This window comes from Dermacentor silvarum, chromosome 4 (genome assembly GCF_013339745.2).
Source record: "Dermacentor silvarum isolate Dsil-2018 chromosome 4, BIME_Dsil_1.4, whole genome shotgun sequence".
Lineage (NCBI taxonomy): Eukaryota > Metazoa > Arthropoda > Arachnida > Ixodida > Ixodidae > Dermacentor > Dermacentor silvarum.
Genome location: NC_051157.2, coordinates 187,327,225 through 187,387,774, shown reverse-complemented (window position 1 = coordinate 187,387,774; position 60,550 = coordinate 187,327,225). Strand labels below are relative to the sequence as shown.

Below are 60,550 nucleotides of genomic sequence, written 5' to 3'. Positions count from 1 at the left end.
ACGGCTTCATTCCGGCGACCTCATGAGTGGCGATGGAACCAGTTGGCATGTCAACGATGGTAGCAGGGTCGATACACTGGACGCGGCCAACGCACTCCCCACGAAGCAAAGTGAGAGGACAGGACAATCGGTTGGAGACGAGCAGTCTGCTGACGCCGGCACGAACGTCGAAAACAGCAAAAGGCAGCGGGGAACATTTGCGACGAGCGAAAATGGCGGTTGGCGTAAAAAGTGTGCTGCAATCAGCAACAATGTTGCATGACACTGTGGCTAGGGCAGAAGAGTGCGGTGGAATTGTAACGTCATCGGCAAGAAAAACTTTATCTTCAGGTTCACGAGCGTCAAGGAGCGGGGCGTCGCACAGCGTTTGAAATTCCGCCTCAGCACGAGAACAGTCGATGACGGCCTTATTAGCGGAAAGGAAGTCCCAGCTCAAAATAAGATCCTGGGAACAAGAACACAGCACCAAACATTCTACGATGTAGAGGAGGCCGTTGATCACAACACGAGCAGTACACGCAGCTGCAGGCGTGATGCGGTCTGCGCTGGCAGTACGAAGGGAAACGTTTGACAGTGGCGTCGTAACTTTCCTGAGCAAATGGCAAAGTGTGGCACTAATAAGTGAAACTGTGGCACCAGTTCAACGAGGGCGAGTGCAGCGGCGCCGTCCACATATACATCAATAACATTCGTCGGAGAAGGGAGAGGCCTTGGTCTGTTCATGGGTGACGCAGTTCTCGCCGCTGGAACTGCGGCGATTAGTTTTCCCGTTCTGGCTTAGAAGGGCGACGACGCATTGGCGAAAGCGAGCGACGTCGGGGCGATGGCGAACGGCGGTCAACAAGAGGGCGGTGGTCTGAGTAAGAAGACATCTGGCCAGGGTTCTGAGGCACGGAGGACGACGTGTATGGTGAACTGCGTGATTCGGTGTCGAAGCTACGATGGTAGGATGTTGGGCGGCGACGGCGAAATCATACAATGTGGCGAGGTAGACCACACGCAACACATATTGGGCGGTTGTCAGGAGTGCGCCATTGTCCACTGATGTGTGGGTACCGCGGCTGAACGAAGTGAGCGGATGGACGCAGTGGCACGGCTGATGGGAATGAGGGGGTTGTTGCGTGGTGTGCGGACAAGGGAATATCTATTGCTTTAAAGAAAGAATTTGAAATATACAATGTTTACAGCATAATTTAAATAATAACCGTACATTATGTATAATAATGAAAGAAAAGTGTTCATGTAAATTTTTACATTATCTTCTTTTGTGATGCACGCAATTGTCTTTCTGGGTGCTACAATAATGCATGTTATGGAAGTTCAAGTACAAGGACTGAATTTATCATTCTTAGACTCTTCATATATTTGCAAAATATATTTATTTACTTAAAATGTACAGCTTTATGGAACCATATTTTAAGCCATTCATCTCTGAAACGTTCAGAATAGGTGACTTGACGCACTAAGTATACACGCAGTTTCTCGGCTCTCTCTCAGCACCTTAATTGGCAGTGCGTGAAGTGAATGCATAGATAATTACCTACTAATCCCTACCCATGAATGTAGGAGCGTTGACACCGCCACCAAAGGTGGGGGGGGGGGGGGGGAGGGGGCGATGATGTGGCACACCCTTTTGTCAGGGCTAAATGCCCACGGCAAGGGACCCACAATGACAACCACTTTTTACGCGGTCTATGACCAGCGCGGAGATGGTGGCAAGAATTCTCCATTTTAAGAACGGCCCAGTCGTGAAAAACTCCGAGGCCAGCGTGGTGATAGCGTAGGATTCGACAAAAACGCTCCTTTCACGGAGTGCTTGTTAATTGCTGGTGAGCCTGTCACTTCTGTTATTATATGAGAACGGGGCTGCGGACAAATTACGCATAAACGTGACGACAAAAATTATAGGCGCCTATGCAGCGAGGAGTCGCTGTGAGCGTGGGAACAGAAGAGAAAAAGATCCATGATGGGAAAGAGCGCCAAACGCTTGCCTAAAGTTTAACAACTCTGCTAATGAGATTAGGCGCAACCCAGTAGGCGATTTAAATTACGTTATAACCACATTGATTAAGGGAATGTTGAGGCGGGCCAGCAGTTGTCACCTCCCCTTTTTATTGTTTTAAGTGAACTTCAACGCTTTCTGGAACCCACTGCTTCCAGTCTAGGCTGTAATCACTAAACTGATAGATCAGTAACACTCCGTATGATGCAACGCTATTCTTGGCCATAACAACCTGGTGGTCACACACGGAGACTTGGTTTGTCGAATGTAGGGACAGTTTTCCTCAAATCTAACTTTAGGAAATGCAGAAGAGTAAGGCGCTATTTACATGTGTATTTTCGTCAGTAGTTTTCTGCCTTCGGGCTCCGAGTCGTCTTGAAGGTCCACGCTTGGAATTATGCTCCCTCCCAAACAAAAGCTCCTACAACTGCTGCCGCGAGTGAAATGACGCCGTGCCACCTACGATATTTGAGTGAAAGCTTTTTTTTTCCTCCCTGTACATTTGCAGTGTAGCCATATTGTGCACAACTGGCAACTGTGAACACTGTGAGCTACTATGTAAATAAATATGTGGCGTTGTCCCTGCGACTTCGTTGCTGGCGTCGACGCCGTCGATACTGTCGATATTGTTTTCCACTAACCGATTGACACTTGCCGAATTTTCCATTGTGGGTATGTTGTGCATGCGTGAGGCTGATTTTTACTACCGTTTAAGGTGGCGGTCCCACTCCGGCGGCACGAGTCCCCCGTTTTCCGAATTCTTGGAGCAACCGTGGCGGCTCTTCTACTTAGGATATGAGGTTGTCGTATAAACCATAAAAAGCTTAATTCTTGTGGATTCCAAGTATATATAATATAAAGATATCGATTGGTCTGAATAAGAAATAAATGTTCAAGAACAAGCATAAGATACATGGTTTTTGCGAACTGTGTCTCAGTTGTGACCATATTAAGAAGAAATTACCGCACTTACTGCATTGCGGCTTGCTCTGTAGCTTTGGGACATATTTATCTAGTTCCTAGACGTAGAAAAATAATTTTGAATTTTTACTTTTTGGATAAGTTGCTTTTCAAAATTGCCAAATATCGCAATTTTCTGCTGTAAACAGCCCGGCAACTACACGCTCAAGGAAGCTAAATTGTGGAAAAAGTAGAGGTCAAGGAATTGCCACTTAGGACGCAAAATTTCATTCATGTAACTTAATTAGTTCTCCTAATATTGTGGCCGAAATTAAGCAATAGTTAGAATTCTGGTTTTATTTTTGCGAATTTTTGCGGGAGGGTACTAAAGCTACGAAGCTGCGGTTTAAAACTAATAAAGGTACACGAATGAAATTTTGCGTCCTAAATGAAAATTCCTTGAACTCTACTTTATCCAAAATTTACCTTCCTTGAGCATGTAGTTGCCGGGCTGTTTACAGCAGAAGATCGCGATATTTGGCAATTTTCAAAAGCAAATTATATAAAAAGTAAAAATTCAAGATTTATTTGCTACGTCTAGGAACTAGATAAATATGTCCTAAAGCTACAGAACATGACGCAATGCAGTAAGTGCGGCAGTTTCTTCTAAATAGGGTCACAACTGAGACACAGTTCGCAAAATCCAAGTATCTCATGCTTGTTCTTGAACATTTATTTCTAAATCAGATTAATCAATTTCCTTATATTATATATAGTTGGAATCTACAAGAACTAAGCTTTTTATGGTATATACCACAAGTTTATATCCTAAGCAGAAGAGCCGCCACGGTTACTCCAAAAGTACTGAAAACGGGGGGCTCGTGCCACCGGAGTGGGACCACCACCTTAAGCTTCTCTTATGCCGTCATGCTGTTTTCACAAGCATGACAAAAATTTCAATCCAGCACACCGTCATCGTGTGAAGAACAACTTTTCCACGATGTAGTACATAAAGTCATCTTCGTGTGCTACAACAGCATTGCTGGTTCTGGCAGCCGAAATATACGCATAAACGCCACCGCTCTCTGAGTCTGTGCGTAGCAGAAAACCTTACACTAGTTACCCTTCGCTTTTGGTTCATGATAGCGCAGTGTTTAGCGCACTTGGCTTCCAAATGCACATTGCTGCAGTAGTGTGGGATGGGCGACGGTGAAGCTAGAAGTGACGAGGCGGCCTGACCACAAGAAAATGACGTCGTAATAATGTCCCAATAGCACAAGACCAACCCAGGTCCTAGCACTTAACTGCTGTCGTAGTAAAAAACGCATTCGTACACGTGCAATTGCTAAATAAGGAAAACAAGGAAAACAATGACAAAATTTATACATATGCAATGCTTCTATTAAGTTCTCGCTGAATGCACTGATTGCAGCAATATCTGCTACGTGGGCTCTCAACTCTGGGAAGAGTAGCCTACTTACACTAACGTTGATATTCACCGCAACTCAATCTCGCGTCCGAAATTCAAAACGGCTCGCTGAAGTTATCCAGTGGTAGTTACATAACGGATGTTACGGCACGCAGGCCTTCTGTTGATACGTTCCAGACCAGAGCTCAATTCGAATAACGCTTGCTGAATGATAAGATCTAGCGTGACGGACGGCAACGAGTGCTTGAAATAGAGAACCTCCGTGGTTTCCAATGTCAACTTTTCTATCTTGCATGAATTCTGACATAAAGCGTCTCTTGACTGGCTATTTTCTTATTTTGTAAAGTGATCGTCGACGTAAAGACCATATCTTAACAGTTTGCGCACGGCTGCGCCCGGCACAAAGTCTTGACTCTGGCGTGATTGTGGCACTTGCATACCACGACAGCGGCGGCGGTAGCAGCTCCTCGGGGAACATCGAACATCTGTAAGCGTTTTACTGCAACCACTTTGCGTACAAAATGCTTGACGCTTTGATATCAGAGTCCATACTCATAAGGCATTTTTTTATTGCATAGGGCTGCAGCATTGGTATAATTTTCAAACTGTATTCAGCTCGAAAAAGCAAAATGAAGATGAATGTGAATACAACGGCTGATGTACACCCGTGAGAAACATTATATGGACCAGGGGTTGAGTGATAAAGCCGATTTTTTCACCTTCCTGTGAATGCAATTTGAAATTCTGGACCGCAGTTCAAACTTGGCATGAGAAATTTTTCAGTATACTTCTCAATTCAAGTTCGTGCTTGGTAATTAGGAAGAAATTCAGTTTTCTTGGCGACCCTGTAGTCCATATAATTTAGCTCACGGGTGTACGTCCAACTAGAAAGTTCTTTTTTTTAGATTGGGCATCGAGAAAACACAAAAGTTATCGTAGTAAATCAAACCGGCTGCCAATCAGGATGTGCAACGGGTACTTCACCTTTTAGCCATGCCATTCATTCTTCCAGCAAATTTTGGTTGTGTGGCTAAGCCACTACGAAAATTGCTCTTTTTCAAGAATTCGAAGTGCCGTAAAGTTTTGCAGTTGACTGTATTACCAGGCCAAATAAGAAACAGGGCAAGAAGGAAGTTAAAAAAGAAACCAGCATGTATTTAGCATGACTATTAAAGTCAGCTAGGGAGCTTGGAGTTAAGTGATAGAAGAAAGAAAATGCTATTAGTATGTAATGAGCACTACTATGTCGAACTAAGGCAATATAACGCCACTAAGCATGGCGTGGACGTTTACTTGGTTATATGCCAACAGCTAGAACAGAAATGGCTACAAATGCATTTTAGGGAAGAAGCGGTATAGTTGCACATAAGCACTACACCACGTATCACATTACGAGATAGGTGGCTTCAAGCGGATGAGAAAACGGGGGTTCAGAATGATGTCAATAACCACATAACAGTCGAACGTACCCGTGGCCATAATTGTTCGTTAACAAAGGTACTGCATAAAACAACACAAAAATTGACTCCGACGCAAGATTATTAGGTTCCGAATGTTTCACGCAGCCATGGAACTCCAGGCCACTGAAATTACGGTTTGCTCGGCACGCAAGTGGTGGTAAGGAACAAATATTGTTGGGTGAGATTACTTTGCTGTGGTCACGGAGATCAGGCGCCATCCATGGTAACTTGTCATTGGAGGGGTACTTCTTGTTGCGTTAATTGGTGGTGCATAGCTATGTGTATGGCTATGATGTGTATGTGTTAATTTACGCTCCTACGTATGCATATTCGTCGTCATTGGTGGCAATTATCTTTTAGGCTTGCACTAATTCAAATAACCTACTCTTGTAGAAGGACTGTATAGGAGAATCCGTATAATGGAAATATAATGTACTATTCAATTATTACATTAAACCTAATGTGTTTGCACATACCGCCAGAAGTTCGTACCGTGTGACATTTTGGAGCAGGTCAAACCCTTTCATTCTTAAAGGAATTTTCCAGAGCAGTAACACTGATTTTCTATGCACACTTCCTTTGTACACCAAGCCCCAACATGTAAAAGTGTACCACTAGCACTCTGATGAACACTTCGCAACTTGGATGTGGCAGAACATTATGATACGACTGACGCATGTGAATTGTGTGAAACAGGCTAGAAATTTCTTTCTTTTTTCTTCTGAGAGAGAGAGAGAGAGAAATGATGAGGGCACGTAGTGCGTGGCATAGATGTCAGTCACTTTCGCAATTGCCCCATGGCGTTGACTGGGCCTCCACTAAATTTACAACGCACATGGACTATAGGACAAGAAAAGCCGACAATACACCAACACTGGCGTAGTGCAAGCTACTTCCGGTCTTTGTATGTCGTAGTTTTATCGTGTATTACCGGCTTGCCCAGATATCACCTTCCATCTTTCCAGCTCCTGTCAGATGAACGTTGCGATGGCGTCAACGTTCTCGGCCATCATCTTGCTCTCGTGTGCTGTCCTAGTAAGCCGCATAGCTGCGAGAAGCCCGTCAAGCTGCGGGGGTCTGTTCGTGCCACCCGAGAAGCTCGTCGACCTGTCGCACAGCTTCAACAACAGGACAATCTTCTGGTCTGATGACGCCGAATTTCGCCTCAATATCTCCCGTGAGGGAAGTACCCCTGAAGACTGGTACGTAAAGTGTATCAGCACTCTCGGCGCGACAGTAATTTGTTCAGACATTCATGAACAACTAAAGGCGAACACGAGAAAGAATTGGTCTTTCCAGTCAGGTAACAGTTATAAAAAAGTGCAGTTTTTCAGACAATAGAAAGCTGTACGAAGTACGGACATGCTAACGACATATATTTTGCCCTAATGTTGCGCACATATATTGGTAGTCGCGTATATGTTGGTCATCAGATTGCGACTGAGATAAGCAACACAAATTTGGATATTGCATGTAAAGCTCCCAGCAGTGTTATTTCATCGCCAACCGATTGTTCTTTCAACGCCGTGTTATGCTCGAGATTTGGTACATATTTAGTCCAGGGTGCCCTGTGTGTTTTACAGCGTACAAAAGCAACTTTACGAAGCACCTGGCCAATTCACAATGCTTCACACAGCTTTTTTGCCAAGGAAACCGCCAAAATATGTATGCATGTTGCGAAATGAAAGTGAATTGAATTGAATTTTCATTCGTAAGCGCGCTATTTGCCAATGGCAAGCCGCTATCGTTAATAATGTCCCTCTTCCGGATTGGCTAGCATCTGGTCTTAGAAGCAGGTCTAACGTAAGAGTTGTCTTGTCAATACGGGCTCTGATCCGAAGTACTAACTGGGATTCAGTTAGGTTACATTTTTTGGAAGCTCGCAGAACTAGTTAAAGAAGTTTCACAGTGTGAATTGGTAACAAAAGTGTCTTATTTGTGATGTTTTTTCATGTCTTGTGCTTGGAACGAATTTATGCACTGAACGCGCTATTATTGTCATAAACATTTTCGCGCTGGTTTATCGTAAATTTTTTTTTATACCACTGCTCACTTCCCACATCGAAACCACTACTGCCATGGGAATTGGCATAGTGCAGCTCCTTGTTTTTGTAATGCATGCCAGAACCAATCTCACGATGAATGTCAACTTTATTGTGATTAGCATTCAAGCTAACCAAGATAGCGACACACCGTATTGGCACAGTAGAGATGCGTCGCATATAAGGCATGTATGCAGCCGCGCTGCTCTCTTACGCTTCCTTTTCAACACGCTGCGTCATTCGGAGGCGCTGCCGCGAAGTCCGCAGGTAGCACTTGTGTGAATACACATTCAGACAACTTTGTCTGATTACTATGACGCGGGTTAGATTCCACCCAGCACCCTAGAAATATTCAATGATTAACGCGATAGCGTTAAGGGCACCGTGTCGCAGAAAATCCGGCGTCGGCGTGGAAAAGTCGTGCGCAACCACCACATCCGCAAGGTGTTAGTGCAAGAGGAAATCATTCCGAACCACCTCGACCACGCAGCCCCTTCATTGTGGTGCAGGGTTTTGGTGGACAGTGAAATATATCAGAAAAATAGTAAAGCACAACTGAAGCACAAGCTACGTACAGATTGGCGTCGGAGTGTTATTTCAATGTACGAGAAAAAATAATTCTGTTACTGGGAAACTCAAACAAAAACCTCTTTTGCCTGCATTTCTGCCATGAAAACGCTGGCTCACTCGGGTAGCCTACTTGCGAAAATCTTATCCAGATGGCACTGGTATCCTCGGCAGGCCAAATTGTGACTTGGCCCGCCAAATACGTTTTTTGGACACGCGCGCGCGTCGGGGCAATACCAAACAATTAATAAAATAATGAAGAAAGATCCTAGGGCCTTCACATTAAAATATAAGACGACCTATATTGCCCCTGGAAAAACGTATTCCCAGCAATTCCCAGCGAAAGTGAAGCCGACTTTAAAGGGATCAGCGTAAGCTTGGTCTTTGTAAGCTGGCTTTCCCACGTTCTGTGTTGCGGTGGATGAAGCCTACTTGCCGGTTGCGAACGATGCGATGCGAACGGGTCCCGATAACGCTAGCGCGTTCTACTCTTAAAAGCGAATCTTCAGCGTCCTCCAATTTTTCTTTTGTATACGTCGAGCATCTCCATCGAAACTTTCTCTCACTGTAGATGATGCCTAGGGCGATAATCGGTAACTTCTGACTACGCGGTATACAGGAATAGAGAAGGCCGCACGCCAGTCATATATTAATGAAATGTTGAGTGCTGGGCTTGTTTGTACTTCAGCACCAAAGCTACGCAGCACATTAACACATGGGCAACATTAAATATGCAATCAAGGCGATTGTCTATTTATTTTTATCCTTCTTTTGATCCGCTTGCAAACACTGGCGTAAATTGTTACAGACCCGTCCATGAAGACGCACGTCGAAGAAGACGCACGTTTAGTACATGTAAATGGGGTACCAGCCACGAATTTTTAGCGCACCACTTCATACTTTTTTAATCGCGGCAATATTCGCGTCTTGATCATCCTACATCAAAAGTTTTCGCGTTCTTCCCTTCCCCAGCGTAAAGCAGCAAATTAAAACGTACAAACCCGAGCCGGGTTCTCGGACTTTCTATGAAAGAAATGATATCTCCGTCCATAAGCTTTCCCTATCTTCAAGGAGGTTGCACTCTTAGAGGTGGGAGACATAGTGCACGTCTCTTTTTTTTTCTGTAGGATTGTATACGTAGTAGTCCAAAAAACGTGATTTTCTACTGTTCCTTGCAGCAGGCTCATATTGTTTTTACTTAATTATATGTGGTCACTAATCATCATGGGTATATGAACCGTGCTTAGAAACAACGGCAACAGCAACAACTGTTGGCTGTTTCACCTTAGACAACCATTTGAGTGACTTTAAACGAGATCAAGAGGTTTTTTTTATAAACATTCTTTATAACTTTGACGTTCCGAGTAAAAAATTATTACGTTAAACTTAGTCAAATAAAAATGCACAGGTTTGTTATTCACTTAAAGGCGTATCTGGCGTAAATCGCAACAAGCTGGGATGTACCGGGAAATAGGAAATACCATAGATGAGCAAGTTTCATAAATGTTGCGTTTTCGATTTTTTTTTCAAAAAGTTACATTGCTCACAAATCAAAACGATGATGTGAGCTACTTACCCTTTACTTCTGTTTGCACCGTAAATATAGATATTTGCTATATTGGACTTGCATGGCCTTAATCATTATCACGGACTTAAGAAAAAAAAAACATTCCGTAAAATTGTCGTCCATGTCCGACGACATTTGAAGCTTTCTTTTTTTTCATGTTTACTAATAGCTTAATTCGTTAAAAACAAGTAGCAGTTTAGCGCTATCCACTCAGCTGTGCGTCATGTGCAAAAATTATCAGAAAAATTTAGAGTGTCAAATATGCCACATGTTTCCATCTGTCGTGTAATTGACCTCCTGGCAAAAAGAAAGAAAGAAAGAAAGAAGAAAGAAAGAAAGAAAGAAAGAAAGAAAGAAAGAAAGAAAGAAAGACCTTGGTTCTTTTAGGTACCAGGCAGACGTCATCGAGGTGGCCACTCATGGCGGCACGCATCTGGACTCGCCAATTCACTTTGCCCCCGACAAGTGGACTGTGAGCCAGATACCACTCGAACGGCTGATGTTCGTCCCTATCGCACTCGTGGATGTTGAGGCACAGGCGAGCGAGAACCCCGTGTACGAGTTGTCCGTCGAAGACATTGAGCGCTGGGAGGCAGAGCATGGTCACGTTCCTCACGGTGCTCTTCTTATCGAGAGGACAGGACGCTCTAAGGTGAGGTGACAAAAGGATGCGCGAGTAAAAGAAAATGCCTAAGCGAGATGGTACGCTGAAGCAACTCGAATAGCCGACGGGTTCTAAGTCTGAGGCTGTGCATGCTTCGAGTAAATCAATTTTGGAGATACGGCTGGGAAGCTACTGCCTCGAAAAAGAATCCTCTCCTCAATGAAGAGCTTTCGTATTTGTAGAGACGTAAATAATCAAGAATTACTTGCTCATTGACCTAATGGTCACATTACCGGGCTTACATGGTGAGGCACTAAGATTGGGAGAGGGGGACGAAATTTCGCGCTGGCTATGAAGCGGTGTCAACCTGTTGCAGGTCGTTTATTTGCTTAACATTTTAACCCTTGCAGAAATGCAGAAATGCACTGATCAGTAATAACTGAACCAAGAGCCTGTGTACGTTGTGGTTATCCGGTTAGTCGTCTCATTTCGAGACAGACGTTTAACATACTTTTCAGGCTCCCTGACATTCATGTAAATATCGAGCATGACTAGGTAGTTTTCTGTAATCACGTATACAAATAAGCTGTATTTCATAAAAAAAACGACAATCGCAGTAACCGTGCAATGGTATTGCGATGAAATGTATATGTTCATTTTTTTTCTAAATTGAATGCATACATATTTTATTATGTAACAGATTCTTCAGATTTCACCAGTGGTGGAAAGTCTGGGAATCAAAGACTTCTGAGGAGTGGACTGACGAAATTGAGACATAAGCCATAAAAGTCATCCTCATTGAATTGTTCAAGGACGTGCAGTTGTTCTGAAATGACAAGCAAAAAGAAGCTTTGCTTGCGAAATGTGACTTTGAAGTCGTCATATAAATACAGAATGAGCAGCTGCATTTTCTTTCATATAAAATCATTTACGCTTGGAGTCGAGTCGCTATAGCTTTCTGGAAAAAAAAATGTTTTGACAAGCCCTTTGATTTGGGTCAGGGGTAAGTTATTATCTCTAGAAGCAAAATTACACTGAAAGTGTCTTGTATCAGCAGTTTATTTCAACATGTTTAGTGTTTGCATTGGCTCTCTCTCTCCCGTGCTACAAACAGTAAACATGCCTTTCTTCCCCCCCCCCCCCTCACGCCCCCGTCTTGCGTTTTTGTGTGTGTGTGTGGGTGTGTGTGTTTGCGGTGCACTTACGCATAAACTTACTATGGACTCGTGAAATCACACGAGCGGTGGAAAGTTGGAAAATAAACATTCATGAAACTACGATACTGTTTAAATGGCTCACTAAACTGAGAAACAAAAATGACATGGTTGTACTTACTGTAAGTATGGTAAAAAGAAGCTAAACATAAGCACTAAAGAAGTTTATACTGGTGAAGCGTTATTCCGAAAAACTATGTAACTACATTTGATGAAGAAAGGTAGGTCCCCAGCTGCGTAAGCGAAAAACGAACTTCCATGTTTCAAATATTACGTTAATGCTGGTACATCACTGTAACGTTATTCGGGTATTTGTGCCCTTTTGGTGCTTAGTAAGTTCTTCAAAGTTGCTAGGACGAGTTGTTGGACTCTTGCAAGTGCAATTTGGCCTTCCTTTACCGATAAACGCTGAATTACACCCGAATTCACCACGTCCGGACGAACTGGTGCGGAAACATCAGGCCAGAGCCGTCAGCCGTCTTTTGTTCTTGCTTTTTTTTATTTCTTGACTTCCCAAGCCTTCTGCCTCGGTAAGAACGGTTCTTTTGCAAACATGGAAGCACAATTTCGTAAACTAGAGGAGCCTAATATTGATTTTTATTCTGCGTTTAATTAGGAATACCCTGACTGTCGTTGTTATTCGCATGGTTTGTCATTGTGGCATGTTATGGTCCAAAAAATGTGCAAGGGCCTTCTTCGTGAAGAATCGGCGTACGTGGCCTGTGGAACTTACGTTTCGCAATTTCGTTTGCAGTCTGTGAACTGGTCTCTCCGTATCCAGGCATGTGTAAGCCCTTTCACTCTTGTGGCCTTTGTCCCTGGACGTAGCCACGGACTTGTAATATGTACAATTAGTATATTCGCGTGTTTGCCGTGATGTCAAAACCGTGTGCTGTCCCGTCAAATTTACCTTGTTACCAAGACATCTTTTCAAGTTACTTATTATGATTGCACATTTGGGAAGCGCGTGACATTCCATCTATACCAGCACAGCTTTTGACAGGGACAAGAGAAAGACGCGAATGGGGCATGCACTGACTAACAACCTAATTTATTACATGTAAGCAGTAGATAATATGCCCCACCACGTCAGTCCTTCAATCCGTGCCTGCGCACACATCTCGTGATACAGATATCAGGCGCCCAAAATTTTTATCACATGGCTCAACTGTTAGAGGGTTGCAGGACTGACGTGGTCGAGCATATAAGCTACGGTTTACATGTAATAAATTCAGTTCGTAGTCAGCGCATGCCCATTTATCTTCTTTCGCTTGTCCCTGCCAAACTTGGTGTGGTTGAAGGTGTTTTTGAAGATCTGTTATTTATCTCACTACATGCGCTCTATTCTCCCAGCTGTGGCCGAACCGCAACGCTTACTTGGGGATCGACGACAATGGATGGCGGCGTTTCCCGACTGTGTCACCAGAGGCTGCGCGGTTTCTGGTTGAGCAGCGTCACGTATATGGCATCGGATTAGACTCGCCTTCCGTGGACCTGTTCAACTCTTCGACGACGCACAGGATTCTTGCTACCCATAACGTGTACATACTCGAAAACTTGGCCGATCTGTCGCGTCTCCCCGCCCTCGGCGCCACAGCCATCGTGCTGCCCATCAAATTATGCATGGCCAGTGGTGCTCCGGTGCGCGTGGTGGCCATTCTGTCGTGAACCATTCACCACGTGGGTCTTGCGTGATGCGGCTTTGAGATTAAAGAATTTCGAAGGGAAAACTCAGTGTGATACTTAATGAAAATGACCAGGTGTGTGCTAATAGTATATTTTTTTTTGAGGCCGAGACAAACACAACTCGAATAGCGCCAGAAGCGATGGTAATAGAAAGTCGAATACTTTTCTAATAGTATTCGATAATCAAGTGCCATTCTCACCGCCGATCTTCCTATCCAAATATGTGCACAATGTTACGAAGGTTCTGTCATTACACTGCGCGTTATGAAGAGGTCTTTCAATGCAGAGCTAGAGCATTCGAAGGAAACACACAGTTTATTCGCACAGTAAGACTCATTGGCGACTGCGAATGATAGTGGTTTAACAAAAATTGGAGGACGCTTCAGCTTCCCATTTAAAAGTGGAACCCGATAGCGCTACGTTCGCATCGCATTTTTCTTTCAGTGGGCTTCACTGCAACAGAGCACGTGGGAAAGCCAGCTTACAAACACCAAGCTTAGACCAATCCCCATAGAGTCGGCTTCACTTTTCAACAGAAATGCATTGCTGTGAAGACGTTTTTCCAGGTGCAATATAAGTCGTCTTATCAAAATGTGAAGGCCCAAGCACCTTTCTTATTAATTTATTTATTGTTTGCTAATGCCCCGATGCGCGCGCGTGTCGGAAACGCATTAGGCCGGCGAAGTTCCAATTTGACCTGCCGAGGATGCGAGCGCCATCTGGATATGATTTTCGCAGGTACCATACCTGAGCGCGCCGATGTTGGCATGGCAGAAATGCTGGAAAAGGGGTTTGTGTTTGAGTTTCCTCGTAACAGAATTATGTTTTCTCGTATATTCAAATTACAATCCGACGTCACCATGTCTGTAGGTTGTGGTTAAGGCATACTTTACCGTTTTTCTGACGGATTTCACTTTGAGAAATGCCATTTTTGTTCACCAAAACCATGCACCACGTGGAGGGAATGCGCGGTCGGGGTGGTTGGGGAGATTTTCTCCGCCACAGACCGACGCCGGCGTCGACGCCTGATTTTCTGCGACAGGGGGCGCTTAACTCTATCGTGTAAAGAATGTTTGGCTCCCTGCCGGGCTATCTCGCTCAGTGAGCGGTGAACCGTACATGCAGTGGCCGCACACTCAGAGGCTCATATATATATTTATATATATTGTCACCTGTAGTAGTGGGCATAGGGCAAGCGCAGAGGCGCAAGAAGAAAGAAGTGCGCGTGCTAACCGCCCCGCTCGATAGCTGTCTCTCGCTGCCGTTTTCGCCAGAGCCCCAGCCGCTCCCAATAAACGTCGTCAGCCCCTTTTGAAGACCCGTGGCAAAGTGGTGGAGGTGCTGGGTATTTATCACTCATGCCACAGACTCCTCCTGGGAGCAGAAGCACCAGCCCTGTGTTAGTCGATAATCCCCTCCATCGGACCAGCCGCAGGATCCGGGGACTGCCCCCTGAAGACACCGTAGTGCTTCAGACTACCTCAACCGGTATTGAACGTGCAATGACGAACCGGTATACACTTCAGAACCCGCTGGCGCCGAAGTCGTTCCATGGCGACATCTTCGAAGACGTCGAAGACTGGATGACCGACTTCGAGCGCGTCGCCGAGTACAACGAATGGGACGACGCGACTAAACGTAGGAATGTCTACTTTTGCCTCGAGGACGGTGCGCGTACATGGCTTCAAAACCGTGAGGAGCAACTGACGTCGTGGCGCGAGTTCCGCCGTCATCTACTGGACACTTACGCCAGTCCTGATCGCCGCGAACGAGCCGAACGAGCAATTCAGGTCCGCGTCCAGCTTCCCAACGAAAGCGTTACCGCGTTCGTTGAAGATATGACGCGCCTCTTCAGACGAGCAGACCCTGGAATGACCGAGGACAAGAAGTTGCGTCACCTGATGCGAGGGGTGAAGGAGCAGCTCTTCGCTGGTCTGGTGCGCAATCCTCCGAAGACTGTCGCCGAATTTCTATCCGAGGCGGTCAGTATGGAGAAGATGCTTCAGCAGCGCTCTAACTTTTACGAGCGGCAAGTGAACGCGACTACGGACATGTCCACGGCCATCGGAAGCCACAATGACAACCTTCGAGACCTCATCCGCACCGTTGTGCGCGAAGAGATACTGAAGGTTTACGGCACCCCACAAGCCACGGTGAGCTCCATTGCGAGTGTAATAAGAGATGAAGTGCACCAAGCGCTCCGGTCCACCGTTCCTTTTCCTAACACCGCGCCTGCACCTTCTGTACACCACCGTGCGACCTACGCAGAAGTCTTGCGACAGCCTGCTTCGTCCCAGCCGCTGTTTGTTCAAGCCGCTCATCTGGTTGCACTCCCACCAGCCCAACCGGTGCCATACATCGAGGAACGACGCACGCCTCCACCGTTTCCCCATACCGCTTCTCCGGTTGTGCTTCCGCAAGAGTGACCAGTGCATTACGCCGATGATCGACGCATGCCCCCTCGGAAGTCAGAGGTTTGGCGCACTTCCGGATCGCCGTCCTCTGTGTTTCCACTGTGGTGAGGCAGATCATTTGTACCGCCAGTGCCCATACCGACGCCTCGGGTTGCCGGGGCTTTTCCTGCCTATTCGCCGCCACCCCGACTGGGCCAACGACCTCGGGACATTGAGGATTATCTGGCTCAGCAACGCATGCCACCGCCTACCGGGCGGCAGTCACGCTCGCCGTCGCCAAGGCGATTTTCACCATCGCCCCAGCGGTATTCGAGCGGACGGTCGCCAAGTCCCCGCCGGGAAAACTAACTACAGCGACCTTTGGGGGCGAGGCCGCTGGCAGTCGACGCGCTGAAGACCTCCGATCGACGCGAGTAAACAAGGGTACCGGTACGCCATCAACTGAACGGAATGACCGGCTTTCGCTCGACATACCGGTGGTGATCGACGGTTACGCGATTAGCGCTTTAGTGGATACCGGAGCGGACTATTCTATATTAAGCGGGAAGATGGCGACGTTTCTGAAGAAAGTAATTACACCTTGGCATGGCTCGCAGATTCGTACGGCTGGCGGTCACGTCGTTACTCCACTGGGAACCTGCACGACAAGAGTTCGGATTCGAGGATCGACATTCGTGGCGAGTTGCCTTGTCCTACGCGAATGCTCCCGCGACGTCATTCTCGGAGTTGACTTCCTGCAGGAATACGGCGCTCTTATTGACTTACGGGGCGGTGTAGTCACCTTCTCAGCCGACCAAGCAATCGACGCAAACGACGACAACGACGTGATGACGCGCTACGTGTTTCCGCCGAAAGTGTTACGCTTCCTCCACGAGCCAGTGTTCTATTCGAAGTGATGTGCGGTGGAATGCGCGAAGGTGGAATGGTCGCAGAAGGTAACTTAGCGCATCTACTGACACAAGGTGTTTGTGCGGCCAGGAGTGTGCTACAGCTTCGTGATGGCCGATCTAAGTTGCTAGTCACCAACTTTAGTAATGAGCATCGACACCTCTTCCGCGGTACTTCGATAGCGTTTGCCGAAGAAGTGGAACACGTAGCTGAATGTTTTGCCCCTGAACCAGTGAGGCTGGCTGACAAGTCACTGGGCACCGTCGACATTAATCCCGAGTTATCTAACGACAAACAGGCAGCACTGCACGAGCTCTTGCTTGAATTCAGGGCATGCTTCGCAAGCTCGTCTAAGGTACGCCAGACTTCGGTTACAAGGCACAGGATCATCACATGCGACGACGCACGCCCGATACACCAGCAGCCTTACCGCGTGTCGGCAAAGGAACGCGCGGCGATTCGTACGCAAGTACAAGAGATGCTTGAAGATGGCGTGATCGAACCTTCCAACAGCTCATGGTCGTCTCCGGTCGTTCTTGTCAAAAAGAAAGACGGAACGCTACGCTTTTGCGTCGACTACCGGAAGCTCAACAACGTAACTAAAAAGGACGTGTACCCACTGCCACGTATCGACGACTCGTTAGATAGACTGCGGCGTGCCCAGTACTTTTCGTCACTCGATTTGAAAAGTGGATACTGGCAGATCGAGGTAGATGAACGAGACCGCGAGAAAACTGCCTTTGTGACTCCCGACGGCCTTTACGAATTTCGAGTGCTCCCTTTCGGTTTGTGTTCAGCCCCAGCAACTTTCCAGCGAATGATGGATACTGTCCTCGCTGGATTGAAGTGGGAGACTTGCCTTGTGTATCTTGACGACGTAGTTGTCTTTTCTGAAACATTTGAGCAACATCTTCATCGCCTGCGGCATGTGCTAGAAGCGCTCCGATCGGCTGACCTCACGCTTAAACCAGAGAAGTGCCACTTCGGTTATGAAGAGCTCAAGTTTCTCGGACACGTCGTCAGCGCCAAAGGAGTTCGACCCGATCCCGACACGCTTGCCGCTGTAGCAGCTTTTCCTCTTCCTGCCGACAAGAAGGCCGTCCGACGCTTCCTGGGCTTGTGCGCGTATTATCGCCGCTTCATCGACAACTTCTCGAAGATTGCGGAACCCCTGACTCGCCTTACCAGGGATGACACGCCATTTGCCTGGACGAATGAGCAACAAGCGGCCTTCGCTGAACTACGCCAACGCATGCAGTCAGCACCCGTCCTGGCACATTTCGACGAAGAGGCTGACACCGAGGTGCATACTGACGCCAGCAACATCGGCCTTGGCGCAGTACTCGTCCAACGTCAAGACGGCATTGAACGAGTAATAGCCTATGCTAGCCGCTCGCTGTCCCGTGCCGAGGCGAACTACACTACTACAGAAAAAGAGTGTCTCGCGGTCGTCTGGGCGATCACGAAGTTTCGCCCTTATCTCTACGGCCGTCCCTTCAAAGTGGTGACAGACCACCATGCTCTATGTTGGTTGGCGAACATACGCGATCCTTCAGGACGGCTGGCACGGTGGAGCTTGCGGCTACAGGAATTCGACGTCACCATAGTTTATAAGTCTGGCCGCAAGCACGAAGACGCCGACACGTTGTCGCGTGCTCCCGCCGAATCTTTCAGTCGACAGTCAGAGGACGACGACGGCTTCCTGGGCGCTCTTACTACGTCGGACTTGGTCAAATCGCAGCGTGACGACGCTGAAATTCGACCTCTCATCGACCACTTAGAGGGCCGTGATACAACCATACCACGCCATCTACGTCGCGTCTTGACGTCCTTCTGTCTACGAGACAATGTGCTGTACAAGAAGAACGCCCGCCCGAATGATCGAGCCTACCTCCTAGTAGTTCCCAAAGACTTGCGGGACGATATTCTTTTCGCTTGCCACGACGAGCCTACATCTGGCCACCTCGGCTCCTCACGAACGCTTGCTAGAGTGCGCGAGATGTATTACTGGCCCGGACTTTCAGCAAGCGTCAAGCAGTATGTGAAAGGCTGCCGTGAATGTCAGCGACGAAAGTCACCACCCCTGAAGCCCGCCGGGTTATTGCAACCCATTGAACCACCTCATAAGCCATTCGACCAAGTCGGCTTGGACATTCTTGGGCCTTTTCCTCTGTCAACCGACGGCAACAAGTGGGTGATTGTCGCCACTGACTATTTAACCCGCTATGCCGAGACAGAGGCGCTCCCACGAGCCACGGCTTCTGAGGTAGCGCAGTTCTTCATGTGTCACATTGTATTGCGCCATGGTGCCCCAGCCACTGTTATCACAGATAGAGGAACGGCGTTCACGGCACAGCTCACGGACGAAATTTTTCAACTAAGCAACACCAGGCATCGAAAGACGACCGCTTACCATCCGCAGTCCAACGGCCTTACGGAGCGTATAAACAAGACCATCACAGACATGATCTCTATGTACATCGACGTCCAGCACAAAACATGGGATCGTATCCTGCCTTATGTGACCTTTGCGTATAATACCGCCGTACAAGAAACAACGCGCTTCACACCATTTCGCCTTGTCTACGGCCGCGAAGTACAGACGATGCTGGACGCTATGCTTCCGTGCCACGACGCCGAGAACCTAACTACTGACGCCGAAGAATTTGCTCAGCGCGCTGAGGAGGCTCGCCAGCTCGCGCGGCTGCACATCGGTGAGCAGCAACACGCAGATGCACGGCGCTATAACATCCGTCACCGGCAAGTGCGCTACAGTCCCGGCGACCAAGTGTTGGTGTGGAGCCCTGTTCGCCGCCGTGGCCTTTGTGAAAAGTTGCTCAGCCGGTATTTTGGCCCGTACAAAGTGCTGCGCCGCATTAGTGACGTGAACTATGCAGTCGTTCCTGACAGTGCGGCGCAAACACGGCGCCGACAACCACCTAGTTCTGACGTAGTTCACGTCGTACGCATGAAGCCTTACGTTGCGCGTTAGTGATTTTTACGCGCCCATTTGCACCTAATGCACTTACCTCTTCGTTTCTAGAGAGGTAGAGAATTGTTTCTAGCTACGCTGCTGTAGCTCTCGCTGTGTTCTGTGCGCGAGCATCTTCATTGAGCGTGTGTTTTTTTTTTTTTTTTTTTTTTTTCCTTTCCAACACCACTTCTTGAGCATCGAGCCGATGCTCTTTCCGAGGAAGGGGGGAAATGTCACCTGTAGTAGTGGGCATAGGGCAAGCGCAGAGGCGCAAGAAGAAAGAAGTGCGCGTGCTAACCGCCCCGCTCGATAGCTGCCTCTCGCTGCCGTTTTCGCCAGAGCCCCAGCCGCTCCCAATAAACGTCGTCAGCCCCTTTTGAAGACCCGTGGCAATATTGTATTACAATGTGGGCTTGAATGAACTTTTGGTGCGATTTTCATGCATACCTTGTATATTGAATTTTTGAAGTCTGAAACTTGGGAAGAGTCAGAACGACTCGTAAATAATTTCTGTACCGAAAAACTTGGGCTTACCGTGACGTCAATTTCGAGAGCACATCGTGTGGGCCGCTTTTCGTCGGAGAAGAAGCGGCCTATCATAGCCAAATTCTTCAATGAGAGGGAAGTCGAACTGGTTCTGAGCCGCGGCTTTAAGTTGAAAAACACCAGCTTGAGCATCCCGCGAGATTACTCGGAAACAGTTCGCGAAAAGCGACGAAAGCTTCTCCAGTTCTCGCGAACTATGAAGAAAGACGGGGATCGAGTACGTCTTGTTTTCAACAAACTGCATTTGCACAATGACGTTTACGAGTGGAACACCAATGAGGGCCAGGCTGTTCTTGTTTCCCGCCGCAGGGATAAATGATGTTCCTCCTTCGTTTCCTTAGGCTCAGGTTCGTCTACCAGCTTACCCGAAAAATTGCATTGTCGCACTGACAAAAAAGTTTCCTTTTTATACACCCATGCTAGAAGTGTTGTCGCTAATGGTATTGCACTCTCATCGCTCATCGATTCATCCCAGGCGTCTTTAGTGTTACTTACCGAGACCTGGCTTAACGACACCATTCACGATAACAGCATCTTTACGAGTGAATCCACTTTCAAGTTTTTTTCGATGTGATAGACAACAGCGTAGAGGGGGCGGTGTGCTCATCGCGATAAAGGAAGAATTCATTGCCGCACCCATCATTATCGATTCTTTTCTTGAATGTACTTGGATTTCCTTGAAGGGTACTGCATTTAGTGTGATCATTGGCGTTTTTTACCGTCCACCCGACATGTCTGGCGCGTTTTCCGATGAGTATCATCGGGTGCTGAGCGAGGTGTTCGCGCTTTTTCCGAGGTCGGTAATTATCATTTTTGGCGATTTCAATTTTCCGAATATCAATTGGTCGTCACTCTCGGTATCGGCCACGGATGCGGCCGCACATTCTTTTCTGAGCACTTGTCTTGACTTTTCATTAACCCAACTTATTAGTCAGCCAACACGATCCACTGAAACTTCTGCCAATATACTAGACCTAGTTTTAACTAACAATCCTGATATATTTTCCGACATAACTCATGAAGAAGGCATCGCAGATCATGATGTTATAACTGGATGCATTAACTTTTGTGTGAGCAAAAGAACAATTACCAAAAAGAAAATAAGATGTTACGGTAAAGCCAATTTCGACGCAATTAACAATGAATTAACAACATTTTCAGATCAATTTCTGTATGATTTTCATGCACGCTCCATTGAACAGAACTGGGCCCTCTTTAAAGCCAACCTCAGTTCTCTCATTGACACGTTCATTCCTATGTTAGCCATTTCCTGCAAAAATAGCTCTCCTTGGTTTATCAACAAGCTTCGGCGGCTTAATAACAAAAAGAAGAGACTGTACAGGCAGGCAAAACTGACTGGTCTCGTGAGTGCCCATGACAAACACAAAGCGCGCGAAAAGGCTTATAAGGCATTGCTAAAATCTACTCGCCATAACTTTTTTTCTCATGATTTACCATCCATGTTAAAAAAATACTCGTCGCTTTTGGCGTGTTGTAAATCCTGTAACTCGCACTGACATCAGTCTTACTAAATCTCATGGAGTTCCTATCCCCGATTCAGACTGTGCTCAACTTCTTAATGATACATTTGTAACAATTTTCACTCATGAAAACGTTAACTAATTGCCAACTTTAAAGGCGTTAGTAGGAATCTCAATGCACGAGATAGTCATCAGTGAGTCTGGTGTTTTAGCTCTACTAAGAAATCTTAAAACGTCATCTAGCGCCGACCATCTAGGCTTCAATAATAAATTTTTAAAGAATACATCGCATAGTATTTGTCCTATGTTAACCGCTCTATTTTCCCAGTCACTATCAACAGGCTGTATTCCTAATGACTGGCGCATAGCTAAAATAATACCCATTTTCAAATCAGGTGATCGTGCTTGTCCGCTCAATTATCGTCCCATCTCCTTAACCAGTACTATTTGTAAATTACTCGAACATATAATACACACTCAAGTCATCAACTTCCTTGAAGACCATAACATTATTTTCAAGTATCAGCACGGTTTTCGCAAGGGCTACTCATGCGAAACCCAACTAGCCGGATTTATTAACGACATACGTGCACTGATAGACGCTGGGTTTCAAGTTGACGCAATATTTTTAGATTTTTCCAAGGCATTTCATCGTGTTCCACACCATAGGTTGTTACTTAAACTTTCACAGCTTAACATTCACCCTACTATAATTGCATGGATCACCGATTTTCTCTCATCTAGAACTCAGTTTACATCAGTTAACAATTCTAACTCATCTCATGCTGATGTTACGTCTGGAGTTCCACAAGGCAGCGTACTTGGACCTTTACTCTTTCTAATCTATATTAATGATTTACCCAGTTGCGTGTTATCCAAAATCAGACTATTTGCAGATGTTTGTGTACTTTATCGATGTGTAACAAGTAACACTGATAATCACTTACTATAAACTGACCTGGAGGCAATAAGTGCACGGTGTTCTAATTGGTTAATGCCATTAAATGTTTCCAAAACTAAACTCTTGTCTTTCACCAATAGGCCACGAATTCCAACCACCTACTCTCTTGATAACAACGCTGTGGAACTCGCCACAACTTACAAGTACCTTGGCATCAATATTCAGTCAAACTGATCATGGAATAATCATATTAATCTTACCCTTGCCTCTTCTAACCGTACTCTCGGACTTATTAAACATAACTTAAAAGAAGCCACAATGCATGTTAAAAAACTAGCGTACACAACATTAATCCGTCCTAAACTAGAATACGCATCTGCCATTTGGGATCCCGAACAAACTTATATCATCAGTAACATCGAAGCCTTGCAAAACCGTGCTGCGCGTTTCATTTTTCAGATTATTCACGTTACACCAGCGTCACCTCGTTAAAGAATAAAGCTGAGTTGGACACCTTAGCACTTCGCCGTAAAATTTCTCGCCTATCACTTTTCCATAAGCTTTATCATCATCCATCACTTCATGATGATTTCTTTCAGTCTCCACAAGTTATCTTTCCACGTCGTGACCATCCATACAAAGTCAAACGCATTAACTACCAGTCATTCCATTATGCATATTCATTCTTACCGCGCACAATAACTGAGTGGAACGCCTTACCATCAGACATTGCCATGGAACCTGACTTCACTAAGTTTCAAGATTTAATTCGCTCACGACTTGTCAACAATCTTATTATTATTATCTTGGGACTTTTACAGTGTTTTCGATGTTTGTTGCTGTTTTGCTTTCATTGCAGTTGCCTTATGTTCTCCAAATATGTACTAATGTTTTCTCTGAAATAATTGTGACTCATTTTGTATATTACCTTTGTATCACTCTATTATTATTTTTGTTATATTGTCTTGTTCTTTAATATGATGTATAATCCATGACCAGTGCCTGTGACCCCCCCCCCCCCCCACCCCCATGTGATACCCTCATAATGAGGGCCTTTTGGGTATTTTGAATAAATAAATAAATAAATATTGCGCAATGTCCCTCGTTTCTCTTTTTTACGTTTTATAGAAGGCACCTGCTCTAAGAGGCTGCGAGAGCTGGAAGCAGAAAATGAAATGCTTAAGGCCACTTTGAATTTGTCCTCGCTGACTAAAGGTAAGTAAAATTTGCAGAGTAATCCACAACTTTTCTGATCCAAGACATGGAGGCAGGTATTAGTTATTCTTCCATTCAATTTTACGTCTTTCATGCATGGCTGGACTTGAAGTATACCGCTATAGTTATAGAGGCAATAAAATGTGAGTAAAGCATTGCTAATGCGTAGCAGATTAGCATATATGTACGAATGGTTAAAACGTGGTTGCGACGAATTACCGATCCGGTTTCCATAGAGCTTAATGTATTGCCTGATTGCTTAATCGATGCTGGCACCCGCCGCTGTATTGGGTAGATATGGCAGCGCGATGCTTCCCGCGGGTTCGATCCCTGCTGCGGCCGGCGCATTCAAATGGGGCGGTATGCAAGAACGCTCGTGCATTGTGCACTAGGTGCTCGTGAAAAATTTCCAGGAAGGCGAAATTGGTCCGGTGGCCCCACTACGGCCTGCCTCATAATCAGATTGTGGTTCATTTCGCATGTAGGACACCAGAATTGAAAATGTTTAATCTGTAGTGGCTCATCTTATACCTTACGGTTAGTGTGATCACCTTTTTTTGCGTAGTGGTGAATTGCGCCTCGACTTGCGTTGTGGCTAATGACGCGGTGTGCCGCAAAATATATTTCGCATTTTCGGCATGTGCGGATAACGACCTCGCGCTATGTCCTGCTTCGGCGCTACACGGATACATATCGCAAACAAACGTGGTGGCGACGTCGGCAAAGAACATAGCCGCCAACGGGCTCGCCTTATAACTTATCGCCGCCAACCTTACCTCAGTAATATTCTTCATCTAGCGTAGCGCATTGCCGTTGAAAGCGTTCTACTCGCTTCTAGTAGGCGATAACCCAAACGTGCCGCCGTACTCTGCTGCCTCTTTGAGCTAGACCGCTTCAAATATACGTTGCTTGCAGAAACTTAAGGAGCGCCAGTCGGCGCCATTGGCACCTCAAACGACGCGCCGCATTCGAGCGGGCGTACCCGTCGCGTCCGGGCGTACCCGTCGCGTGCGAATGGCTTTCAAGAGACAGCGGCGCGGGCGGCGCACACCCGCCGCGGCCGCTGAATCTTGAAATCCATTCGCGCGTGACTGGGACACGTGCAGTTTGCCGTGCGCTGTTTTCGCGGCTTCGTTCGCGTTGGTGCGAGCGACGGGACGAAGGTCAATTCGCTCGCTGCTGGCGCGCTTAGCTACAGCGTTTTAACAGCAAGTTTCCGCGGTCATCGAGTGAGATGTTCATGTTTGCTTGTGCGCGCGTGACACCATGCTTGTTAATTTAGTTAGCATGCCTTAAAACTTCTATTCTTACTTCGTGCAGTTGTGCACTAATTTTCTATCGCGATCGAACTTCGCGTTTCTGGCGAAACTGCGATCTTTTATTTACGTCTGCCCTGCTACTGGACTTCTTTCTACCCAAAGGTTCGGATTGCTGCTTGGTATCGGTTGTGCACTATCACATGGTCTTTGGTTTTGCGAGAGAGCCGGGAATATTTTTCACTGTTGGGAAACAAACATCGTTGTGCGTATATTAGATGACATTTACTGTAGCAACCCATGCCCTCCTAAAGAGAAGCAAATTTTTATTTGCCAGCATAGTGTGCTACTGTTTAGTGCGTAGTGGCGGCAACGCAGCTTAATTACGGAGTTAACGAGATTCCACTTTTTTTTGGAATGCGTTTGTGTGATGTAGATCGACTATGTGAAATTTAACACTCCAAGTAACTAAATTTTGTTCTTGAAATGCAAGAAAACTCAACGCCGTCTCCATCTGACACTTGAGCTGCTGTTTGAGATATATCATGCAGGTCATTTTGCTGTGTGTATGTGCCGTATTGGCATAGTGTCTATAGCAGTCTGCTGCTGAGCACGAGGTCGCAGGTTCGATTCTCAGGCTCGGTGGTCGCATTCCTCTGGGCGTTGGAATGCAAAAGTACAAGTGCACTGAGCTGTAGGTGCGCATTAAGAAATCTAAAGTGGGTACATGTTCCGGAGCCCTTTGCAACAGTGCCTCTTTATAGCCCGTGTTGGATTGGGGATTAAACCACATAAATCAGTAAATAGTTTTGGTGTGTGCAAAAAGCTTCAGTATTATATACCAGTGGACCTATCCACTTGCGAAGGCTTTGTGATGACCTGTAACTTGTGGCGTGAAGTACACGTGTGAATGTATGCTAAAGTGATGTTATCAAGATGCTGCAGGTTTCAGTACTGTTATGATGCGATGCAGTCCCGTGCTTGTATTTGCCAACAAACATGCTTCTGTTACTGTGCATGTTACAGATGCAGCAAAAATGGTCAAACGCCTGAAGCAATTGACTAAGCAAAAGGAGAATGATGAAATTATTCCATGCCAAAAGGTATGTAACGTACACATGTCGGGCAGTGGTAATGTGTTTATGCCTCAGCTGGTTTTTAGTCGAAGTTTCATTGAAACAGATTCATAAGCAATGCATAATATTGGTAATTCGTTAACATTGCCAGAATATTGGTAATTCGTTAACATGGCCAGAATTTCTTCACTAGCAAGATTTCAAAATACAAGCAAATGCAGTCGTGCCCTCAACAGATTTTCGGAAACGTCACATATGCTGTTACATCCAATTTGAGCACACCTTTACTATATCGTCGCTCTTCCAGTAATAGTAGTTGTACCACCAGGCACCACTCTTCTAGATATAAAGGGAACCACACCACCATTAAAGTTTTATACTCAGTTATGAGTCGTTTATACCATAAACAATTTATATCATAAACACACTCGTACTCAATAAAATACTGCAGTGATCATTTTTGGCCAAAGTGGCTGCGGTACATGCCGCCGAGAAGCCACAAATGAATATACCCATGGTATTGTTGGGCTTTTCAAGTCACTTCGCATATCATGACGCCAGAAGGGTCTTATACATGTCACCAGGGTTAAAGCTGTCGATGGGTCAGTCAACGAGGGACGGCAAACATGACAAAAGCCGGCTATGTGTTCTCAAAAGGGAGGCGATCTCGACCCCATTGTGTGCCACTGATTCTTCCTGAAGCTTCCATTCCGTCAGCCTCGTAAAAAGCGACATTAAGGATACAGTGAGGCGTTTCATTTGGTGTATTAATGTGACCCATAACTTTCGCTGTAATGCATGGAGCAGGTCAGAGTAGGCAAGAAAAAGAGTACTTGTGGGGAGGGTAGCAAAGGCAAGCGAGAAACTGGCAGCAGCCGCCAAGTTGTTCATTAAATACCTGCAAGTTTGCCATTGTAGCATTGCTTTAAAACATTCTTGCAGCTGTATGTTCATTGTAGACTAGCACACAGCGGCTGCTATATAACAAATTCTCTAGCTCTGATAGGGGATCCTTAAGGAGCAAAAGGACCATTTGAAGATAGAATTTTTGCATTAGAAATCCTTATCGTCAAAGCAGCACTTCAGGATGTGCTTTTTGTTCTCCAAATCATGACCTCTGTGTACCCTGGTTTTGGTTATTTATTGCTGTTTCAAAAGACCTAGCCTTTTTTAAAAAAAATGTTAATTCTTATTTCTGTGTGCAAGTTGACATAGGCGGAGGTGTCCTGGTTGAAGAAGGCATACTAAACCAACTCACCACGTCCTGCCATGGTGGGCCAGGAAAATTTGCTAGGGCCCTTCTCCGTCACGTTTTTGAGGAAAGTGAGCTGAAGGGGCGCTCGTTGTTTGGGGCAAAAGGCAGCCATGGCCAGAAGGAGGGCCTTGATCCGGTGCGCCTGAACGCTGTACTAAGTGAGCACCTTTACTTATCTGATAACACCGTTAGAATAACACAAAAGCCTTGGCCTGTCAGCGGTGAACTTCACAAAAGATGCAGAAAAGCATACAATTTCTTTTTGAAATGCAGAATGCCTCAAGTTGTGTCACTTTCATCTTAAAATAACTATATGATGCAACGTTTCTGTTAAGGGGGCATTATCTGAGGGGCGAACAAAACATCCAGTTAGGTGAAATAATTTTGTAGCTACGCCTTGCAAATTCACCATCAATAATTATAAATTACAATCTGTGCCTTGAAATTATTTTTTGTAAGTGAGTCAAATATGAATTCAGATCATTTTTTATGGAAGTAATGCTTGCCTCAGCAATCCAGCACAAGCAAAAGACATTATATCTGTCACAGTCTATATTGAAAAATGTTGCATAGTGTAAAAAAATAAACAAGTTATAGTGAAATCAATTTTACCGCGTCATAAAAAAGCATGCGAAAAGGGAGGGCACCCCATCAATGGGCCGAAATTGCACTACTCTCAAGTACACCATGCATGAATGAAAAGGACTTTTAATGCAGCTCACTGATACTAGAAATTTACTAAGCAATGACTCCGGCATTGGCTTTAATATTTACGCCAGAGGTTGACCTCAGTTTCATTGCCCATAGCAAGAAACAGTCTTTCAGGATAATAAGCAATATGCAAAAATATGAAATTGTCGCCCTGCCTACTTTTTGGTTGCGACGCACTAGCTCAAATGTGGTGTTCATAAGGGGTAGATCGGGAGCCCTGCAGGAGTGGAGTGCTGCGTACTGGGCGATCATTACAGGTAGGAATCTATACGGATGGGTAAAAATTTTGATACTGCCATATCTTCCTATTGCATACAGTGCTCTACAATTTACAAATTAAAAATTATGGGGTTTTACGTGCCAAAACCAGTTCTGATTATGAGGCACGCCGTAGTGGGGGACTCCGGAAATTTGGACCACCTGGGGTTCTTTAACGTGCACCTAAATCTAAGTACACGGGTGTTTTCGCATTCTCGCCCCCATCGAAATGCGGCCGCCGTGGCCGGGATTCGATCCCGCGACCTCGTGCTCAGCAGCCCAACACCATAGCCACTGAGCAACCACGGCGGGTAGTGCTCTACAATTTCTTCATTGGAAGTTTTTGCAAGACACACTTGCGGGGTTCATTATTAAATATGCTAAATTATGCTAGCCAATTTCGCAACCATCAAAAAAATTCGAAAATTTTAATTTGCTCTATAGAGTGCCCATAAAACGACCATTCGTTTGCATGTACTTAAATGCATTTAACTATTTTTGATCCTTGGCTAAATTAGCGAGAACACATTTTATAATCGCTGAAATGGGGCTCTTCCTAGCTGAGGGGTTACTTGGGATCGCACTGTTATTTAAAAGTAGGTACGATAGAAAACAAGGACATTTTTTCAAGTGTTGCCACTAAGTATGTTTCCACAGTGTGATTTTTTTTTTTGTAACCACTTCCCACCTAAAAAAACACCCATATAACTTCTCGCTTTTTTATATTTCCATGCAGCTAGAAAGTACCGTCGAGTTAATGCAAAAAATTTTGTGTTATTAACTTTTAAAGCTAACATAAACGAACTGTGACCACTATTTGCTCGTTCTGGAGTAGAACAGAAACTCGGCCAATTTTGTTACACCAGAACAAAAAGTTGCGGTTCGATGCCTGGTGAAGTTGTGCCTCTTAACGTCTTATTGTCCGTGGTTTGAATGTAAGCGAAGACGTTATAACTTTAACGAGAGATGTTCATTTTCTTCATAGAGGTTCATCGTCAGGTTAAGGTATTATGTTTCTTTACGATGTTCACAGAAGATTTTAGTGTTGATTGCAGCTGGTTTAGCAAAACTAGTTACTGTTTCAGCCTACATTAGAACCACATAAATAGAGGAGCTTTCTATACATATTTTCTATCGAGAAAGAATTTTAACAGTATGAAAAAATTCAAGGAAAAGCAAGGAAACAAAAGGAAAAAGCACACTAGCACAGCATTTGAAGAGTATTGTTAGAAAAAATAGGTGTCCAGTTGTCATGGATATACAGTTTATGAAACGGGCTAGTTGGCTGAAAAGCCGCGCAGCAAGACTCTGGGTATTTTATTTCTTGTGTTGGCTTTTGTTGCAGTGCTTTGAACGTGAAGCTAGAGGTTATGGCACGTTCTGCTGTGCTATTTAAGATGTAGTAATGCCTTGCATTTAATGCCTTGCATTTAATGCCTTGCAGACAATTACACAACGCTGAGCTAATGCAGAGTTTTCCTTTGAGGTAAAATTAGCGTCTCGCTACAAAAAGAAAATCAGATGAAGCTGCCATTGTCATGGAGCAGCTACATTGAAAGTGCCAAACCCTTCATAAGATGTGTAACTTTAGTTGCATACAGGATTCTTATAGCACACGCACACAGTGTAATTAAGTTGGAAGGCTGTTTAATTATGCCACATGGAACATACATCAGCTTTAGGGACGAGCACATTTGGAAACTGGGTGGTGCACATGATCTGTTTTGATGGCCATTATGCCAAACAGAAAATTGCGGATACTAACATACCAAAGGCAATCATTTGCACTTAGGCCAGTCCTTTGACGATTTAACCAGCAGAGAACAGACACTGGTCAAATCAACTTCCTGTGCTTCCTAAATTTGTCAAAGGATATCTGTTTACATTTTGTCTGCCCAAAGTTAATTGGTAGCACAAAAGCCCAATTGTTGCCATAAAGACCCACCATGTGGAGCCTACCGAGTCATATTTTCGTATTCTTAGCAGTTAATAACGCATCAACTGGGTAATGGTGTGCTTGCCAGCTGAAAATCTGAGAAATGTGTAGTGTGCGGTAGAATCTGCATTATCTCATTTTGTGTTGGGATTCCCTTCTCGCAGGTTATACATGCAGCAAACATCCGGGGGTCGACCTATCCTATGTTAAAGACAGCTTGGCATCATTCCTGGCCAGAGATATCAATGGGTGATACCGGATCAGGCAGCTCACATCCGATGGCACTCTCCATCAAGTTTGATTTTTGTGGTTGTTTTAGTGTGACAGCTGCTGTATAGACTGTGTTCTTACAATTTTTTTTCTGCTGTAATTCGCAGAAAAGTATTTCGTCAAGAACAGAATTATATTCAGGAATAAACTTCAAGTTCAGTGAGCGTTCGTGTGTATTCTTATCTTAATTCAGCGTTCGCATCTCTGTTTGAGCTGCGGTTTCGTCAAGTCTGTACATACACCAAATTGCCAAAGTGCTCGTAAAATTGTGACACATAAGGTTATTTTCATTGTTTATTCCTGCAAAAAGGCTATAGGTTTCCATCTTCTGTTTTTTAACATTGCTGTACATTTTTGTACTTCAAGTTCAAGGAGAAACTTAGGTAGCCAATAAGCGCGATAACTATTTGTTTGTAAAATTTAGCAATGTTATCCATCATCATCATAGTTTTAAACCCACCAAGTACTACTTTTCAGTTCTCATGACGATTTGTGCTGTGCTGCACAGGCACAGGAAGCGTTTTTTATGCTGTAAGTGCAGGTAGTGTTGTATATCTTCCAGGAAAAATTGTTACGAGTTTAACTAGGCATGTGTACGCTTGTTAGATTTTCAGCATGTGTGCTGTAGCTCTGCTCCCTTACACTTAATAGCGCTGTAGGCACTAGCCTATGTATTAAGGTTTCATACAGTTGTGTCTTATACACTGCAATAATGTGTCATGTGCACGCTATAATGCATATTAGGGTACGTGAAATATGTCAGTCGCTCCTTTGCTTCCGTTCGGATTAGGGAAAGTTAATGTGAAGAGGCACCGGGGCATGCAAGTTCAAATAGCAAAGCAATTTAAAAATTAAGTGCACTAAAATGCCACTAGCCCAACAAAATATCAATGATATTTCAGTGGCAATTTTAGAAATACCAATGCCATCTCAACAGGGGCACAAAGTACTTTCTAATGCTTTTTCAATAATCACTCAACAACTGGTCAATCAGAACCATCACAACAGCATTTCAAGACTGCATCAATGGTAACCCAACAGAAATTCAACAAAAATTAGGCAATGATATGTCTAAGCACAATGTGCCTTCAATACTAACTCAACAACCATTCAACGTTGACTTGCGTAATTGTGTTTCAATAAAATTTCAGTGGCCAATATTCAAGAGGCCTCAACATTTCCGTCAATGATATCCCAACAAACTCCCAGCGAATTCTCAATACGAGATTCAACATTGCCCAATGGTATTTCAATGCATTCTCAATAAAAATTTTTGTAAGGGATAACTGGCCCTTGAGCCTTTAAAACACCACACATCATCATGCAATGATTGTTACATGTTGGTCATGCATTCCGAGCAAGCAAGAGTCAATTGCAGACACGCTTCCATCCTTCCTTGCAACAAAACATTTCATAATTTCCCACTCTCCTGACAGTTTACTCACTCCTGCATATACACAGTGGGCCATGTGTGCTTGAAGTAGACAGTGGCACAGTGACTTCGCTTTTTGTCAGATTCTTGTGCTAGTGTGATGCTTCCAACTTGCGGTAGCCAAGGTGGGCTGTGAGGTTGAGGAGTGATGATGATGATATATGTTGTTTTATGGCGCAAGGGCCAGCTATGGCCAAAGAGCGCCAAAGCGTGGTGTACTGAGTGAGCAATGTTGTGAATGATAGTGGGTAGGTGTAGGGTGGCTGTAAAGGGGCCTAAAATCCTGCGCACTAAAGGTGCGTAAAAGACAAAATTTCTAAGATCATGACAATGATGTGATCGGGGCGTAATGAATATAATTATGTAACACAACATAGTATAAAAAGTTAAGTGATACAAGGCACTACTGCCTCACACAGACCCTTAGAAGCAAGGGCCTGGAGTAGAGTGCATTCCAAATATGCTGTCGCAGCAGCGTTCTCTGGAAGAGGATGCCGCTACGAATCTCTCGGGCGAAGAACTTGCAAAATGTTGATGTCATTTAAAAAGGCTAAAACTGAATCGTGCTGAAATACCGGGTCATTATATAAAAACATCGCTGGGTGAAGGGGTGTGTTCTCTCTATAGGCTTGAACAAAGTGTTTCAGGTTCTATTAGTGGACACTGTACTAGGATGTGAAGTACAGTAAGTGCCTCCCCACATCTAGTACAGGTCGGGGGTTCGCCTCCAGACAACAGGTAATTGTGCGTGCCGTAAGTGTGTCCTATTCTGAGCGTACAGAATAGGACATCATTTCTTCTAGATTTCGTGGTCGATGGCCAGTTCCCTAAGCGAGGCTTAATTAAATGAAGTTTGTTATGACTCTGGGCGTCCCACAAACGTTGCCAATGGACTCGAAGTCTCTCGCATAGATATGGCTTCATATCGGGAACAGGGACGGGCATAGATGTGTTTCCAGCTTATTCGTCGATGGATGTGGCAATCTGGTGTGCCAGTACATTTCCCTCGATGTCTCGGTGTCCGGGCACCCAGCACACCACAACATGCTGCCCAGACGCATAAATATTACATATTAATGAATAAAGCGATAAAATTACTGGATTTGTGTGCCTTTTAAGAGATTTTAAGTTTTTACTACGCTGAGCGAGTCTGTGTAGATGATTGCTTTTGGTATTTTCGATTCTTTGATATGTTTAAGAGCCGACAGTATTGCATAAGCCTCTGCTGTGAAAATGCTCGTTTGGGGGTGCAGGGCGTCGGTATCTGAAAATGATGGGCCAACCGCTGCATAAGAGACGCCAGCATGAGACTTTGATGCATCAGTGTAAAATTCCGGACAGGAGTATTTATGCTGCAGTTCGAGGAAGTGCATTCGAACGTGTGCAACCGGGGCGTGCTTCGTAACATGTAAAAAGGACAAATCACAGTCTACAATCTGCCACTGCCACGGTGCGATCTGTATAGTGGGTATCATTAGACGATGTTCAAAGAGTGGGACGTCCATTTCCTCAGCCAGACTTCTCACACGCAACGAGAAGGGCTCTCTTACTGCAGGGCGGTTATGAAAGAGGTGGGAGCTGGACAAATCATTTACGGTGGAATATGAGGGATGTTCACTGTTTGCGTTCACTCTAAGGAAGTACATGAAAGCTGTGTAGGTCCTCTGCAAGTGGAGGGACCACTCATGGGATTCCACGTAAAGGCTTTCTACAGGGCTTGTCCTAAAGGCACCTGTTGACAAGCGAATACCTAGATGGTGGATGGGGTCCAGCATCTTCAACGCGGTTGGGGTGGCTGACTGATAAATTATGGCCCCGTAGTCTAGGAGTGTTCGTATGAGGCTTTTATACAAATTTAACAGACACTTTCTGTCACTACCGCATGTAGTGCATGACAACACTTTTAAACTATTCATTGTTTTCATGCACTTGTTTTTTAATTGTTTTAGGTGTGGTATGAATGTTAGCTTTCTGTCAAGAATTATGCCTAAGAATTTATGTTCCGTTTTTACAGGTAGACGCTGTCCTTGCAGGACAATGTCGGGGTCGGGGTACAGTCCTCTCTTTCTAGAAAAAAGGACGCAGGTGCTCTTTTGTGGATTTAGGCATAACCCATTCTCGTCTGCCCATTTAGCCACCTTGTTCAGACCAAGTTCAACCTGCCGCTCAGAGATTGCAAGGTTGCACGATTTAAATCCAATCTGTACATCATCGACGTACGTTGAATGAAACATGTTGCGTGGGATACATAGACGCAAGGAATTCATTTTTATAATGAAGAGAGTGCAACTGAGCACCCCACCCTGTGGCACTCCGGTATCCTGCAGAAAAGGTCGTGATAAAGCATTGACAACTCGAACACGGAATGTGCGATTCACCAGATAACTTTCAATTACATTTAACATATCACGTACACCAAAGTGGGAGAGGTCTCTCAGTATTCCAAAACGCCATGTGGTGTCGTAGGCCTTTTCCATGTCTAGGAATACAGATAAAAAGAATTGCTGTGAACAAAGGCTTCACGTATCTGTGCCTCAATACGTATCAAATGGCCAATGGTGGATCGACCCTCGCGAAAACCGCACTGGTATGGGTCAAGAAGCTTGTTTGATTCTAGGAAATGTATCAGACGGCGGTTTATCATTTTCTCGAAAGCTTTGCAGAGGCAGCTTGTTAGAGCTATGGGCCGGTAACTCGATACGGACGATGGATCCTTGCCCTGCTTCAGGATAGGGATCACTATGGCCTCTTTCCAGGCAGAGGGGATCTCGCCGGAGGTCCAGATAGAGTTATAGAGACGAATAAGGGTTTTCTTCATTTCGGAGGGCAGGTTCTTCATTTCGTATAGTATGCGGTCAGAGCCTGGGGCAGATTGGTTGCAGCACGTGAGTGATGCATGCAGCTCTGCTAGGGACAAAGGTAGGTTATATGGCTCATTGCCGGTGCTCTTTCTGTCTAGTTTTTGTTTTTCTATTGCTGATTTGTATCTTTTAAATGCTGGAGAATAATGTGTTGAACTGGACACATGTTCAAAATGTGCACCCAGATGGTTTTCTTGGTCCTCCAGGCTGTCTCCCTGCGTGTGTATCAGAGGAGAGGACGGCAAACACATGTGTTTGTCGTCCTCTACTCTATTGACCCTGTTCCAAACCTTGGCCTCTTTCGTGTACGAATTTATGCTTGATAAGAATTTTTGCCAGCTGTCTCTCCTGGCTTGTCTGCGCGTTATCCTACCTTGGCACTTGATTTTCTTGAAATTGACAAGGTTTTCAGCAGTAGGGGAATCGCGAAGCTGCCTCCATGCTTTGTTTTGCTGCCTACGCGCGTTCCGGCATTGCTCATTCCATCACGGAACGCGGCGTTTGCTAGAAAGTCCACTTGTTTGGGGGATACACTTAGAAGCTGCATCAATTATGAAGTTGGAAAAATACTCGACGGCACCATCAATTCCGAGTGAGGACATGTCAGTCCACAAGATCGTGCTGGTATTTGTCTGGAATTTCTCCCAATCCGCTGCATCGACCTTCCACCGGGGAGCATGTGGTGGAGATGGGTATTGTCTTGTTGCTCTCAGCAGTATTGGGAAATGGTCGCTCCCGTAAGGGTTTTTTGTAACTTCCCATTCAAGTTCAGATAATAGAGACGGAGAATCTATGCTAAGATCAATCGATGAAAAGGTTCTGTTTGCGATACAGTAAAATGTAGGTTCCTTTTTATTCAGGACACACGCACCAGACGAGAAAAGAAATTGTTCAACAAGACGACGCGCATCGATACGAGAGTCGCCCCACAGACTGCTGTGCGCATTGAAATCGCCAAGAACAAGATAAGGTTCTGGCAATTCGTCTATAAAAGACTGAAATTCATGTTTGTGTAAGTGGTAATGTGGGGGTATGTAAAGCGAGCAAATAGTGATAAGTTTCTTTAGAAGGACAAGTCGAACTGCCACAGCTTCAAGGGGCGTTTGTAGCTGCAAACGTTGACATGCTATGCTTTTGTGTATTATGATGGCAACACCGCCTGATGATGCGAGAGCATCATGGCGATCTTTACGAAACGTAACATACTGTCGGAGAAAGTTTGTATGTTTTGATTTTAAGTGCGTTGCCTGTACACACAGCACTTTTGGATTGTGTTGCTAAAGAAGTTCTTGGATATCGTCGAGGTTCCTAAGAAGGCCTCTGACGTTCCACTGCATAATTTGCGTGTCCATAGTTAAGGTAAATTGGTGCTTGTGTGTACGAAAAAGAACGTGTTTTAGCCTACAGAGCCGTTTGCGGCCCTGTAATTTTGGTTTGTCTTTTCTAGAGCGGTCCAAAGAATTTGGCCGCTCTTTAGGTGCTGGCTGCACCACCTTGCTTGGAGTAGTGTCCATAGCGTCTGGCGAAGCGCTGGACACTCGCTCTAACGAGCGATGTGTACGTCGTGTAGCCTTCGCCTCGAGGGACGAAGGCTGTGGCCTCACCAGCCCGGAGGCCGATGGGTCCTCCTTAGCCTCTGAACTGCGATGGCTGCTGCCAGCGCTAGTGGAGGCCTCTGGTGTGGCAGATTTTAAGAAGGGCAGGGCATTAGCTGCGCGTGCCTTGGGCGACCACTGGGGTCCGTCGTGATGCTGCCCCCTGTTGCACCACTTCGGCAAAAGAAGTTTTCATTGAAAATGAAGGCGAAAGACACTGTCGTGCTTCCAGGAAACTGATATTCTCTTTGACTTTGATCGTAATTATCTCTTTTTCTTTCTTCCAGGCTGCGCAAGATCTGGAATATGCAGGGTGGCTGCCATCGCAGTTTGCGCAATGGGCCTCAGCAGTACATTCATCAGGAGCGTGATCTTTTGTGGCGCATTTCGCGCAAGTTAGTTGTCCTCGGCATCTTTGAGAGGCATGGTCAAACCTCTGACACTTGTAGCAGCGTCGTGGATTTGGAATGTAAGGTCTTACACGCAGTTTAAGGTAGCCTGTTTCTATTGCATTTGGGAGTATGCTAGAGCCAAAAGTAAGTACTATATGTTTGGTTGGTAGTTCTTTGTTGTCGCGCCTGATTTTTATGCGTTGTACATTTATAACATTTTCTTCTTTCCATCCATTCAGGAGTTCTTCATCAGTCAAATACATGAGGTCGTCGTCTGAAACCGCACCCTTGATGGTGTTCATTGTTCGGTGTGCGCTGACAGATATGGATTTATCGCCAAATGCCACCAGGTTTGTTAGTTTCTTGTACTGCATTTTGTCTTTTACCTCAATCAGAAGGTCACCACTTGCCATCTTGGTGGCTTTGTAGCCACTTCCAATGACCTCCGTGAGACAGTTTGACACCAAGAAGGGTGAAATGTTTGTTGCTTTTTAGTCGGTGTTTTCACAGTGAATCACGTGGAAACGTGGAAAAATTTCGGTGGCCATTGTGAAGAAGTTGAAGGATTCATCGGTGCGCCCTCTTTTTATGAGAGGGCGATCAGGAAGTTTTGGGTATGAGGAAGCCATACAAATTAGTGTGACTTCGGCAGCGGTGCCAGCCGCCCACCGCGGAGCCCAACAAGGGGACGTGACAGGATTGTTATGAACAAGACCTGCCAACGCCAGCTGTACACAACCACCAAATATGATATAACCAAGGTTGGCTATCTCACACAAGGTTAACCCTAGCTGCCTGGAAAATCAGAATATAAGTGAGAAGGAGACAGAAAAGATTGAAAGTGAGAGAAAAAGACGAAGATTGAAGAGGAGGATAGGAAAAGGCAACTACCGATTTCCCTCGGGTGGGTCAGTCCGGGAGTGCCGTCTACGTGAAGCCGAGGCCAAAGAGGTGTGTTGCCTCCGCCAGGGGGCCATAAAGGTCCAAGCACCCGGCTTCAGCTCAACCTCCAGGATCCCCTTTTCCCCGGACACGGCTAAGCCACGCATTGTTAAGCGCGAGAGGGTCCAACCCTCTTGTGCTCGGGTACGTGGTGGCGCAACTCACCAAACGCCTGCTCGCGCAGACGCCCCTGCGGGCAGGTTGAGGAGTGTTTTAATACTACGGGGTCGTCATCATCATCCTATATTTATGTCCACTGCAGGACGAAGGCCGCTCCCTGTGATCTCCAATTACCCCTGTCTTGCGCTAGCTGATTCCAACTTGCGCCTGCAAATTTCCCAGCTTCATCACCCCTAGTTTTCTGCAGTCCTCGACTGCGCTTCCCTTCTCTTGGTGTCCATTCTGTAATTCGAATGGTCCACTGGATATCCATCCTACGTATTACATGGCCTGCCCAGCTCCATTTTTTCCGCTTAATGTCAACTAGAATATCGGCTATCCCCGTTTGTTCTCTGATACACACCGCTCTTTTCCTGTCGCTTAACGTTAGGCCTAACATTATTCGTTCCATCGCTCTATGCGCTGTCCTTAACTTGTTCTCGAGCTTCTTTGTTAACCTCCATGTTTCTGCCCCAGATGTTAGCACCGGTAGAATGCAATGATTGTACACTTTTCAACGACAGTGGTAAGCTCCCAGTCAGGATATGGCAATTCCTGCCGTATGCACTCCAACCCAATTTTATTCTTCTGTAAATTTATTTCTCATGATCAGGGTCACCTGTGACTATTTGACCTAGATAAGCGTACTCATTGAAAGCCTATACAGGCTGACGGCGATTCTGAATTCTTGTTCCCTTGCCGGGCTATTTAACAGTATTTTTGTCTTCTGCATATTAATCTTCAACCCCACTCTTACACTTTCTCGGTTAAGGTCCTCAATCATGTGTCAAAATTTACGTTCGTCATTACTTTCTGGCAGCAGTATTCCATGTTGTACGAGCATGTTGCTGTTACCTCCCCAAATTATTGTCATTGGCATGCATTTTTATTACGTTTATGGTGTCCTTGCGTGTCATGAATGTAATAACTGAGATCATGGCGAGTTTTCTAGCCTTGCCCACCGTTGGAGCTGTAATTGAATCTGATTGTTTTGTATGTGCAGATCTCTTCTTTCCTAGCACCACTTCCAGTGCAGGAAAAGGCTGGGCTGTCAACAAACCTGTAGCTTTCACCTGCCATGGCTGAAATGCCCCAATCCACCAGTCAACATTTTGCCGCTGTTGGAGGACCGTTTCATGAAGGAAAGTCTCTTTTTTTTTCACATTTGTTTGGGTCTCACACAATTGGCATGCACTTGGCCGAGCTGTCTGAATCTCTTATTCTTACCGAGATGCCTAAATGTTCGCATGCTGTCAACAATGCACCCCCTACCACCTGTTATCTAATTTTAATGCGGATACCATGCACACATTCATTGTGATTCCTGTATGTACATGTAGAAAAGTAAGTGTGCAAGCACTCAAACAAAAGCGTTCCTGCAGTAAAGTTACAATACAATGTATGAAGGCACTTCTGATCGCATCACCTTGCCTGTAGGGCACTAGTTTTGCTTCCTTTATATCTGCAGACGCCACCTCTGTGGTACCACGGCCAGCTGCGGAAGTCTCCGCTCTATCAGAAGCAACGGGCATGCCGTCATCTAGAGCTCGGGCGCCTTCAGTCAGAAAGCTCAGCTGCATGCTGCTGCAGCAGCACTGGCTCCCGGCAACATTCTTCTTGTAATAAATAATAAAAACTAAAACAATAAGAAAGGCGTCTATAATGGCCAAACAATGATAGTGTCGCTAATACTTCATGGTAAAAGACATCATCAAGCTTTTCCTAAAATAATACTATTGGCGGCTTGGCCGCACGGCGAATTTTTCATTTTAGCATTAAGGCAAGGGGTGCCTCTTTCTATTTTTGCGTTTATTTCATGCTGTATGCTCGTGACTTCGCTTTTAATATATATATATATATATATATATATATATATATATACACACACACATACATGGTGTTTCAGCGGTCACTTTCAAAAAATCCTAAACGTAGGTTTGTCGACAAAACTAGGAATTTTCTTAAGGAGCAAGCTTTCAGGTTCGGCGGACGTCCGCAATTATGAGAACCATGCGAATTACATAGTTATTTACTACAATTGTGTAACGAGCTTTTTAATTAGCGACGTTTGGCGGTTATTGCTAATGGCGAGTTTGTAGCCACGGAGATGACGATGCCGTATCAGTTTTTAAAGCAAAGAAAAAGTCACTCTGTAAAGCCCTGCAGCCCACGAAAATGAAGTATTTTTCCCGCATGAAACCGAAACGCGGCGAACATGGCGTGCCGGAAATCTAGTGCTAACGCAACGTCCGCTGATGACGTGTTGCGGTGACTGCGGCGCCCAATTCGAAATGTCTGTGGTGATTCCCCAGGCTACGGAGCCTAAACGCTCAGCTTAGACCACGGCTGGCGTTATCTTTTCTTTCGTTGGTCGGCGCAAAGAAGAGGCTAGCCATCGCCCACTACACCGTCACCCGTTTCGGGAGCCCTGGTAGGCGCCAGTTTTCCAAACGCGTTGACGTTTCCCTTTAAGGTATGAGGCCAAGTGCTGGGAAAAAATTAAAAAAAACGATAAACAATACAAATTATTGGTCTACATCATAAAGCACACTTTTTAGGCCCATGAGAGCATTTTGAAGTATGTATTATTTTTTTCAATATCTTTTATTTGAAAAACTTCATCAAATGTTGGTCACAAGCCAACACTCATAACTTTACCTCGATAAAGAAACAATGTATGGTGGCGGTATATCGGAGGCTTTGGTCTGTGCAATGAACCAAAATTAGTGAGATCAGATGAATTGTATAAGCATAGTGGTGAAATAACCAAAAAATGTGTGCTTTCTTTGGGTGCGCCTTGGTGTAAGAAGCAGCCATATCAAAACTAGTGGCACGATTTTACTTGTTGGGGTTCATTGCACACCCAATAATGTGAGAAAAGCTTGTGCCAAGTTTCACTAAACATCTTTTTATGAAAAAAAGTTATGAATGTTTGCGTTTGAAGAAATCGCAAAAAATAGGTTCTGAGAAAATCAACAAAAAATATTTCAAAGTGCAGCGCTTACATAAGATGACCAGGAGAGCTAAAATCACCTATATTTGTAGCCAGTTCCATCGCGGCAAAACCGGCGTGTCCTGGTTTGTCAACACGCGTGAAGAACGGGAACTGAGGCTCTATTCTGGACACGCATGGCGGCTGCACGGCCGCCATTATCCGCCATCTTGGCTGTCTCATTCGCTGTCTAAAGGTCACGTGTTTTGAAATTTGTGCCGGGAAACGGAAGTTTTGCAATATGCAATTTTGCGTTTTCGTCAGAATGACGAAACGTGATGTGGAGCTGCAAATTTTATCGACTAATACTTTTTTGTGGTCCTTCTCACCTATATTGCGACTTTAGCGCTTTAAAAAGAAAGTGTACGGTAGTGTGCAGAAGCCCGCGAAATGCATCTGCAATTTCGCGAATATGTGGTGGCGTTCCAAGATAGTCGGCATGTCAGTTGTTGATTGGCTGAAAGAATATCGCGTGAAGAACGTCACAGGAAGGGCCGTTTCGTAAACGTCAATTTGACGTTGCGTGACGTTGCGCTGGGCCGCCATTGCACAGATTTTCCGCCATAATTTGTGGTGCGACGAGCCGCGCGAATTATGATGATGAGCGGCCATATGCAGTGTCAGTCGAGAGGCATGCGTATCGCCGCATTTCCCCTGTCATTTGGGGCCATGAAAATCTTTTGTTCACAACGCGTGCTCATAGCAATTGCATCGCTCTCGGGTGGTGGTGGCATTTGTGTTTTGAACCATCATTTCTATTAAAAAAACGTTTATTTGAAATAATATTGGTTGAAACTCGCAAACTTCTTGCGACTTTTTGCACTTTTCGCTACTGCGTTTGTATTCTGATCAATATTAATGTCTTTTCGCGTCATCAAAGGCTATGACAACGGCAACGTTTTAATTTATAAAAGTAAATGTACGCTAGGCGGCGGCATGAAGTTTCCTCTCGCGGTGCGAGTAAGCAGCGAAGTGAACAAAAGATGGCAGTGCCGGCGCTTGCATCGCGCGAGCGGATACCTGTGGCGCGCGCAACGCTATCAATGACATTCGCCCGCTTCTCAGCCAGACGAGTCGGGCTGAGTCACTTGCGATAACGCAGCCTAGATCGTGCGCTCATCATCACTGGTAGGTCGCGTATGTTGTCTCAAGCTAGAAAGCAAGCGCGTGGGCGCCAGTATACGATGACTCATTCCGTTTCCCAAGGACACGCATCCTAGCTAATGAAGCAGACGACAGCTTGTGCGCATGCAGACGACGGAAGCGAGAAACGATTTTGATGGAATAATCGTACGCTTTGAGCTAGCGGCTTTATTTTTACTGGGGAGGAAAACTGTTTTCCTTTATCAAGAATGCTAGGTTCAATGCCTACATTAGTTTCCTAGGCGAAACGTCAAATTTGCGTCATGTCACGAAAGCAAAACGGGGCCATCAGCGCCATTTTGTATAAGTCGCGCCTACGTCACGCCTCGAAGAAAATGGCGGAATGTCCAGAATAGCGGCTCGGCTCCGTAATCTGGTGGTGAGGCACAGAACGGTTATTGAAAACCGCAAGACTGATAATACTTCGAAGCGCACCAAGGACAGTGCCTGGGAGAAGCTGACCGTGGAATACAACAGCCAACCAGGTATTCGTCGCGTCACAGTGATGCAGCAGCGGAAGCTGTGGGACAATGAAAAATCCCAATGTATAAAGAAAGATTCTGAAGAAAAGCGGGATTTGTACGCAACAGGTGAGAATTGCTCCTTACGTTTGCTTGGTAAGTTGAAGCAGCGCAGAGGTCTCCAGAGTACGGTTGAACTAAATGTGTAAAAAGAATTGTATGCAGCCTCGGAACCATTGAAAGAATACCAGCGTCCCCCTCCCCTCCTGGCATACGCGCGTATCCCCGAGTTGCTGCATAATTTTATTAATAATGGTTATGCAAAGCGCAAAAAAATGTTTTTGCTGTTGCGAGTTTAACAACAAATATTCTGCGCACGTTATGTACGCGCAAATAATTATCGGCATATTGAGAAAGTGTAGCTAGTGGGTTATCTATGTATTATCTAATATGTTGTCGACATTACAGTGCGAATAGGTTGCTAGTCGCGTTTAAACGTGTTCGTTGCTTTTTAACCTGTAATTTTGAATGAGCATTTGCACTCAAACATGCATTTACACTCTTTTGCCTCAGAGGGTGGGCCACCTACCTGCCGGCCAATGAGCTCATCATTGGCGCTTGTCGGGCGGCTGCCTCGCACATTGGGACACGGCTCCCAAACCCCTACGACCGCGACGGAGCCCATATGAGCCAGCCCGTGCTGTCGCTACCATCCGCGCGTACCTTCGAAGTTATGGTGACAGGCAATCAAGGCAGCATGGACGAGTGGCTTGAAGGCAGAATTGGCAGGAGCTGTTGGCATGTAGCAGCTGTTGCGTTGTGCTATAACTGCATGCATGTGTATTGTTTGTGAGATGTTATGTTTCTGTGTTATCTTTGTGAGTAACGCAGCTGGCGCAGCTATTCCTATGGCTTATGTGTCAATTTCACAAAAATTTACGTTCGTCATTACTTTCTGGCAGCAGTATTCCATGTTGTACCAGCATGTTGCTGTTACCTCCCCAAATTATTGTCATTGGCATGCATTTTTATTACGTTTATGGTGTCCTTGCGTGTCATGAATGTAATAACTGATATCATGGCTAGTTTGCTATAGCCTTGCACACCGTTGGAGCTGTAATTGAATCTGGTTGTTTTGTATGTGCAGATCTCCTCTTTCCTAGCGCCACTTCCAGTGCAGGAAAAGGCTGGCCTGTCAACAAACCTGTAGCTTTCACCTGCCATGGCTGAAATGCCCCAATCCACCAGTCAACATTTTGCCGCTGTTGGAGGACTGTTTCATGAAGGAAAGTCTCTTTTTTTTCATATTTGTTTGGGTCTCACACAATTGGCATGCACTTGGCCGAGCTGTCTCAATCTCTTAAGGCCAACCTCTATGGAGCGAAAAGGCGACGAACTTTCGGCGGCGGCCGCTCGGCGATGGCCGCCCGCCGCCCGACGTCAGAAAAATGACTGTTCGCCGCCGATCCACTCTCTCCAGATATTCGCCGCCCAGCGAACCGCCGCCGCCGGAAGTCGTCGCGCGCGGCGGAGAGCGTGGACCAATCGGACCACAGCGCAGAGGTTGACTTCCGTCGGTCGCCCGTCGACGGGAGTTTCGGTTGTTGACACTTGGCTACTGTTCAGCTATTTCCTACCTTCGTTTCAAACGCTTGTTTTCCAGCGCTGTTTCACCTCCTTGTCGGTTGTTCTGCCTCAATGTTCTAGTTAATAATATGTGGTCACTGCTTATTTTGTGTAGTCTATGTAGCTAGAGGCTTCGCTTCCCGATGATGCTCTGCCCATGCATACCCGCAACAGGATGTCTTGCGTACCGCCGTGTTTTAGAAAGACGTTTGATTGAAGTTTGCAGGGCATAGTTCACTGGCACATCCGAGAAAAACGCGAGCTGAAGCATCGCGTAGGTGCGGCATATGGGCGGCTCGCTACTTTAAGCGACAAAAGAGCCTTCTCGCAAGCCACGTACGTAAAACATGACTACTGTAACATGGCGGCGGGCCCCACTGCCCGCTTCGAATTGAATTTGGCGTGGCTTTTGTAGAATTCGCTTCGTTCGTCGCAAATGACTGCGTAAACGGCTTTCGCTTAGTCTCAGGCCGCTTCGACGACAGTATATTACGGATAACCTTGTGGAGTTTTCGAGATCGCTTCTCGTTTCAAACGAAACGAAGCCTAACGAGGGAAACCTTCGATATGTCAGCGTCACATTGGTGAAATTGAGAGATACGCGTGACGATGGCATATGGCCTTTGAGATCGGAAGATCTCGCAGGCCAACTAAAACTGTAATAAACATGCGCTGCTTAACGTACGCTGTACTATAGCGTATAACGTACGCTATTAGTTGCGTGCTATACTAAAACTGTCTAATAACTTTCCGTGTTTCCTCGACAGCTGGGCAGGCTCGAAGGCGGAAGCTGACGGGAGAAAAACTCAGCTGCGCGCGAGCGGAGAGAGCTGTAAACAAACGCAGGGTGACAGACGAGGGATAAGTATTGGCGAAATACCGACGTGCCGCGTATTCACACACACACACAAAAAGTTAGTCTAAATAGATTCCGGCTAACAGCGAACACTTACTGTACGCACTTGTTCAGGTCAGGTGCCTTATTTTACGTGTAAAAACATTGATTTAGGCGCTGTCTTGCCTTCTGCTTTCATTCGCCAACGTCGCTTTCGTAGCCTATCTCGTCTGGCCGCAATGATTCCTCGCGGGCTGCGTCGACCGCATGGTTGGCGGCGTTCGCCGGCTCTTGGTTGCATGGAGTGTGGTGTGACGAATTCGCGACGGCGCTTGCGCTGGATTTTTCGTCACGTGAAATTCGTCGCGAAAGTTCGCTGCATGGAGGTTGGCCTTTATTCTTACCGAGATGCCTGGGTGTTCGCATGCTGTCAACAATGCACCCCCTACCACCTGTTATCTAATTTTAATGCGGATACCATGAACACACATTCATTATGATTCCTGTATGTGCATGTAGAAAAAGAAGTGTGCAAGCACTCAAACAAAAGTGTTCCTGCATTAAAGTTACAATGTATGAATGCACTTCTGATCGCATCACCTGCCTGTTGTGACCTAGTTCTGCTTCTTTTATATCTGCAGACACTACCTCTGTGGTACCACGCCCACCTGCGGAAGTCTCCGCTCTATCAGAAGCAACGAGCATGCCGTCATCTAGAGCTCGGGCGCCTTCAATCATAAAGCTCAGCTGCGTGCTGCTCCAAGAGCACTGGCTCCTGGCAACATGTCTTCTTTGCAACTGATTTTTGTGACTAACATGCAGCAGGCATCATCAGATAAGTTGTTTCTTCTGTTTGAAACTGATGCTACAGCTGACATGCCTCCAGCCAGCAGTAAAAATCAATAGCTTGCGTGTCCAGCAGCAGTGGAATCTGTAGAATTGAGCCTTCTTTTGGCAGTATGTTTGTGTAACTACCATATGTCGCAAACATCACAGACATCAGTTTATCTGCTGTCATTTTAAATAACATGCTTTTCAGGTGCCACTGTCCAGTCGTGAAGCTTTATAGCCTCTTCTTACGACAGCACTGAATCGAGACTGGAACACACTTTTCCTATTTGTTTCAATGACTAACACACTTGGAAGGCATCATACAGATAAGCTGCTTACTTTTTGTTTTTACTTGCTGGCATGGACTGCAGTTTAGGGCCAATAGCGGCTTCCATTTCCGTGTGTGACTGATCTGTTGTGGCTGTCTTATTAATGTGCATGCATGTATGTGTAGTTGTACTCATAAGATGTCCCAACAGCGTAATCTGCACTTGTTATAAATATGAGTTTTCAACTGTAGTGCCTCCTAGGCTTCGGAAGGCATCATACAGATAAGCTGCTTACTTTTTGTTTTTACTTGCTGGCATGGACTGCAGTTTAGGGCCAATATCGGCTTCCATTTCCGTGTGTGACTGATCTGTTGTGGCTGTCTTATTAATGTGCATGCATGTATGTACTCATAAGATGTCCCAACAGTGTAATCAGCACTTCTTATAAATATGAGTTTTCAACTGTAGTACCTCCTAGGCTTCAATGCAATGTTTGTTTTATGTGTGCAGATAATCCAGTTTATGCACCACTACCGGCTCAGGAAAGCGCTGTTTTGGCAGGTTCCAGTACCTTGCTGCTGTCAACGACCGACACCTTTGAAACCAGCTTTTTACCAGAACTAGCTGGGCCAGCAACGCCAGCTCAATAAAGTGACACGCCACATGCAGTGCCAACGCCTGCTCAACCGGACGCTTCAGAAGCTTCAGCTGGTATTGGCACACAATGGAGACCAGCGCGAGGCCGCATAGCAGCCATAGAGCGTGTGATCGCTCCTGAAGGAGCTGCCCGACTGAAGGCGCTTCAAAAAGATGAGCGCAAAGCAGAACTGCATTCTTGAGAGATGCGCTTGCGTCGGCAGCAGCTCTTCCAGCAACGACGTCGTCACAGGATGCACGAACAACGGAAGCAGTAGCTTCACAAAATTGAAACTCAGTTGCGGCAACAGCAGCTGGAGCACCAAAAGTGGCGCAATGACGTGGAGCTCCAGATGCTGCTAACGTGCTGGCGATTGCTCTTGGTATCGTAGCGCTCAAACAGAGCCCGTGAAAAGCCCTTCTTGAATTAGAGGCCCAGAAGGAGCAACTTGCACAAAACAAGCCGCAGAACAATAAATATTTCATTGTATTTTTCACACACGTCTATGTTCTAATGTGCAAGAAGTATGAAACAGCTACAGCTGCGGTGAATGGTCCAAACTACTGGTGCAAATAAGCAATGATATACACAAAACATGAAACAGCACGAAAATATACGTATCAAGGAAATACTAAAAGAGCGTCCAGAGCAGTTATTCCGCTTGAACTTTGATGGCGTTCCTGCTTCTCTTACTTGCACATAATCGGAGTTCGCAAGTGTACTAATTTATTTGCGATCTAGGTGGAACAAGATGCAAATTCATTTTTATGATGCCTTAGTGAAATGTTCGAGCGATAAGCCGCATTCAGCATTGCGATCCATGTAGTGTGTCTGCTTGACTCGCCACATCAGGCTGCTGCAGCCGCCTCAAGTATCGTTGGATCACCACAGCTGGCGGTTCTGGGTCTTGCCTCAGGATTGTCAGGTTATGCAGGGCCGCACAGGCTGTCGTAACGAAGAAAGTGCTGAAGCCCCATGTCTAAACATGGGAAGTGACGCTTCCACACACCGAAAGCCCTCTCCACAGTATTCCGGGTGCGGATGTGAGCTGCTTGATACCTGTGCAAAACAGACAATGTTAGTTTGCACTTATGCGAACTACTTGGAGACGAACGTTATACCTTGTAATCATAAGCAGGCCTGTAGCCAACGTTCCTGCTGCTAATATCTTAATTCTATTGTGATGTGGCTTATATTCAGTGCAGCAAAAACAGATTGCAAGCAAATACATGAAGGTAATAATACAAAGCCATAATTTGCAAAATTGCATCAGAACCTCTAAAATATATATCAAGCTTGCTTAAATGAAAGCTTTAAACACAATAAAATGTACGTAATTACATAAGTATCATTGCGAAAGCCACAAGCTGTTTGGTTTATACTGCGGTACTGACCGCCTCTCGGGGCTATGCGGTCGTCCGGAGTCAGCCGGTGAGGTCATGACGAAAGGCGTGCATGCGTAGCCAACATCGCCAAATAGGAGCCCAGGCACTCGTTTGATCTCGTAAAGATCGCGTGCACGACTGTTGTCTAAGATTCGGCTGTAGTGCCCGGATCCCGGGCAGCTATTGACGTCGAAAAATTGGAGATTCGGCCCTGCCATAACCTAATGGAAGAAAAGAATGTTATGCGGTGTTTGTGAAATGAAGTAAATCTAAGCCACGCACCTCATACATACATGATATTCTTTTATGAGCAGAAGTAGTTGCTGCTTTGAAAAATTGCAAGGCCATACACTTCCCTATAGGTGATTCAAAGAAATTGAAAGATGCAAAGAGCCACGATATGTACAATATTCTCCTAAAATAAAAACATCTAGCACTATTTAATGGTGCGCCAATCTTCATGTACTCTCAAAAATAACCTCGCAGTTTCACGAAATTGTGCTATGTCGTTACCAGAGTATAAAGGGATCGTAATAAAGTTAACTTATTTCTATCATAACTGATTAGGTTAGCCAGTATACCGTTTATCGAAGGTCGTACATACTAATATATTGCACATGACTCTCATTTCAAGAATTACTGCTGCCGTAGTAAAGAAAAAAGAAAAGAGGCAGCAATTTGCCTGTATATTATTGAAGAAGTAACCCTTCCTGTTGCAGTAAACTTCACCATTCAGCCCACGCGGCGACTTAATGCAGATGTGGGTGCAGTCTATGCACCTTGTCACCTCGGGAAACTTAGCAATACGGTAGAATTCCACCATCGTCACAGGAAACTCGTTATCGGTGATCGGAAACGTCACGACGATCTGGAACAAGTGCGTATCAATGAGCCGTCACACACGTTCGACGACGCGGCTCACTGTTGATTGCGACACTAGGTCACCTGTCACAACTTGAAATGTGGCCGCTACCTAAAAACGTGGAGCGATAAGAAGTTGGAGCATTGGTGGAAGAGGGTGGCCATGGTTGCTGTCGTTCTGTTCAAGTAGCAGGCAGTCCAGCAGCTTCTTCACAGTACACTTTGTGGAACGATAGCGTGCGAGAAATTCGCTGTTGTTAAAGTGTTACATGGGATTTAGACGGTACCTCAGCCGCTGTCGCGGTACGTCTGCAATGTCATTGTTGTCCATGACGACGCCAAATAGCTCGTCGACGCGGAGAACACAGTCCTCAAACAAAGCGTAGTTCGCCATAACACTCAAGTGAAGGAGAGGCTCAAGGTAGCATTGAAGCTACCTTGAGATTCTCGAGAAAAACCCTCGAGATTTCCTTCACTTAAGGAGCGTTTCGAGTCGAGCGCGCTTTGTGAAAAGAAAAACGGCTATCAAGGGGCGCTTCAAGTTGAGGGTCAAGTCGAGGAGCGTTTGTTAATACGGGGGTCAGAGTTACCACTGGCTGCGCTGAAAAAAAATGGGGTTCCAGCACGACGGAACCCCGCCGCATTTTATTGCGATAGCAATTATATGGACACCTGAACCGGATTTCTGCCGTCGGCGTCGTCGTCGCCGTCGTCGCCGTCGCCGTGAGGTTCCCTATAGATAAAATCTTCGCCGCGCGCCGTATGCCCGAGAGGAAGCGTGCGGAGACGCGCGCTATCACGGAGAGCGAACGCACTCAATCTCCCACGCGCAAGCAAGGAAGCAGGAAGCCAGCGCCGGAGGGAGCAAGGGGGGGGGGGGGGCGCACTTCTCTGCCAACAACCGCGCTCGTCGCTCGCCGCTCGCTCGCACCGTCTCTTATCTCCACACGGCTCTGACCTTTAAGTGCATTCGCCGCTCAGTTTCCGTTGAAGCGATAGACCGCACGTACCTTCGCCCGCTGCGGCGTATGCTTGCTGCCAGCGTTTTGACAGTCGTTGTCTGCTGTCATTCAGTGTGATCTCTTCGTGTTTGTGCGCGCTCACACCACGCTTGTTCATTCAGTTCGTAATAGTCGGGCCACATTTTCCAACGCACGCTACACACGCAATGCTGCCCTGCGGAAATCGTAGCTGCGAAAAATGCACTGCAAAATCGCACCACGTGAAACACGACGGATCGGCAGTGCAGCGCTACAAGTGTGTCCCTTCACACGCGCTGCCCACGGGAAGCGCTTCTCATGAACACCACCGTTTCACACGCGCCTTCTCGTGGTCATCGAGTCTCTCTTCATGTCGGTCTACTTACGCCGCTGCACACCTGCTTACTTAATCAGCTCATGTTTACTACAATTCATATTGCTATACCAAAGCCGCTCACCTTACTTCGTATGACATTGCTGTGTTGCTATCGCATTCATTGCTTCGCCCTTAGGGCGAAACTGTGACATTTTTTTTTCACCGGCTCGTAAATCCATTGACGAGTCCTTTCCCAACCAGTGGATTGGGCGTGGTGGAAACACACCCTGGCCGCCTAGGTCACCCGATTTGTCACCCTTGGACTTCTTTCTCTGGGGATATGTTAAAAATGAGGTTTTCAAGACGGAACTAGCCAACCTCAAGGATATGAAGCAACGTGTGAAAATCTCCCTCGACAACATTTCCAGACTACTATGAACTCCATGAAAGAGCACCTCCGTCTGTGCATCGCAATGGACGGAAAGCAATTTGAGCACATGTAAATATCTTGTGTTGTCGTCCAAAATGGTATTACTCTCGTGGAGTACCCGAATAGGCCTACAACCAAATGAAAGATTGAAATAAACTACTTTTGTTCACTGATGTTTGTTGCATGACTCAAAACTGCTAAACATAATATGAAGTCAAATTTCCTAATCCTAGGCCAGCAGTTAAAACAAATGGGACGGCAGCTAGTACGAAACAACGTCGCGTTACAATGAATGCCAAGAAGTTGTCAGCTACGGATCCCTCGTTTATTTTAGCTGTCAAGCCCGTACCACGTAAAAATAACTCCTGAGTTGCATGTCACGATACCGGCACCGCTAAAAAAAACTCTGCACTGTCACAAAAGCGTGGCTTTATTCTTTCAACGAAGCTAGCGTAATGTGAGTGGAAATTAAAGGACTGTTTCAGGAGGCAACTGCACTGGCAGAGCGCCAGGCCAGCGCCCAACAGCATCTTAAAATGGACAGCCGCGTAGTTGGCGATGACTAGCCTCTGCCTTCCGCTGAGTGAGTAAGCAAAATATAACGCTGGCTGCTCCCTATGCTGAGCGTCGAGGCTTCCTAGCTAAGGAAAATAGTACGTACATTTCGAATTGGCCGCTACAGTCATTGCAACACGTCACCAGCGGACGTTGCGTATAGGGAACCTACAATCGTCGGGCGGCGCCACCAGCGCGCTGCTATCCGCGCCACCAACGGAGGCGTCCCCAATCACGCAGGCGCTCCACCGGGAAACGAAACTTTGCCACCGTGTGTCAGTGCCCTTCGAGCCCTACTTTCCGTGGTTGCTTCCGACTGTGCTTGCGACGTTTGAACTGTTATCAACGTTGCACCGCAACTGCATTTGCTCGCGAACGTTTTCACTCGGCAGCACCCGTAGAGAGACGCAAGCTACCCGCGATGTCGCGGGTTCTGCATTGCGGTTTCAAGCCGGTCCACGGCCTCGACGAGTATTTTCGGCCATCGCTACTGCGGAAAGGACGCCGCTTGCTGGACAATAACCATGTGTTCGGTGTCCGGGAGGTTGACGGGTCTGAGATCTCTGCAAAATGTCTGTCGGAGCAAAGCAAGCACGTATACCAAGTGGACCTCAAAGTAAGTAAACAAAACGATGTCGCCTAAGTATGCTTTTGTGCATGTGCGATATAACAAGGCTCGAGAAATGCATTAACCGACTGTTTCCGGCGTTCAATGCTTGTTACGGCCCCGACTTCACTTTTCTTTGTTTTTATTTGGTCTCGCATTATGATTCAGCTGCCTGTTCTTCTGATTCCGATTCGCAGCTGACGACGGAGCCCCGCACAATCGAAAGTGGCAAATGCACGTGCCGCTACGGCAGCCTGGGTAACTGCAAGCACTGTGCTGCAGTTGCTTTCTATTTGAATGAATTTGATCATGTGTCCTGCACAAGTGCACCACAGGCATGGGGAAAGCCACGAGGGAAGCCGCAGCTAAATGATAAGGCCAGCATTGAAGAATTGTTTGGAAGTACGATGCACTTGGTTGTATTGCTGTTGCATAGTATGTGCATAGTACGTACGTCAGCGTTCTCTTCTCTCTTCTGTCCCCTCTGGTGGCCTTGCGCTGTTAACGCACCTTATATTACGTGTGCTGCTAATTTTGACTACAGCACTGATTGCATGAAACATCTGTTATCTCATGTCATCCTTATCACTATAGTGCTCTGTTAATGCATCTTTTCTCAGGCTATCACCTTCATAGCTGTCACTTTTTTATGTGGTTCTGTGCTAAGCACACTGATTAGCTATTGCTTAATATGCAATGAATTTTGTCATTCTTGCTCCCAGACTACAAGAGCCCCTTTGTAGGAAACAAACAGCCTGCAGAGCTGTCCCCATTTTATGCATTGAAGCACTTCCCGGGCATTGTATCGCCATTTACGGAAGCACTGCAAGAGATGGCGAGGAGTGAGGCAGATTTAATCAGCATTGAAGCAGAACAAGAAGCCAGGCGGGTTTCACAGCTCGAAAAAATTATCCAGCTGCTTCCAGCACCTTGCAACGCCTTGCATGTGCTGCAGATATCAGGCACCTACCCGAAGCTAAGTGTAGCAGCAAAGGATTACGTACAACTCATGACGCAAGAGCAGAAGGAGTTTTATCAGACAAATATTGTCTGTGAGTCACTGTCAGACCTATGTGTGGCCACCATGGGCCAGTCAAGCTGTCTAAGGTATGGAAACATCAGTGACAGAGGACATTGTTGCTCTTTACATGTACTCTTCATCCTTCTGATATTGTGTATGTTAACTCTAATTTAGGTGGCACAAAGAAAAGAAGTTTCGCATAAGCAGTACCACTAGCCACACAATACTCCATGCCCGACGGAGCCCTGAGGAGGTTGCCAGGGCCATCCTGAACTCAAGGCCATTTTCTACAGAGGCCACGGCTTATGGTGTGTATAAAGTACTAGGTTTTTCTAGTGGAATACACAGCACTTAAAAACAATCACAGAACAGAAACCATGTACATGTAGTTGCAAATGGTTGTCGACCTCTTTCATTCTTGTTTTAGTGATGTGTATTCTAATTGTACAATGCCAAGTTTAAAGCTTTTTTTTTATTTCTTCGACAACAGGACTCCGTACAGAACCCCTGGCTCGGATGGAGTTTGAGCGTCAACTAGGTGTTGAAGTTGTGGAGGTGAGGTCAAACTTTAGTCTGGTGTTCAGTGCTCTCAATGAACACTTGAGAGAGACATAACCTTCAAAGCAAAAAAATAAAGCACTACCCTTTTGGGCGGCATTAACTTCAACATGGGGACAGATGTTTTAATATGATGAAACTTGCACTAAACTGTGGAGGCGATACTCTACAGACTAGCATTATTGGTCATTATGGATGCCTGTGACAAGCTACGACAATCACTGAGTGCTTGTAGTGCCTGGCAGTGAGGTAATTGTAACTTTTTCAGATGGGTTTGCTCATACACCCGGATCAGCCTTGGCTGTGTGGCAGCCCTGATGGCATGTTCTACCTGTCTGGGGAAACATGCCTTTTGGAAATCAAGTGTCCCCACAAGTGTAAAGAAGCAGACATGTTCGACAGCTCGGGAGAGAGCATCCTAGACTACATCCAGGGAACAGGCAGCAACCGAAGACTGAAGACGACGCACAGATATTTCACTCAAGTACAGATATTACTGTACTTGTTGAATGTACAAAAGTGTTATTTTTTTGTATATTCTAGCAGGCAAAATGTCATTATTGAAGTCAGCAGGGATGATGCCTTTCTTTACGAGAGCATCCCAGCCCTTGAAAGATTTTATTTTACTTACCTTCTGCCTGCTGCAGCTGCAGCAAAATAAAGCATGTGCTCACTGAGATTTGTTTGTACTACTATACTTCGTGCGCAAAACAGAATGAAAAAAAAAGCATTTCACGTTTCTCATTTTTATTGCACAACCGAAGAAAATGCCTATATCCTAAAAGGTACATAGTGGTATATGGTATTGACAATCTTAGAAAAAAAATTAAGAGTTAACATGTCATTTGTTCACTAGTTCTGCTGCTTCATGTGTGCACAACACTGAAAGCAGTCACACTAGAAACATAAGTTGGCAAGTTAATGCAGCATTTGAGAAGCTGCACTAGAAGGGCATGCTTTTCGTAAATATTAAGCTAAACAAATTTCCTGATGAAGTCATCAAATTTGCAGGCACAAGTTGGAATCAGCTAGCATAAAACAGGGGTAATTGGAGGTCACAGGGCCTTCGTCCTGCAGTGGACATAAAAATAGACTGATGATGATGACGATGAAGCTAAACAATAAGCTGCTGCTTGCTGGAACAGTTATTATTCTGAACTAAAACTAGTGCATCCAAAGCAGGTTGAAATGCAATCACATTCGGAGGCGATATGACAGACTTCAAAACATAAGTGCCTAATGGCAATGACATCAAATACGAAAAATATCATGCAAAACAGGATTGCATAATATAAAAGTGGAAAACATAAGAGTAAGTCACATGTACACAAAATTCACTGACATGTAAAGGCAGGTGACTACGCAGAACTCACAAATGTTCCCAGTACAGTACCTTTTTTTCTTCTCTACATCAAACAGCTCAACCCAGTCCCTTAAGTTTATACACACAAAAAACAAAAACAGGCTCTTTTTCCACTGTACAGCATCACACATCTATTTTCAACGCTCCAGAACATGCTCGGTTCACCTATTTCAAGCTCAAGTAAGTGACACAATGCAGCACGAGACAGAAGTTTGTTAATGGAACATCATAGATGACCTAAGCTGCATGGAAATGGCACCAACAGTGTGCAAAAATTGGTCAACGCCTGTGTGCTCTGCGATATCAGTGCACTGTAAGAACCGCAATGAAATAAGAACTAATCCGGAGCCCACCATCACGGTGTTTCTCAAAGACCACGTCCAATTTCGAAACAATAAAATGCAAATAGCTCGAACAAATAATGCAAAGTGAGTATCCATGGCAGATGAGACCCTTGGCAACACAGCAAAATAAGAAAGCTATGAAGGCCTCAGTCCACTAGCTAATGTTTCGCCAAGAGCACTTGTCGAAACCCCCGGCCAGCCTAGACGAAGACAAGTCCTATTATCGAAATGGTGGCTAGCGCACTGATGCTCCCCCATCAACTGTTCATTTCATTTTGTGTAATCCAGAGTGAGGCAAAGTTGATTGTTCATGATGCAGACACGACAAATGACTGTTGTTGTTCTTTGCGCTTAATTATTGGGAGCTGGAGGTTTGCTAGCACACAGCAGACATGAAAAACATCCGTCATGCATGGAATAAGCTCAGTTGGTACTTTGTTGTTCAAGACATTATATATTTTAATCCTCTGAATCATTCGTTCGACATGTATCCGCACTTGAGCGATATTGTAAGTGTCCCTGTCATATGTAAGTGCCGCGAGGTGCCGCTAAAAGATCGGAGCGGCCACCCAAGCTCCGGGAAGAAGAAGTGAACGGGTGCACGAGCGCGGCGGCACGGGACGAGCTCGCAGTGTTCGAGCCAGGCGGGCAGCAGTTCGGAGTTCCTGGGGCTAACGAGGCGAGAGGACCTGCCTGGCGAGACGTCCGTGGCAAGGTGCAGAGCATCGCGGAGCCGGGCGTGGACGAGGGCGTCCGAGGAAACAGGGCTCCTGCTGCCAGTGCTCGAGGCGCTGGCTGACCCGAGTGCCGCCGGTCCCTGAGCTGCTGTACCTGAGCTGTGCCCAGCAGCGTTCGTCTGGCACAGATGTTGCTGTGCTAGACGCGGTCCTCACGTGCGACCGCCGCACGTGGATTGCGAGCGGCGTACGAGCTGGCCACCGAGGTCGTGCTGTACAAGGCGTTCCCTGCCTGCTGCCGTTGCTGCTCCTGAGCGTGCCGAGCCCGAGAACCGTGCTGGACGGGGCCTGAACGTGTCGTCGTCGCAGTCGGCTCGAGCACGGGTGAATCTGCAGCGCCTTGGACGACGGAAGCGTGAGCCTCAAAACACGGGACTGTCACAGCCCGCTTATACTCGTGTGCTGTGCGTGTGTGGACACACTGACTGCCGTTACGCAGACCATCAGCTACCTCTGTATATATATTTTTAAGGTTCTTTTCCATTTTGATAAATGCTCCAAAACGACTCTCTGTCTTTCTTCCGCATCACTGCGCACTAGCGAAAGTGCCGAACAGTCCCAAACATCACAGTCCCTAACCTCCTCTGGCGTAAACTGAGAGGCATGGAGAAATGGAGGCATAACAAGAACAGCATTCTGGTTTCCTAAAACTGTCTGGATGCCTGGAAATCCCTTATCGGCAAGAACTGTATCCCCAGGTTGAACAAGATCGAGGAAACCAGAATCAACTGTAATGTGGGCATCAGACAGTCTACCACCATAGGCCTTTGAACAAAAACAAATCATTCCTCCTGGTGTTACAGCCACTAAAAACTTCAGTGTATATGCACCTTTGTAATTTGAGTACAAGACTCGTTCTTGTTGCACAGTTGGTGGCTGCTCTGTACGTATTTCTGTGCAGTCAATAATCATAGTGCAGCTAGGATAATGCACCTTAAAGCTGTCTGGCATTGTGGCCTGAATCACTCTTGATGGGGGGCGAAAAATCCATTGTTTAGTTGCCACAGCGAGCGTTTTGAGAACACTCTTGAAATGCCTTGATGCCGACGTTTCGCTTACCGAGAAGAGAATAGCCAGTGATGAGTAGCTGATTCCAAGCTTTAACTTCAAAAGAAACAAAAGAAGCCTATTCTCAGCAGTGACATCACATTTTCGCTCTGAAGGTGGAAGCATGCTCAGAAGCATTGCAAACACTTCTTTGCTGACACTGCACAGGTCTTGCAATGCATTTGCAGATTTAGCGATGCTGTCGTAGCCGGAGAAGTAGCTGGTTCTGTGGTCAGAGCCACTATGCCTGCTACTGACCTCTGGCTTGTGTTGCACACTGTTGTCGCATGTCTCAAGATGCGTCACTTGAGTTGATGTCCCTGACTCACTAATGAAGCACATGAACACCGAGAAATTCTTGCTTGACACGCTTCTTTCTTCAGTTTGTGTTTCCTGCGTAAAATTGCAGTAAGAAAGAATAAATACATCCATGTTGGGTTACAGTGGCAACCTCATTTTTATCAGTCATAACACAAAACTTTATCGATGATAAACAAACATTTCAAACTAGCCGCTCCAGAAAAATGCTGTCACATATTGTGCATCAAGTGCTGCACTGAAAAAATGAGAATGGAATGAGCAATAAGAGTACAACACTGCTAACTTGCTGCCTATGCTACACAGGGAGGCGTAACTGAGCATGGTATAAGAGCGAAGAACATATTCAGCTGTACAATTTCAGGCATTCAACTTCAGTTTCCGAAATTTTCAGGAGCTTACCACGGATTTTACTGCAGTGCAAAGCTCAGCAGCGACAGTGGACAGTAGATCTAAGCCCTCTGTCGAGCTCCGCTCGTACAACAGGTCTGTACTAGTTGCTAGATCAACTGTGGCAAGGCTGCTGGTACCAATGGCTCCTGTCTCAGCTGTGTAGGGAGAAGCTGGTCCAGGGGAATCAGCTGATGCAGGAGTAGCCAGTGATGCAGATGACCCAGAGTACCGCTGCTTCCACCTGCACGTTTAACAGAAGCTTGGATGTCACTGCTTTTTGTAAACACACATGCATTTTGTTTTGGGCACATCTACATGCATGCATTCACATTTATTTGTAGAGACAACCGCATTATGGCGAAGCTAAATGGGAAAAGATGTAACATATTGAAGAGTCCCAGCTTTTGATGCAAACAAGCCCAAGTAGCACATCAGAGAGAAGCTTACCTATTAAATCTAGCCAGCTGAGCAGTAGATGAAGTGGACCTCTTCTTGTACACGGTCGGGAATATTGTTGGTACATAACCTGGGTGGCTTTCAATTGTGCTTTTCTCGCCATTCACAAAATGTTTGGAACACACCCTCGAATCTCGATTAGGCTGCCAGCTAGAGGAGTCCTCAAAACTGAAATGAGTAAAACATGAGTAATTACCATCCATCTGATGCAACAGGTGTAGCAGTGTCAATCAATGAAAGGTTCATGATTAAAACAGCTGGACAACACGCTGCACTTTAACAATTATTTGTCTAAGTATTACTAACCTCACACACTTAATTAATACACACTGTTTTCTCCCCTGCTTGAGTGCCGCAACAAATTTTCGTCATTTTTAATGTACAGTAGATAATGCACTAATACAACATGAATGAATGAATGAATGAATGAATGAATGATATAATGAATAAACCTTTATTTGAAGAAGTGACTTGGCAGCCGAGGTGGTAGAGTCCCTTATTCCAGGAATAAATAACATTAATGAACAGCGCAAAGTGGTCAGCGGACAGGAAACGCTCATGATAGCACAGGACCCTTGGCGTTTCTTGTCCGCCGGCGTCAACCACGACAACGCCGCGAAGATTATGTAACATCGAAATAAAACACGACCATAACGGAGGGCGGCTTCCGGTGAACATGAAGTTTCTCATTCCTTGCGACGAACACGGCTACGAGTAGTTTCATCGTCATTCTCAAAAAACAAATGCCACAAGACGGGAGAGAACAGTCCGTCGCAAACTAGTTCCAAATATCGTATTGCATGTCATTTATTTCGTCAGAACGATTTCCGTAATTTTAAACCAAAAGTTTGCAAGAATATTATCAACCTACAAACCGTGAAACATTGATCAAACAATAAACTGTGACATTACGCGACCACCTCGTAAAAACTGCCCGTTCACTGTTACCCGATTGCTGCTAACTGAAAAATGAACCTCGTCCTTGGCTGCTTTGGTAACGTGCAGCGATTTCTGTTTACAAATAGGAATTCACTTACTTGACTCGTCGCACGGCGATAATCCATTTTTGCCTTCGTGACTTCTCCCAAGGCTTTGACGGAAAACTGTACAGCCTCACGCCTGGCGTCCCTTCGCGACTGTGGCAGTCTTTGACAGAGCAGTACCTGCGCCCACTTTTCTTCTTCACAGGGGTGCGACCACACGGTTCTGATGACGCCATCGGATCTTAAACTACAGAAAACAGGCGCAGGTATTTCGGACGCGAAAGACAAAAGCTCAAAAAGACCACGCTGTACCCGCGCTGAGCAATGGCAGCGAAGAAAGGCCCATGCGCGCGAACGCCTTCAAGCTTCTTGCTGGGGTCGCCAGATGGCGCGCCCTGTTCTTCAAACTGCATTGCAGGGTGCCTATGCTCAAGACTTCCGGCGCTCCTCAAGCGCCCAGTTTGGTTTTTGAGCGGAAAAAAAAAAAACGTCAGGATTTCTCGCGCTGCAGGGCTTTAGACAATAACTTTTCTATTGTTGTAAAAGCTGATATGACATCGTCTTCTCCGGGGCTACAAACTCACTATTGACAATAACCACCAAACTTCGCTAATTAAGACGTTAATTATTGAAGTTTAATTAATCAGCTAACTAATTAGCCCGCTCTTGATACCTCCTGGCGTCTGCCGCAGCTAGCAGTTTCCTTCTGAAGAAATTTTTGTCTTGTCTCGAAGAATCCTATTTTTAAGAATACCTTAAAGTGTTCGCTGAAACACCGTGTGTATAGATATATGGGCTTCCCGCCTATGTATATATATATATATATATATATATATATATATATATATATATATTGCGGCTGAGGTGTGATGCAAAGTCGGTAGAAAAAACTACAATGTCATCTAAGTAGCAAAGGCACGTGTTCCACTTCAGGCCTCGGAGAATGGTGTCCATCATTCGTTCGAAAGTGGCAGGCGCGTTGCAGAGGCCAAAGGGCATGACGGTGAATTCATATAGGCCATCAGGTGTTACAAAGGCTGTCTTTATGGCGATCGGCCTCTGCCATCGGCACTTGCCAGTACCCGGAGCGCAGATCCAGTGAAGAAAAGAATTCCGCACCCTGTAGGCTGTCCAAAGCATCGTCGATGCGCGGCAGAGGGTAGACATCTTTGCGCGTTATGCGGTTAAGGCGGCGATAGTCGACGCAGAACCTTATGGAGCCGTCTTTCTTTTTAACGAGGACAACCGGAGATGCCCAGGGACTGTTAGAGGGCTGGATGATGCCACGCTGCAGCATGTCGTCAACCTGCTGGTCGATGATCCGGCGTTCAGCGACCGACACACGATACGGACGCTGGCGCAAAGGGGT

At 45.8% G+C, this 60,550-nt stretch overlaps 3 protein-coding genes across 3 annotated transcripts; 2 read left to right on the top strand and 1 right to left on the bottom strand.

Moving 5' to 3' along the window:
• The first annotated feature begins 4,726 nt into the window (after positions 1–4,726).
• LOC119448439 (isatin hydrolase) lies at positions 4,727–13,503 on the top strand. Its single transcript, XM_037711740.2, has 4 exons — positions 4,727–4,818; positions 6,757–6,993; positions 10,355–10,619; positions 13,139–13,503. Exons 2-4 carry the CDS (start codon positions 6,767–6,769, stop codon positions 13,451–13,453), a joined length of 807 nt encoding a protein of 268 aa, XP_037567668.1. The 5' UTR covers positions 4,727–4,818; positions 6,757–6,766; the 3' UTR covers positions 13,454–13,503.
• A 29,008-nt stretch (positions 13,504–42,511) lies between these two features.
• Positions 42,512–54,201, top strand: LOC119448438 (uncharacterized). The gene is given in 7 exon segments (XM_049666651.1): positions 42,512–42,758; positions 43,203–43,253; positions 43,256–43,423; positions 52,684–53,068; positions 53,157–53,290; positions 53,473–53,537; positions 53,809–54,201. Coding segments are annotated over 7 exon segments (1,443 nt in total).
• A 1,147-nt stretch (positions 54,202–55,348) lies between these two features.
• Positions 55,349–59,474, bottom strand: LOC119449112 (uncharacterized). The gene is made up of 6 exons (XM_049666287.1): positions 59,236–59,474; positions 58,190–58,366; positions 57,752–57,983; positions 56,564–57,424; positions 56,079–56,083; positions 55,349–55,766 (listed from the first exon to the last, which is right to left on the bottom strand). Exons 1-6 carry the CDS (start codon positions 59,415–59,417, stop codon positions 55,556–55,558), a joined length of 1,668 nt encoding a protein of 555 aa, XP_049522244.1. The 5' UTR covers positions 59,418–59,474; the 3' UTR covers positions 55,349–55,555.
• Between the last annotated feature and the right edge of the window lie 1,076 nt (positions 59,475–60,550).

Excerpts from the sequence above, each read along its gene's own strand:
- LOC119448439 (XM_037711740.2), top strand. The coding sequence starts at position 6,767 with ATGAACGTTGCGATGGCGTCAACGTTCTCGGCCATCATCTTGCTCTCG. Across the intron at positions 6,994-10,354 it reads GGAAGTACCCCTGAAGACTG|GTACCAGGCAGACGTCATCG; the intron begins GTACGTAAAGTG and ends TGGTTCTTTTAG. Across the intron at positions 10,620-13,138 it reads AGAGGACAGGACGCTCTAAG|CTGTGGCCGAACCGCAACGC; the intron begins GTGAGGTGACAA and ends CTATTCTCCCAG.
- LOC119449112 (XM_049666287.1), bottom strand. The coding sequence starts at position 59,417 with ATGGCGTCATCAGAACCGTGTGGTCGCACCCCTGTGAAGAAGAAAAGT. Across the intron at positions 58,367-59,235 it reads ATCGCCGTGCGACGAGTCAA|TTTTGAGGACTCCTCTAGCT; the intron begins GTAAGTGAATTC and ends TACTCATTTCAG. Across the intron at positions 57,425-57,751 it reads GCACTGCAGTAAAATCCGTG|GAAACACAAACTGAAGAAAG; the intron begins GTAAGCTCCTGA and ends AATTTTACGCAG.